This window comes from Megascapheus bottae, chromosome 1 (assembly GCF_031878675.1).
Source record: "Megascapheus bottae isolate mThoBot1 chromosome 1, mThoBot2.hap1, whole genome shotgun sequence".
Lineage (NCBI taxonomy): Eukaryota > Metazoa > Chordata > Mammalia > Rodentia > Geomyidae > Megascapheus > Megascapheus bottae.
The window spans coordinates 30,703,452-30,762,508 of NC_143509.1; the positions used below are offsets into that span (position 1 = coordinate 30,703,452).

Here is a 59,057-nt window from a genome sequence, read left to right on the forward strand (position 1 = left end):
TCAATGCCAGTTTGGGGCAAAAAATAAATCCTCAGGGACTTTGCTGCTTGGGCTGGTTTCAGATTTGAATTTCAGTCCTCAGATCTCAGCCTTCTGAGTTGCTAGGATTACAGCTAGGACATGGTGCAAGTCTGTGCAGGTCTTTGAAAGCAAGAAGACCTCAACAGCCACTGCATGATGTGAATTGGACAAAGACCTTAATCACTGAGGACTCCCGAAGAGAATCTGATCTGATCAGCCTAGAGATACCACACAAGTTACTGGGTTACTGGGGTTTATTTTGTTCAGGGACCATGTGAAGGGTGCTAGTCCTGTACACAGCTATGTTCAAAGCCCTGTGTCCTATTACAAGTATGTAGCTGAGCTTGCTTGAATCTCACAGACTTTCTTGTCCAAGCTGGCTTTGAAACAAATCTCAGATCTCAACCTCCAGAGTAGCTACAGTTACAGGCATGAGCCACAGGCACCTGACTTGTAGCTGAGATAGAGTTTAAGATCAAAGGTATCCTTATCTGGTAATACCAGTCTCTCTTGGTAGCTGACTGTGTTCAGGTGTCGCTGTAAAACATTTAGATGCCCTGCTGTCCGTGTTGACAACAATAAAACCTACAGGACAGCCTGTTACAAGAGTCAGGGTTCACCTTTGTAATACACGTCATGGTATCTTAAGATTTCAAGAAATAAATAAATGGATTGAGTCATTACAGGTGCTAGTCTTGGTTCTAATAGATGTTTCAGTGTAACATCCTCTAAAAGGTAGCGTCCCCTGTCAGGTTCTTCCATGAGAGTTCTACACTTGCAGAAGTCAGTAACGTGACACTCACTCACTTGTTCAGGCTGGGCTGATATCCTCAGATAGGACATTCAAATTCAGCTTCTTAGGGCATTGGTTTTGACACCCCCAACCCTCCCCCCAACACATACAACCTAAATTCCCCCACCTACTCTTTACTGCCTGTCAACTTGGGGGATCTCTGCTCTGCAGAAGGGCCGTGTCCCGACTCAAAGGACCGATTTTCCTCTCCTCCACCCCCACCCCTGCCAATCTCGAATCCGCCTGGCATCTCCTAAATCCCCAGGCCAGGGCTGCATTTCCCCAGAAGGTCTCGGCTTTATTCCGTTCCAGGTAGATTTCCTTGGGGGTGGGATGGGGTGTGTGGTAGAGATGGGCTTCCCGCCCCAGTCAGGTCCCCAGGCCAATGGTCTAGCCTCCACAGCTGGGGCTAGGCCAGGACCGGGATTCGGGGCACCGAGCGTCAGGATTGGTCGGTGGGCCCGAGGCGCGGTAGGTCCGCCCTCCGGTTGCCAGGACGCAGCCTATCCGCGCGCAGGCGGGCCTGGGACTCGGAGTAGCTCGGGTGGGGGTCGGAGCAGGTGCGTGAGCTGGCGTGAAGGGAGGTGTGAGGGTCCCCGGGCGGGGGTGTGTGCCCCTCCAAGTGCCGCTCCTTGGCTTTCGGGGCGTCGGACACAGCCGTGGGAAGCCGCCTCCCCAGGGATCTCGGCGAGGCCGATCCTCGCGGCTCCCCCGCCCGCGGCGGAGGGGCGGGGCCGGCCGGGCTCCCCCAGCGCCGCCGCCGGCAGCCCCCTCCCCTCGCCTTCCCGCCGCCGCGGGCCGAGCCCCACCCCAGGCGACCGTGCGTGCGTGGAGCGGCGGGAAGGCCGGAGCCGGAGGAGAGACGCGCCGGGCGAGCAGGTGGAGGTGGCGGGCGGGGGGCCGGGGCGGCGGCCGCGGCCGGGCTGGGGGAGGGGTCGGGCCCGGATCCCGGCTCTTTGTCTCCCGGAGCCCGTTCGCGGGCAGCGGGGCCGACGCTTCCTCCTGGCAGGTGCTGGCATCCCTCGGGGAGGCAGGGGCCGGAACCTGGGCAGGAGTGGCGGAGATACCCGGCGTGCGCTCCTGTTCCCCAGCGTCGGGAGCCAGAGGCTGGCCATCTCAGGTCCCTGCGGGGGCGAGGGGCAGGGGCGTGATGTTGTTCCTGAAAGGGACCGAGGAGAGGGGAGGGGAGGAAGCAGCGAGGCACCTCAGCTTTGGGGGATGGCGGTGGGGGTGGGACTTGAGGATCAGGCTGGGCAGCCAGGCTGGCCAGCGGGTGTGAGTGGATGGGAGAGGAAAGCCGATCCAGCCAAGGCTGACTGATGGAAATCCATGGGTGGCCATGTATGGAGTCCGGTACAAGGAGCCAAAAACAGCAGCAGCAGCGGTGTAGCCATCCAGAACCTGGGTGCTGATTCCTCTGTCTGCCCATCAGGTGCAGAATGGACAAGAGGGAGAAGGCCAAGGTAGGGCCTGCCACGAGGACACCAGCTTCTCGTCCCCCTGGCCTTCCCACCCCTAGGCCCCCAGGCTCTCCACGGCCTCCACCCCCAGTGACCGCCGCAGCCCTTCGGGTTCTGGGGGCAGCGGGCGTCGTGGGGCGAAAGCCCGTGGTGGAGCGATCAGGAGGCGGCGGTGGAGCCTCTCTTCCAGAGGCTGCTGCCCGCGTGGGACCCACTCGAAGCGCTGTGGCAGGTCCCCGAAGTCCAGGTACTCAGGGTCACTTCTGACCCCATGTTCTCTCCTTGCCTCTTTCTTTCCTTTTCAGACACCTTTCCCCCGACTCCCACCCCACCGAGAATATTGACTCAGTCTTTTCTCTGAAGCTTCCAGGCCCTCAGCTGCTGGGAGAGGGGAGAGGACCCCTGGCAAGACCCCCAGCCAGGGTGCTGGCTGTACCCCAGGTCGAGCTAGTGGAACCACCAGGTAACGCCCCTTCTCAGTCCCTAAGCAAGGGTTAGTGTCCCTAACTAAAGACCTTGTAAGACTAAGCACTTGCGGATCCTGTGTCAAATTGAAAGTCATTGGTTTGTAGAGAAAGGGTATATATGTCCCATTTCATAGATGGGAAAATGTGGATTTGAAAGGTCCAACAAGAGCTGGTTTCCTTCTGTCCCCAGGCCAGGCCCTGTTGGTCAGAAGGGACTTCGTCCCCCAGCTGAGGAACCTCCGGCCAGAGGAAAAGCCCCAGAAACACCTAAAAGGTGTACCCTGAGCTCTGGGACACGAAAAGGTAGGTAACTTTGGGGTGAGGTGTTTCCTGGGCCCTAGTGGGTACAGCCTGTAGGCATATCCGCGTCCCTTTTGGGCTTCTGCTTTGTCTCCAGATTCTTCAGGGCCCACTTCAGGGGCCCCCTCACCTGCCATTACCCGTCGATCTCGGGCTGGGGCTGCAGAGGCGGGACTCCCTCGAGCAGCTCCGAGTGCCCGGCCACGGCCCTTGACCGAGACACCCAGGAAGTCAGCGACTACTGAAGACCAAAATGCCCCAGAGCCGAGTCCAGCTGCCAGGAGGCGGCCCAGCGCGGGCGGTGGCTTCCAGAAGCCGGCCTCGCGTCCCCTGGGCTCCAGTGCTACCCCTGTGTCATCCCCTGCCCGCTCTGGAGCCTCAGCCCGGGGACCATCCCGGGCTCCTGCGCTTCCCTCACAGCCCAGGTCCAAAGGACAGTCGGCTCTGCGACCCCCGCAAACCACAATCCCCAGGAAGAACGCAGTTTCAGTGCCAGGCCAGCTTTCAGCTTCGTCTTTGGCCAGGCCTTCTCCACCTGGTGTGGCAGCCCAGAAGACTCCACCTCCCCACCGCTCAAGGGCTCCTCCCCAGGCTACCCTCCCTCCCTCTCCACCGACCACGCCCCCTCCACCTGCAGCCCTCCACATTCAAGACCCGCCCTCCCCTCAGGCCACGCCCCACGCACAGGACCTAAGCTGTCCACTGGTCACTACATTTCCAGTAGCCCCTTCCACTCCACTCTGCTTGGAGACCCTCCCCTCTCCACCGGCTACTCCCCCTTCGCAAGCCCCAACCTTTCCCCAGGTAGAAAGTGTCTCTGCCCCGCCCATGACAGCACTTTCTCCATCAGCTTCATCCCCTGCGCAGAATATGATCCCCACCCAGGTTTCTCCGGCATTGCCCTCTCTTCCGACTTCCTTATCCGCACCTCTGTCTGCTCCTTTACCTCTAGACACAGACGTGCTCTCCCCGCCAGTCTCTCCGAGGGTTAGGTCTTCTCCCCTTGCCACGCCCACCCCACCGGCCCTTTCTCCGGTGACCACGCCCCCACCGCAGGCCATTCCTTCTCTGACTCCGCCCCCACAGCAGGCCGCGCCCTTCAATCTGACTACATCTCCTAACCAAGATCCTCCTCCAGCTTCGCCCCCTTTGCAGGCTCCTCCCTCTGCCCTGGGGTCTCCTACTCTGCGGGTCCCACCTTCTCTGACCTTGCCCTCTTTGCAGGCCGATAGGGGTCTCCCGACTCTGCCACCCCTACTGGCCTCCCCTCCTCCTTTGGTCTCACCCCCGTTGCAGGCCCCACCTCCTTTGGACTTACCCCAACCTCAGGCCACGCCTTCTTTCCTGCCTACACCTATGCATGCTCAACCCTCCCTGACTCCGTCTCCTTTGAAGAGCCCTTCTCTCTCTGCCTCATGCCCTATGCCCCTTCCTTCTCCACCTGCCTCACCTCCTCTGCAGGCTCTTCTTTCCCCTCCTGCCTCACCTCTTCTGCAGATACCGCTTTCTCTCTTAGCTTCACCTATTCGGACTCCATTGGCTACATCTCCTCCGCAGGCCCCACTTTCTTTGACCTCACCCCCTCGCTCTCCCCTGGCCACGCCCCCTCCCGAGGCCCCGCCTTCTTTGGCCTCACTCCCCCATTCTCCCCTGGCCACGCCCCCTCAAGAGGCCCCACCTTCTTTGACTTCACTTGGTTCTTCCCTGGCCACGCCCCTTCCAGAGGTTCCACCTTTAACCTCTGGCTCTCCCTTGGCCATACCCCCTCAAGAGGCCCCACCTTCTTTGGCCTCACTCCTTCATTCTCCCCTTGCTAGGCCCCCTCCAGAGGTCCCACCTGCTTTGTCCTCACCCCCTGACTCTCTCCTGGCCACGCCCCCTTCAGAAGCCTCACCTTCGCTGGCCTTGCCCCTTCAGGCTTCGCCTTCTCGGAAGACAACGGTGGCCCCTGAGCAGGCCGGGCCTCTGGCTTTGCCCCCTCTACAGGCCCCGTCTTCTCCCACGACCACGCCCCCTCTACAGGTCCTGCCTCGCTTGGGCTCACCCCTTGTGCAGCCTCCTCCCTCTCCCCCTGCCTCCCCTCCACTGCAGGCCCCATATCGACCCCCGACCCCGGGTCCAGATGCCTCCATCTCAGGTCCACGGCTGACCCTGTCTCTGGCCCCGGCCCCGCCACCGCCACCTTCTCGCAGCCCATCCAGTACGCTGAGCGGCCCGGACTTGGCCGGCCACAGCAGCAGCGCCACCAGCACGCCAGAGGAGCTGCGTGGTTACGACAGCGGGCCGGAGGGTGGCGCTGCAGCCTCCCCTCCCGCCGACGCGGAGCTGGCCGCCTGTCACCCGGCTGCTTGGAGTCGCGGTCCAGCTCCACCGCTGCCGGTCTGCGGCGCTCCAGGTGAGGGACTCCACGCCCGGGACGGGGCGGGGCAGCGACGCGTGGGGGCGGGGCTGATTGAAGGGGCGGGGCCTCTCGGTATGGGCGGGGCTGATGGAAAGGGAGGGATTTCGAGCCCGGGGTGGAGGCCATGGAGGCGGAGGCGTGGCCTCGGGGCGGAGCAGGGGCAAGGGCGTGGTCTCGCCTCGGGAGTGGAGCTCCCACCTCCCCTGCCCAGAGTCTGTATTTGCAGGTGTTTCTCTGTCTTGGCCTCCTTCTGCCGGCCCGGGCTCCGCAGACGGCTTGGACACCATCTACGAGGCTGAAGGACCCGAGTCAACGACCCCTACCCCAGGCTCGTTGGATCCGGGACCCGGGTCCTGCGCGGGCAGTGGGAAAGTGGCGAGTGGGGCGGGGCCCGGGGCGTCCTCCCGGAGCCCGAAGTCGGCGCGCCTAGGCGAGCTGCCGCTGGGCGCACTGCAGGCCAGCGTCGTGCAGCACCTGCTGAGCCGGACGCTGCTGCTGGCCGCGGCCGAGGGGGCGGCTGGAGGCAGCGGGGGCCCGGAGAGTACAGGGGGTGGTGGCGTCTCGGGGGCCACCCGAGCTCCGCTCAGCGACGCCGAACTGGGCCGCTGGGCCGAACTGCTGTCTCCCTTGGACGAGTCGCGCGCCAGCATCACGTCGGTCACCAGCTTCTCCCCAGACGATGTGGCCTCCCCGCAGGGTGACTGGACTGTGGTGGAGGTGGAGACTTTCCACTGAGCCGGACTCCAGACTCACCCGCTCGCCGTGCCCACCCCTGCGTTAGGATCCGTCCCTCCCCTCCGTTACGCTTTTGTCCTAGATTCCCTCCCCCACTCCTAGACTAACTCCTTCCTCGGGTTGATTTTGGATTCCTTAGAGCCCCACCTAGTCTTTGGGCCCAAGGTCCACCCCTGCCTTTAGCTGACTCTCCCCTCGAGCCCCGCCCCTTGGTCAGGACACACCCCTGCTCCCACCGAAACTCCAGGTGCAGTGCATTGTACATCTAGCGCGGCCCCAGTTTGCAATAAAACCGGGACACTGGAGTCTGTGTGTCCTCACTTGGGGGGCCGGGAACCGGGGACAGACCGAGGGTCGGAGGTCTGGTGAAACCTTGAAGCTTTTCTCCTGTGGAAATGGAAGGGGCAGGCGAGGTGGGCCTGGGTCGAGGCTCTACCAAATCTCAACTATCCGGTTGAGTGCATAATTATGTGCTTCTTCGGGCTCCACATTTTTTTAGGGGGGGAGTCGGTCCTCGGGTTTGAGCTCTCGGCCTGGACACTGCTCCTGAGTTTCTAGGCCAGCGCTCTACCACGTTAGCCCCAGCTCAACTTCCAGCTTTTTGTGGTTAACTGGAGATAGGAGTATCATGGACTTTCCTGCCCAGGCTGGCTTGGAACTGCAGTCCTCAGATCTCAGTCTCCTGGATAGCTAGGATTAGGGGCTTGAGTCACTGGCACCCAGCAGGGTTCCACTTCTTTAGGTTTAAGGGGGGCCTGCATGGTGGAGGTGGGGAGCTCTTGAAGGTCTTCCCACGCTCCAGGGAACCAGAGGAAGGGTTTGAACTGGAACTGAGGGTGAATTCCTTCCCAGAGATTTCGCCCCCAGGATGCACCCCTTATCTATCGAACGTGACCTCTGGGTAAGAGATGGAGGGGCTCTTGGAGGCATCTGGTTTTGCTGTCTCTTTTTTCATTCCTGGGCGGTTGGTTTTCCGTTTACTGGAGATGTTGCAGTGTTCAGAGGACAGGCCAGTAATCTGTCCCCAGGGGCTCCTAAGACGTGCTCCACAGGTGTGGGGATAGGGTGGACTGACCTGCTTGGAGCCTGCAGGAAAGAAGTGGCCTCTCCCAGGGCTGGGACACTCCATCCTCCGTGTGGGTACATTCTGTCCCAAATGGGCCTGCCCTGTTCCCCTTTCCCTAACTGACATCCCTGATATCCTCCCTACTCTGCCCCCAGCCCAGCCCACCCTGGAGTCCCTTAAGTTCCAGACCAGACCTTCCTGTTCTACTCGTGTACTATGAGAGAAGCTGTTGCCTACATCTTTCCAAATAAACCGAAGAATTCCTAATGGCAGGAATGAGAGGGCTGGGGATGTGGCTTAGTGGTAGAGTGCATGAAGCTCTGGGTTCGATTCCTCAGTAGCAGATACACAGAAAAAGCTGGAAGTGGTGCTGTAGCTCAAGTGATAGAGTGCTAGCCTTGAGCAGAAGAAGCTTAGGGACAGTGCTCAGGCTTCAGTTCAAGCCCAGGACTGAGAGAGAGAGAGAGAGAGAGAGAGAGAGAGAGAGAGAGAGAGAGAGAGAGAGAGAGAGAGAGAGAGAGAGAGAGAGAGAGAGGGGGGGGGGGGGGGCATGTCCAGGTAGATGAAAACGACAGAAAAGAACTTGGTGTAGGGTTCTCAGTTCTATTTCTGCCTTTTTTAATTTTTTGAAGTCAGGGCCTGAGCACTGTCCTTTGGCTTTCTCAAGGCTAGAGCTCTACCATCTGAGCCACAGCACCACTTCCAGTTTTTTCTATGTATGTGCTACTGAGGAATTGAACCCCAGGCTTCCTGTATGCTAGGCAAGCATTCTACCACTAGGCCAAACTCCTAGTCTCCTCCTCCTCCTCCTTTTTTAAAAATCAAGGCTAGCATTCTACCACTTGAACCACAGCTCCACTTTCACTTCCAGCTTGTTGTGTGTGTATGTGTGTGTGTGTGTTTTATTCATTCCACTTGTTTGCTTAAGCTGGTTTCAAACCCTGATCTTCTGATCTCATCTGGATTACAAGCATGAGCCACCAAGGCTTGGCCCTACTCCTTTGGCCAAATATTTAATGCTGAGGGCTTGAATTCAGGGTCTTGTACTCTGCCACTTTAGCCAAGCCTCCCGCATTGCTTTTTTTTTTCCTAGTTATTTTGAAAGTGAAGCCTCATGGACTTTTCTTCTTGGGCTGGCTGTAAACCGTGGTCCTCCAGTTCTCAGCATCCCTCACTCCTGCTATGACCAGGCTCTTGTTGAGCATAGAGCTTCTCCCTCTGTCCCCAGTTGTGTGTATATTCACCCTGAAACACATCCTCTGACATCCAAAGGAAAATAGGCATCAACTGTGGGAGCTGGTTGGAAGGGCTGGATGATTCCTCACTCAAACGCTGATTTGTGGCAAATGGAGGTTTGCTGTCCAGATGGGTCATGGTGGGGACAATCCTTCCATGTTCTCAGACTCTAAGAGGCTGGCACCTGACATGCTAGGTGGCCCCCACGAGTGGGGTAGGACAGAAGTGCAATGCGGTGAGGCAGCTGGGGTGGGAGCAGGGGAGATGCCATTATGCAGGACGTGGCTGCTCAGCAGAGGGACACACTGGTACAGAAGGCAGGGTCAGCCTGGCATCTGTCTGGGGCCAATCAAGTTTCTGCCTCAGAGCAGGTTTCCTTTGCTATCCCTGGCTTCGCTCTCCACTCTGGATTTAGCCTCAGCTCCCCAAAGGACTCTCTTTGGGAACTCTTCTCCCATGGGAGCTTCCATCCACCTGGTCTCAGGGCTTGACTCTGTTTACTCTGCTCAACTACCTCCTCACTGACTCCCAGTTATGGGCCATTTGATGGCGTTCTCCTCTAAGTCCTCCACTGTTTGTTTTAAAGACGTTTCACCACACAGTCTAGACTGGCCTTGACTTCAAGATCCTCCTCTACTGTGGCCTCCTGAGAGCTGAGATCCCAGGGGTTCATCACCACACCCGGCACAAAACAGGAGCACTTGATCTTGACTTGTGTAGACGCGTCAGAGTTGTGTTGCTCCTTCCTGGGCATCCAATCACTTCCTGCTGCTGCTGGTGACAGTATCTGCCTTTGTGCTTTTTGCCATTATAGAAACCTCACACCATCTCCTCCAGGAAGCCTTTTTCTTCACAGTTGCCTAGTTGGCATTTAACATAGTTGGTGGCTCATCCCCTCCCCTTGCTCCAGTGCTTATCTCCACTGTATTCTGGAGCCTTCTAGGCATAATGTAGAGCACCCCGAAAAGGCCTCTGGGAGTGGGCGCTGCGCTCCTGAAGGTGGCAGTACTGCAGGTGGTCTCAGGGACATGGCCCAGCTCACATCTACTGGCAAACCTCCTCTCTCTTCTGCTGCCTAGCATTCCATCAGACAGGGGGAAGCTCCCCATCTGCTTGTGAACCCCCTCCTCCACAACCCCCTCCAGGCCTTCCCAATCAGTGCCCCTTATCCCATGACTGTAAATACACTTTATTTTCCATCTTTCCCGCCTGGGCAACATGTGGAGTGTGAACAGGCAGTGTGCAAAAATGATAGTGGGCAGTGTTGGGGGGCACATAAGGGTCCCCCCTCAGGTGCCCGGCCTGGTCTCCAGGCTTTGTAACACTGAAGAGTGAGTGACTGGGAAGAGGGACAGAGGAGAGGTCCCCACCCTAGGAAGCGCCAGGGAGATTGCTTGTGACGCTACTGCTAGTGGAGGCTCCAGGAGCACCGAGGGCCAGCACCCCCCAGGGCCACTTGAGGGTCCCCAGGGGGAGGGGAGGAAAGGGTCTGGGAGGGCAGCAAGGTGTTGTTGGACTTTGGCACCGTTCTCAGGTTTGACTTGGCAGAGACCACTGGACCACTATAAGGAGGCCAGAGGAGGCAACTCCACTGGAGAAGCTCCATTGCTGGAGCCTGGCCCTGGTCTGAGAGCAGGGCTGGGGACACGAAAAGGAAAAGAAAGGAAGTGGATAAAGACTGAGCATCTCCAAACAGGGGGGCAGCCTTCCACCCTTGACCAAGACAATGATGGATGTCTGGGGGGAGATGAGGGCCTCCAGGGAGAAGGGTCTCTTCTTCACAGTTTCTTTGCCCCCCCACATTCCCCCATAGCAGAGAGGCACTGCCCAGTCCCAAGCTAGTACCCACTGTCCACTCGCAACCCCAGGAAGCCCTGCCCACAGGATGGGGGACTTTGGTTTCTGCTGCTGGGGCCATGATGCCTGCATCAGGCTGGCCTTCTGTCCCCTGTGGCCAAGGTCAAAGGTTACCTAATCCCGAGGGCATTGTGGGGTGCTAACGTCCAACTCAGGGATGTCCCTCCTACCCCCAGGCCTCCTCTAGCTCCTGGGCCCTTCCCTGCAGGGCCACCCTTGTCCCGGAGGGAAGCTTCCTGCTCACCCGGGCAGGAATCTCTGCCTCCTGCCCTCAGGTAACTGGCCCGGGCACCCCTTAAATGTTCAAAGGAGGGCCAGGAGGGATACGGACCGAAATGGGTAAACACTGCTGGGGAGAGAGAGCCCATCCGGAGGCCCTGCCCTCTGCGCTGCCCGGCGGGCATGGCCCTCTACGAGGGGTCACAGCGGCGTGGAGTTCGGCAGGTGGCACTGCCCAGGCAATCCATGGTGGCGGCGGCCTCGGGGCTCCCAGCGCACGCGCCCCTGCCTCAGTTGTCCAGGCCCTGGCTGTAGGGCGCGGCCAGCTCATCGGCATCGCTGTCCGAGCTGCCCTCGCTGTCCTTGGCCGGCCGCTCCAGACGGCGGAAGAAGCGCGCGTCGCGCGGGGACAGCGGGTAGAGCGCGTCCTGCAGCGCCGCGCCCACGCCCACGCCCAGCAGCTCCTCGTCCGACGACGGCAGCGAGTCCTCGTCCAGGTGCCGCGCCAGGCTCAGCCCGTCGAAAGCCAGCGGGTCCTCGAAGGGCGGCGGGCCCTTCAGCAGCCGCACCTGGGGCAGGGGACCGGCGCGCTGGAGGCGGCGCAGAGGAGCCCACGCGGGCGTCGTGCCGCCGAGTACCCGCTTCCCTTGCCCTTCCAGCCCCGTCCTCCTTACCGCACCCACGGCTGGCCTGTCACCCAGACGCCCGGCTCTCACCTCCGCCTTCAGCTCTTCGATCTGGTCCTTGAGCTCGCGGATGTACTGCGACGAATCCGAGTGGTTCAGCTGGCCCTGGATCCGGCCTTCCTCCCTCTTGGGGGCGGCCAGGCGCACACACGGTCAAGGCGGGACCGGCTCGGCTCGGCTCGGCCCCGCCCTGCCCCGCCCCACCCGCCTCTCGTTATAACCCCGCCCCATACGGCCCCGCCTCTAGCCATGACCCCACCCCACCAAGCTGGCCCCACCCACAGACCCCGCCCCGCCGCGGCCACGCCCTTTCTGGACCCGCCTCCGCCCAGGCCACGCCCCATCTAGGCCCTGCCTTCCACGGCCCCACCCCAGGATGCCCACGTGCCGGTCTCTCGCCATGACCCCGCCCCTGTATCCCTGGCTCCGCCCAGCCCCCACGACCCCGCCCTCACCCCGTCCCAGCCGCTCACCTGTATCTCCAGCTCGGCGATGCGCTGCCGCATCTCGGCCACTGCGGCCATGCTGTCTGCCTCTCGAAGCCGTACCGCCATCACCTCCTCCTTGCTCTGGGGGTGGGGGGCAGAAGGCAGGTCAAGGGAGGGCCGGAGCTTGGGGGGCGGGGTCTCGGGGGGCGGGGCCCGGGCAGAGGCGGCACCTTGCACTCGGCCTCCGCCTGCTTGCGGCGGCTTTCGCTGAGCTGCGTCTGCAGCCCCTTGTTCTGCGCCGCCAGGTACTGCAGCTTCTCCTGCAGCGCCGCGCGCTCCGCCTCCACGCGGTTCAGCAGGTTGCGGTGGATGTTGTCCTGGAAGGCGGACAGAAGGACGCACAGTGGGGATCGCTGGGCCGGCTGGGGGGCTGGCCACCTGGCCCCGACTCACACAGGCGCAGCCCACCTGCGTCTCGAGTTCCACCACGCGCTGCCGAAGCTCCCGGCCCTCGGCCAGGGCCTGCGCCTCGCGCAGACGCACGCTCATCAGCTCGTCCTGCAGCTCGCCCAGGACCAGCTTCCGCGGAGACTCCTTCCAGCGGCCGCCGCGGGACAGATGAGCCTAGGAGGAATGGGAGAGAGGCGTGCCGTCAGTCTCCGCCGTAGGAAAACCCGGAGACAGGGGCCACGCGCCCGGGCGTTCTGCCGCGCTGCCCACCTGGCCCTCACCTGCCAGGTGTCTGAGAGCTCCTGCAGCTGCAGCTTCAGCTCTCGCGCTGAGGCCACGGCCTCGCCCTCCCGCACCTTGAGAGCCTTGAGCTCCTCCTGTAGCCGCGCCACGTTGTTCTCGTCGGGCAGCGAGCTGTTTCTCTGCGGGGTGGGGGAGGGGGAGACCGGGTCAGGACCCTGGGCAGGTCCCATCTTCCCAGCCTGCTTTCTCCAGGCCCAGGGAGAGGACTTAACTAGAGTGTAAAATAGGTGTCTTAAGATACACTTTTACATTATGGGGGTCTCTATGAAAAATTACTCTTGATTACACTAGCCAGGCTGGGGGAGTCAGGGCCAAGGGCAGGTGCCACCCTGGGAGAGATTCCTGCTCCTCAGGGTCCATGACCAACCTGGGATCTGACCCAGCAAGGGCTGAGAAGATGCGTGCAGCCTCTGTTCTGCCCTGCCCCCCCTGATGTCACCTGGGTCCAGATGTCCCCCTGTCTAGGCAGATCCTCACCGACCCTGGCCCTGGTCTGGTTCTGGGCGGGGGGGGGGGGGGGGGGGGGGGGGGGGGGGGGGGGGGGGGGGAGGGCAGGACAGCAGGGCTTTAAGGGACTGGGGAAATCTGGCTGCTGATGGGGGATGAGAGGGATTTCTTAAACAGTGAAGGTTGTTTGGGGTGAGCAAAGTTCCTGCATTGTAAAGGTGCTGGGGTTGACAGGAAAAGGTGGGCCTCTGTCAGCCCCTGTAGAATGTCTCCATAGGAGTAGGACAGGGACCCTCATGGGCCTTGTCCTTCCCTTCCCACTTCTTCCCTCCATCCTGGAACTCAGGGACTAGGAGAGACCATCACAGTGGGATAAGGAGTCCAGGCCGCTCATTGCCTCTGGTGACTTCTGCACATGAGATCTTAAAGGTAGGTATGGGGTTGTGCTGTTGTGAGTGCAAGTGTGTGTGACCCAGACATGTTCATTCAGCTCTAGGCTTGGGAAGGTCTGGGCATGACTGGTTCAACTTTCCCTATCTCCTCAAACCCTTGGGTGGAGAGGGCAAAGCCAGGATGTACCTTGGCTTCTAAAGCAGTAGGCAGAGGTGGCCTCCTCCACAGAAATAGCCTTGGGTGGGGAAATTTCCCTGACCACCCTCTAAAGCTTCCTCAGGACCATCTTGCCCCTTCCCAGGGTCCCCTAGCACCTGCCCATCTACCTCCCACCCAACCGCACCTTCTCCATGTCCAGAACTTTGTCCTGCATCTCCCGAAGGGCCCCCAGTGTCTCTGTCTCCCGCAGCTTCGACTGTTCCAACTCCGTCTCCAAGTGGGCCACAAAGTCCTCGGTGAGACGGGGGTTTTCCTGGGGGGCAGAGGGCTGTGTGGTTCCCTGCAGAGGGTGGGGGAGGGAGGCAGCCTCCATCTATCTGGGTTGGGGGCAGACCTTGCCATTCCTCCCTGGAGCCCCTGCGTTGGAAGAGGAGCTAATCTTCCTAATTCTCTGTGCTTAGGCATTCTGGCCCTGGGGCAGAAGAACTGGCAGGACCACTTTCCAGGGAAACTGGCATGAGGGGAAGTCCCTAAAGTGACTTTCCATGGCCTCGGGATGCCCTCAGAGGGATGCCAGTAACTGGGGTGGTTTTCCAGCATCCCTGGGTGTGGCCTGACCATGGGGGTGGGCGTGGCCAGGGCGTGGCGGGGGGAAGGGTGCTCAGGGAGAAGGACTGGGCTCCTGCCCCTCCTGCGTTTCAAAGCAGAAAACAATGCGGGGAGTTTGCTTTGGGAAGCTTGGCTGTACCTGGGTGGGGTGACAGGACATTTTTTTGGGTGTATGTGTGTGTATATGTCTCCCTAAGGCCGGAGCTTGGGGGCTATCTGACTGGGACAGCCTGGTTCTCACAGGCCTTGGTGCTGAGGTCCACAGAAATAGTCGGCCATTGGAACCCTGAAAACCAGTGGCCGGGATGGGGCGTGGCCCGGCGGGACGGGGCGTGGCCTGGCAAGGCCCGCCCACCGGTACCTGCTGCTCCTGCAGCTGCCGGATGGTGCTGTGTGCCTTCTGCAGGTCCTCCGTGGCCGAGCTGCATTGCTGCCGCACCACCGCCAGCTCCCGCTTGATAACGTAGTTCTCCTCCGCCTCCTGCGCCCGCGTCACCTGCCCCTGAGCACAGGGAGGATGGGGGGAATCATGACCCTCGGCTTCCATCTCAGGCCCTTCCTTGGGCCACTGGGAGAGGGCCCAAAGAGGGGAGAGGAGGGGGAGAGGTGAGGGGGGCACAGCCTCCCAAACTCAGAGCCTGGGATGGGGTGCCTCACCACGGGGGTACAAACAGGAGCAGGACAGCTGGAGGAGCCTGGGGAAGACCCAGCACACGCTCTGACTGCCAGGTTGGCTGCAGGGGACACTCAAGGACTCGGGACACCCGTTGTCATGGGGGCCTTGGTCTCCCTGGGGGCCTTACTTCCCCTCCCCCGTTCTATCATCTTTGCCCCTCCCACCCCCATTCCAGGCTCTGAGCCCATCTGGTGGTGCACAGAAGCTTCCAGATAAAGCCATTCAAGATGAAGCACAGCGGAAGCAGGTGAGCGAGGGGAAGGTTGGCGGGCAGGCATGGCAGGAGCTGCAGTTAGTGTGGGAGTGGCTAGGAGAGTTCTGTGTGTGGACGTGGGTGTGAAGATGTGTGTGTGCAAGCTTAGCATTAGTGCACACACCAGGCCCTGAAATGGGATGCTGTCTGTCCCTGTGTGTGTCAATTCATGCTTGGACACACTCACACACACTGCCTGCCCCCACCCCACCCCCAACCTCACATGCCTCCCTCCACCCCTAGGGAAGAGAATTCTGGGAATTCTGACTCCCAGAATTGGGCCCCCTGCTGCCCCCATGCATGATGCTAGGCCTTCCCTCTCACCCCCAAAATGGCAGCAGCCAGGGAAGGGGCAGTTACTGGCTGTCAAGTGCAGGGATCAAGGAAGGAGACTGGAGAGGGAGAAAAAAGCTACAGTACCTGGATTAGCCTATCAGCCAGAGCAGCGCTCTCCTACCAGGCGGGTGGGCGAAGGGGGATCCCCGAGCAACAGAGGGAGGAGGCAGAGCGGAAGGCGCAGGGACAGGAGGGGGGAGAGACAGACAAGAACCACTTGTCACTAACGCGGTGGACTATTTCTAGAAGCAGGGGAGACAGCAGTGAAGACCAGAAAACCAGCAGAGAGGACCCGGAGGAAGATCAAAGCCAGAGCCAGCTCCATCCTGGAGAGGGGTTTGTTGGTGTGTGTGTGTGTATGTGGGGTGTCACCAGGGTGGCCATACCTACGGGGTGGACACAGGGGGCCACTAGCTGGGAGAACAGCATCAGAAAAATCTCTCTTCATTGTGATCAGAGAAGGCTGGGAACCCTTCCTTCCTTCCTCCCTCCCTCCCTCCCTCCCTTCCTTCCTTCCTTCCTTCCTTCCTTCCTTCCTTCCTTCCTTTCTTTCTTTTTTTCGTGGTACTTGAACTTGAGGCCTTGTGGTTTGCTAAGCAGGCAATCTAGCACTTGAGCCACTTCCCAGCCCCCCCCCTTTTTTTACTTCGGATATCTTTCATATAAGGTCTCTCATGGGAGGATTGAGAGTTAATATGCTTTCTGTGAGCTGGGATGACTTAATGGTGCTACCACTCTTAGCTTTTTTTGAGATGGGGGTGAGTTTCTCACACTTTTTGCTAGGCTGGCCTTGAACCTTGATCCTTTTCATCTCCATTTCTATCAAGTAGCTGAGATTACAGGTGTGAGCCACTCTGCCTGGCAGGAATTTGTTTTACTTTTGGAGGGAGAAGAAAAAATGGAGGCTTTGAGCCAAGTGCCAGTGGCTCACACTCATAATTCCTGATTTCTCAGGAGGCTGAGAGCTGAGGATCACAGTTCAAAACTCACCAGGGCTGATAAATCCTTGAAAATCTTATTTCCAACAGACCAGCTAAGAGCGGGTGCAGAAGTGTGGCTCAAGTGGTAGAGTACCAGTGAGAGCTGGACACCTGGAGGCTAAACTCTAGTATCAGCACAAAAAAGAAAGAGAGAGAGAGAGAGAGAGAGAGAGAGAGAGAGAGAGAGAGAGAGAGAGAGAGAGAGAGAGAAAGAGGAAAGAAAGGAAAAGGGCTTTGGGACAAGAGTTAGGAGTTAAAGGGGTGGCTCAATTGGTAGTGCTAGTCTGTAAGTGGAAGTTATCAGGTCCTGATTTCCTGGACTCAGACGAGAGAGAGAGAGAGAGAGAGAGAGAGAGAGAGAGAGAGAGAGAGAGAGAGAGAGAGAGAGAGAGAGAGAGAGAGAGAGAGAGAGGAAGAGAGGAGGGGGAAACAAGTGACAAGAAAGAAGGGGAGATTCTGGCCTGGGGTCATGGTAAACTATCAGACCCTATCATCATCTTTTTTTTTTTTTTTTTTTTTTTTTTTTTGTGGGTCATGGGGCTTGAACTCTGGGCCAGGGCACTGTCCCTGAGTTCTTCAGCCCTGGAGCTACAGCCTCATTTCCCATTTCCTAGTGATTAATTGGAGATAAGAGTCTCACGGACTTTAGTGCCCAGGCTGTCTTTGAACCGTGATTCTCAGATCTCAGCCTCCCAAGTAGCTAGGATTACAGGCGTGAACCACCGCACCCGGCTCCACTATCGTCTTTAACATGTTGGGGTCCAGCATCAAAGCCATGGCTTCCCACTGCAAATGGTAAAGCTGTCCGTCTTCCTCCAGTCCTTCCTTCCTTTCCAAAGAGAGACTTCCAAATTGTAGGGGGGCTGAACACAGGGCACCTCCATTAGCCAGGTGGCCCTGGCTCCCTTCTACCCCCCTGGGGTCACCATCCCAGGGGACAAAGGTCAGGGGAGTCTCCCCAGACCCCCCAGGGATAAGTAACCCTGATCTCAGTAGGGACTCAGGGGGGTTCAGCCAGGCTTCTCACCCAGCAGACTCAGGGTGGGATTTTGGTCCCAAGCCATGATGGTGACTGAGTCCTGGAGATTCCCAGCCCTTCCCCGCCCCCGAATACCATCCACACCTCTCACCTTCTCCAGAGTCTCAATCCGCTGTTTCAGGAGCCGGTTCTCTGTCCGAAGCCTCTATGGAGGGTAGGGGGGGAAGAGAGCACATTAGAGCTGGTCCCTACTCCTGAAAGCACCTCCCATGTACCTTTCCCCACCCCAACCCCCCGCATTGGGGTGCAGGCTTGTCCTCTCAGGAGCCACATCACCCACAGGAAGCTCTGGGCCAACCTCATGTCCTGTGAGGAAGTGATTTTTGAAGATAGGGCCCATTCTTGCTCAGAAAGAAAGAACTATATTTTCCCCCCTCTTTTTTATGGCCTTGGGATTTGAACCAAGGGTGTTGTGATTGTGCTCCACGCTGCCACTTGAGCCTGTGATGGCTTGATTGAGATTGGGGCTTGCTAACTCCCCCACCCCACCAAGGCTAGCCTCAAACCTCCCAACTTCTTGCTTCCCAACTAGCCAGAAATACTGGCATGAACCACTGGGCTTGGCTTAAAAAAGTATATTAAAAAATCACTCGGCCGGGATTTGGCCTAGTGGTAGAGTGCTTGCCTAGCATGCGCAAAGGCCCGGGTTCAATTCCTCGGTACCACATACATACAAAAAAGCCCAAGTAGTGCTGAGGCTCAAGTGGTAGAGCTCTAGCCTTGAGAAAGTCCAAGGACAGTGCTCAGGCCCTGAGCTCAGGCCCAGGACTGGAAAAAAAAAATAAAAATTTCAGGAAAATTAATGTGTTCTCAAGTGCGTGGGAGAACAGTCCCATGTCATCCTCTGAAGTCTGGTTTTAACTTGCACTTGGGTCTTTTTCAATTTAATTAATTAATTTATTTGGATTTTTTTTTCTTGCTGGGCTTGGGCACTGTCACTGAACTCTTTTATAGCTGAAGGATGGCGCTCCACCACTTGAGCCACAGTGCCACTTCTGGCTTTTTCTGTGATTAACTAGAGATTAGTGCCCAGGCTGACTCTGAACCTCAGTCCTCGGATCTCAGCCTCCTAAATAGCTAGGTCGACAGGCATGAGCCACTGGCACCTGGTGCTTGGGTCTTTCAAAGGAAGAGGCCTTTAGGTTTGGGGGTTGCTGTCAAGACAGTTGCTTTGTTCCCAGCTTCAGAAATTTCCAGAATAAGCTCCTTTCAGAATTCAAGGCCTCCATGCTGAGGAGTAGCATGAGCCAGGAAAGCTCATGACCACATTTCAACCACACTTGGGGGAAAATGTCTTCCTTGTTGGTGCTTATTTTTTGAGCTAGGTTCTCACTATGTGGTCCAGGCTGGCTTTGATTCCTGATCTTCCTGCCTCAGCCTGCCAAACACTGAGATTTCAGGCCTGCTGGCTCCGCCCATTAGGATGTGCTGATGGATTGTGGGTAATGTTCTGTGGTGACATGCCTAGTTCTCCCTTGCATTTGGTTATGAAGAAATAGCTTAGATGAGCAGATGAGTGTGGGACAGGTTTGTTTAACAAGTGCCCCATTTCCTGCCAATTCCAAAATGATTTAAGAATGTACAGGGAATTAGTATATGAAGTTATATGCAAATCCTGAATTATTTTTTTTCTGTATATGATGCTTTGAACACTCCAGTGTCTTATTATTTTTGTTGTGTCCCTGTTGTGGAACTAGCTAACTCCTAGCCAGGAGGCCATGTTTTTTTTTTAAATTTAATTTAGTTTTTTGTGGGTCATGGGGCTTTGAACTCAGCCTGAGTGCTGTCCCTGAGCTCTTCAGCTCAAGGCTACCACCTACCCTTGAGCCAAGCTCCACTCCCCATTTTCTAGAGGTTAATTAGAGATAAGAGTCTTAGGTCCTTTTGTGCTTGGGTGGGCTTTGAACCTTGATCCTCATAACTCAGCCTCCTGAGTGGCTAGGATTATAGGTGTGAGCCTCTGCACCCAGCTTTTAATTTAATTTTTACTTTTTATTTTTGTCAGTCGTGGGGCTTGAACTCAGGGCCTGAGTGCTGTCCCTGAGCTCTTTTGTTCAAGGCTAGTGCTCTACTATTTTAAGCCAAAGCACTACTTCTGGTTTTCTGGTAGTTAATTAGAAATAAAAGTCTCATGGACTTTCCTTCCCAGGCTGGCTTTGAATTGTGATCCTCCTATCTCAGCCTCTTGAATAGCTAGGATTACAAATGTGAGCCATAGCCACGCAGCTCAAGCTGTCTTTGATGTACAAACCAAGCAGCACAGAGCCCAACCACCCTTCTTTATCTAATGTTCACATCACACCAATATTTCGCTTGCCTAAACCACTACCACTCCAGGGCCAGTACTAAAATCTAGGGGACCAGCTAGAGCTGTGGGATTTTTTTTTGTCCTAGGCCTAGGCATTGTTCCTGAGCTCTGCAGCTCAAGGCTACCACCCTACCCCTTGAGCCACAGCTCCACTTCCATTTTTCTAGTGGTTAATTGGAGATAGGAGTCTCACGGTCTTTAGTGCCTGGGCTACTTTGAACTTCAATCCTCAGATCTCAGCCTCCTGAGTAGCTAGGATTACAGGAGTGAGCCACTGTGCCTGGCTGAGGTGTGGGAATTTTAACTATCCACTACAGAGCCGGCCCAAATTTGCCTACACACCAAAAGCCCTGACCTTCACTTTCCACTGACTCTGTCTGGGATAGCCTGCTCCTTCCTCTTGGGGATTTTAATTAATAAAAAATCTTTCAAAGGCACAAAGTGGTTACACTATCCTCCTTTTTTTTTCTTTTTGACAGTCCTGGGGCTTGAACTCGGTCTCAGCATTGTCCTGAGCCTTTCTGTGTTCAAGGCTAGCACTCTACCACTTGAGCCGCAATGCCACTTCCAGCTTTTTCGAGTAGTTTATTGGAGACAAGAGTCTCTTGGACTTTTTGAACCGTGACCCTCAGATCTCAGCCTCCTGAGTAACTAGGATGACAGGCATGAACCATTGGTGCTCTGCTCTCTGTCTTTCTTCAAGTTGCTTTACCGGACTTAAAATCCCTGGTACATTTTGAAACAGGCTATGGGCAAATGATCCAAGGGCAGGACTCTGTGAGAATAGCTCTGTAGAAATGGGCTGAGGCTCAAGTTCAAGTGGTAAGGATCTGCCTAGCAAGATCTTTGAAGCTCTGAGTTCAAACCCTAGTAGAGGTGGGGGGGGGAAGCTTTGAGGCTCCCCAGTCCTTCCCATGGGAAATTTCCAGTCTGGCCTAATGGACCAAGAGTTGGTGGCATGTTTGCCTATGGCTGGTCACCAGAGAATAGCTCTTGAGCAAGAGCACAGGTTTGAGTAGGTATACGCTGCCATTCCTGAGCAACGGAGAAGTCCCAAAACCCAGGACAGGAAAATTTCTGGACTAATAATAATAATAATAATAATAATAATAATAATAATAAAAAAGTCAGGTGCTAGTGGCTCACGCCTGTCATCTTAGCTACTCAGGAGAGAGAGATTTGAGGATTACAGTTCAAAGCCAGGCCAGGCAGAAAAGTCTTATCTCCAATTAACTACTCAAAAACTGGAAGTGGAACTGTGGCTCAAAGGTGGTAGAGTGCTAGCCTGAGCACAAAGAGGCTTGGAGACAAGGCCCAAGGTCTGTGTTCAAGCCTAACAACCAACAAAAATAAATAAATATAAGTGAGGGCCACTGAGGCCTAGAGAAGTGCATTCACAGGCCAGGATCATTCAGCTGGGCCTAACACAGTTGAGATTTGAACCCTGATCTTTTACATTTTGGTTTCAGCCACTGTGTGACACTGTTTCTGATGAGGACACAGTCTTTGTGGGAGTTCCGTCCCTGTCTGTCCCCTGTACTGGACCAGAGACCCAATAAATGCTTAAGCATAGAGGGAACACTCAGGGAACCCAGACATTGGGGAAACCACGGTGGGGGCCCCCACTTTGGTCTATATACCTGGTGTCTGATTCCTGCCTGCCTTGGCACACCTGCCCATCAGGCATGTAATGTTGTGCCCCAGGCCATGTGCACTGGGCCCCTGGGCTTGGAACGTCTCCTGCCTGGCCCTCCCCTACCCCTTTGTATCCAGAGCACTCTGCAGAATCCATGCTATTTTAGTGATTTATTGACGGTCTCTTGGCAACAGCGCATGGGGGCATGAGGGTAGGGACTTTGGCTGTCTTGCTTACTGTTGTGTTGCCAGTGCTGTGCATTTTCTGGCTGGGGTAGGCGCTTCCACACTGGCCTGGCAGGTGAAGGAAGGGGCAGGTGGGCAGAGGATCATGGGAGACTGCGGTGGGTGGCCAAGGATGGCCTGGCCTGCCATACACTGGGCAGGGCTGCCCTCTAGTGGCCAGTTCTGGAGTTGCAAGGGGAGCTTCTAAGGGCACCCATCCCTGTCCCTTATCCCCCAACCCCCAGGCCCAGGGCTCACTTTGATCTCAATCTGCTCCTCCATCTCCTTGCTTTTCATGGCTGCATACTCTTTCTCCAGTCTGCAGGGCGGGTGAGAGGGCTGTGAGGATGCCGCTTAGCCTCAGGGCCTTTCCCCTCCTTGGCACTCACATGCTGGGCACTTACCTCTTCATCTTCTTGGGGTTGTACTTGACCTGGTAGGCCTTGAGGACCAGCTTATCTGGGCAGCTGTCAAACTGGTGGGGGATCACCCTCTGAAAGTACTGTGGGGACACGGGTGGTCAGAGCCACGAGGGCCTCCTGAGCCTTGGCGGTATCCCCTGGCCAATTGTGGCCATTCAGTCTGTGTTTGTGGAATGAATGACTGAAGGTGACAAGCTAGAGATAGGGAGAAGGGAGGACCGGCCTTCTAGGGTGTCTGTGACCCAGGGCTTCAGTGACTAGAGACCATCAGGCCAGGGAGCTTCTAGAAGGGGAAGGCTGTGGGTGTGTGGGAGCTGAGCACAGGGCCCTTCATGGAGGTGTAGTGATTTCTACAAAGGGTTAAGGTAGCCCTCAGTGGACACTGCTCCTGTCCCCCAGCCCAGCTGGCCCCCACTGGCAATTGTAGACAATGGACAGCCGTGTTTGGGGACACAACCATGGCCTTTGTGTATTCTTCTCTCAAAGTGCCAGCTGGAAGCGGCTGGGAGGGGGCAGGGCCCTGGGTGATGGGGAAATGGTGGTGAGAGGCAGTCTGGTCTCTGGGGCAAGCCCAGGCGGGCCAGGAAGGGAGGCTTGCCCCAGACAGCTGGTTCTCTCCCTGCCTGTGCCCTCTCCTGGCCAGGGAGTGGGGTGAGACAGCACCCCAGAGTGTGTGGGTTCAGCCAGAGCTGCTCTTGTCAGGAGGCTTTGAGGCTCTGGATCAGGGTGGGGAGGGAGGAGGGGCCCCCCCGGGGCTCAGCTGGGCTTGGGGCCATTCTCTGTCTCCACTGCGAGTCTGCTGGGCCTTTGACTAGGTATGGGCCTGGTGTCCCTGGTGGGGCGGGGGAGGCCTGTCCTCCCTGCCCTCTTGGCCTACCTGGGACATGCCTTCCATGTCCAGCTGCATCAGCTCTGTCTGGTTCACCTGCAGCAGGGCAAGGCCCACCCGGAACACGATCTCCAATCCCTGCAAAAGGGGGTGGTCAGGCTGTGAGGCTGCAACCCTGCCTCTGTGTCAGGCAGCTCAGACCCTTTCCCCGGGGCCCCAGACCCCAGTCAATGGGTGAGGTGGGGAGCCCTCACCTCGTACATGAAGATGTCAAAGACACGGGTAGCAACAGGCAGAGGGAAGGTGGTGAGGAAGAGCGTGAGGAACCAGGAAGAAGCATACATGGACGTGTGGAAGCTCTGGGAGCGGAAGTGGGTGTTCAGGTCCGGAAGTTGTTCCTGCCAGAAGAGGAGAAGTCCAGCAGGCACAGTGAAGGGGGGCTGGCCACACACACCCTAGGGTGCCAGGTCCCAGCATCCCTGCCCTGTGAGACCCATGAAGCTTCCTTAGCAGGTACTGCAAGTACTAAGTTTGGGGGATGTTGAAGCACCCCAAAACTTTGAGTGGCAATGGGATATGGGCACAGGCAGACATAGTATGTTGGATGCCCCTTCTGGGCAGGTACTGGCCTGACTGCTTGAGTTGCAGTAACTTAGGGCTTTTTGTCAGTCCTGGGATTTGAACTCAGGGCCTAGGTGCTATCCCTGAGCTCTTTCACTCAAGACTAGACCTTGGGAACAGTGCCATTTCTGGTGGTTCATTGGATAAGAGTCTCATGGACTTTTCTGCCCAGACTGGCTTTGAACTACCATCCTCACATTTCAGCCTTCTGAGTAGCTAGGATTATAGGCGTGAGCCACCTGCAATCACCTCATGGTGCTTTCTTGATCACTTCAAAGAGAAGCTTCTGGGCTTTGTGGGTGGGTGGGGGCATTAGGTTACCCACAAGACCACCACCATGAGATCAAGGGGCAGACCCACTGTCCCAGGCAGAGCCTGGCGCAGCTCATGCTGGGGTGGGTGACTTGCCGGCTGCTCTGCCTCACTAGGGTCCCCAGTATGAAGCTCAGTGGCACACTGGGGGTGGTGGCCGTGTGTGGGGGGGGAGTGTACGTGGGAGTGGAATCCTTTTTGGATGGACCTTAACTTCAGACTGCTGGAAACAGGCATCGCTAGGGAAACTGAGGCTGGAGGTATTTGGACCATGGGCTGCATCCTGGTGCCTGGCTGCATCTCTATGCTCTGGGTTTCCACATCTCCCCTGGCCTTGGTCACATTCCTGCACCTCCCCAGCAACACTGTCTCTTTTGGGGCTCAGAGGAGGGTGCTCATTGATCCACGGCCCTTTTGTTACAGGTTTCTGTAGCAGGGTGTGTGTGTGTGTGTGTGAATGAGAATGCAGGCACAGAAACATGGTAGCTGTCTGCCAGCCTGGTGGGGGCTGCTATTTATAAACAGAGCCCGTCTGAGGTTCCCCTTGTAATCAGCAGTGGCAGGCAGATACCACTCACCCTCCCTCCATGACACCCAGAACACAAAAGGGAGGAGTGGGGGTGTCTGATGGCACCAGCCTTGCCCCATGGAAGCCTACGTACCCAGCACTGTGGGAGTAGGGGCAGGAATCTCCTTTCTCGGTGGTGACTTCCACGTGTGATTTCTAAGGCCTGGGCTTCTCATTCCAAGAGATCCCTGGGGATACTGGGGTGCCCCCCATCCCCACCCCCCCTCACCTGCAGCATGTATTCAAACTGGTAAATACAAAGCCCCAGCTCAGCCATGCTGGGCTTAAAGAGCTCCCGCAGTCGGTACTCCTGCATCAGCCGGACAAACACGCAGAAGGCTTCTTCCTCGGGCATCTAGGGGGACAGGTGGGCAGAGGCTCTGAGTGTGGCAAGTGGGGGGGGGAAATGGAGGAGACAGCTGTGTTCATGGCTTTTGGGAGAGTCTCAGTATGCACGCCCCATTTCTGTGCTGCTGACATTTATTGGACATGGACTGTAGCTGGATAAGCCACCAGTCACTTGAGGTGAAATTCCATCAGTCAATGGAAGGAAACAATGGAGCTGGGGCCTGAATCCAGATCTGACTGCCACCACAGCTCCTGCTGTCTCTTTTTCTCCTCATTCTAGTAGGACATTGGTGGTTCAGGCCTGTAATCCTAGCTACTCAGGAGGCTGAGATCTGAGGATCATGGTTTGAAGTCAGCCAAGGCTGAAAAGTCCCCAAAGACTCTTATCTCCAAGTATGCACCCCACCAGAAAAACAAAAACAAAACCAAACGGAAGTGGTACTATTGGCTCCAAGTGGTAAAGCCTTGAGCAAAAGCACTCAGGGACAGTGCTCAGGCCCTCAGTTCAAGCCCCATGACCACCACCACCACCAAAACCCCCAAAACAAAGGGAAAGGGAGTCTAAGGGAGTCTATTCTAAGCCTGGTTTCTCTGAATAACCCCCCAGACCCCCAGAATGCTCAGGTCCCCTCCATATCCAACCCCGCCTCCTCCCCTCTAGTTCTGTCTCTATCCTAGATGGCATGTGCCAGCAAAGTGGCTTTGGAGGACAACTGGGTGAGGAAGGCGGGACCCCGGGCTTGCGTCCACTTCCGGGGGGCGGGGCCACTTACCTGCATGAGGAGCAGGCCCACGATGAAGGCACTACCCTGGCAGTAGCCCACCTCGCGGTCTACCAGGGAATAAGCCTGCAAGGAAACCGTGGGCATGGGGTGTGAGTGCAGACCCTCTCAGGCCCCTGGGGCAGGGGAGGGTGTCAGGAGGGCTCCCCGGGGGCCTTACCTTCATGACATTGAAAAGCACTTCCTGACCCAGGCTGTCCTGGCCCTTGAAGAACTCGTGCTCAGGGTAGGTCCGGGCTATGTCTCTGCGGATGAGCTTCTCGCACGGCGAGGACATCTTGAGCAGCTCCGAGTACTGGTTCTTGACTGGCATGTCGGTGGCAGTACACAGAAGCTGCCACACGATGGCCCGGAAGTGGTGCGGTATGCCCTTGCGGATGAGCTCCTGTCCCAGGCGGGCGGGGGGTAGGCACAGGAGGCAGGGGTTGGGCTGTGTCCCCCAAGGATGCTCAGTGGCCCAGTGACCCCCCCCCCACCCAGCCACCTGTGCCACCCCCTTCCCTGCCTCACTGCCCGGTTTGCTGGCTACTCCCCTGCCACCTTGAGCAGCTTCTCCTTCCGGCGCCGCCATTCCTCCCACTCGTTGGCGATGCGCCCCCAAAGGATCCACGTGTCCTCCTCCAGGTGGCTCAGGTTGGAAGAGGCCGAGGAGCTGGACACGAGCGAGGAGCCGCTGTTCCTCCGAGAGCCGTTCATGGAGCGCATGGACTTGGAGTCGGCTTCCAGGAGCCTGCGTGGGAAGGGCAGGGGTGGAAGGGGGCCCTGGAGGATTCTCTGGGGATGACAGGGCTTTGTGGGGGGCCCAGCCTGTCCTCCTGCAGGGTGGGGGGATGTCACAGCACACTGGGGCTCAGCAACCTTGACTAGTGGCTCCACCTCTCTGAGTGCGGTCTCGCTTCATGGGCCCTGTGTGTCCTTGTCAGTGCTAAGCGCTTGACTGTCTCAATCCTTTCATTCAGTCAACCCCACACACATCTGTTGAGGTGATTTAGACTGGGGGGAGGGGGGCAGACAGCAACCCCTGACTAAAGACAATCAGCTAGAAAGGGGCTCTATTTTTTTAGGGGGAGGGGCTTGAACTCAGGGCCCAGAGCACTGTCCTTGGGCTTTCTCAAGTCTAGCACTCTACCACTTGAGCCACAGCACTGCTTCTGACTTTTTCTGTTTGTGGTACTGAGGAATTGAACACAGGGCTTTGTGCGTGCTAGGCAGGCACTCTACCACTAGGCCACATTCTCAGCTAAAAGGGGCTCTGTTAACTTGTACTAACTTCCCTCCCTCTGTCCCTCCGTCCCTTCTTTTCTTCCTTCTGTCCTTCCATCCCTCCCTTGCTCTCATTCTCAGCAGTAACTGGTGCTTGAACTCAGGACTTTGTTTACAGGACAGGCACTCTACCATTTGGTCTGGCACTCATGATCTTCATAGTCTCCTGAGTGCTGGGATTACAGCATGAACTACCAGGCCTGGCTAACTATCTGCTTGTGATGTTTTGGTAGCTGAGTTCTGCGGATCCTGTAGGGAAGGATGTAGCCAGTCACCTATCCAAGAGTGCACCTTTTTTTTTTCCTTTCTTTTTTTAAATCGATCATGGGGCTTGAATTCAGGGCTTGGGTGCTGTCCCTGAGCTCTTTTGCTCAAGGCTCATGCTCCACCACTTTATGCCACAGCTCCACTTCCTGTTTTCTGGTGGTTCACTGGAGATAAGAGTCTCACAGACTTTCCTGCCCAGGCTGGCTTTGAACCATGATCCTCAGATGTCAGCCTCCTCAGTAACTTGGATGACAGGTGTGAGCCACAAATGGAGGTAAGGAGTATACCTTTTATACGCAAATAAACCCATTCAGAGTCCACTTCCGGCTTCAGACTTTCACATTAGGTTCACGGTCTACCTGCCCATACCTGTCCCCCTAAGGCCAGGTAACAGCAAGGGACAGTTCCTAAACCTAGAGTTTGCTGGAATGACTCAAACTAAGTGAATCATTAGCTGACTTACCCTGCCTCACCCATTCCTTCCATGGAAACCACTGTAAAAATGGCCCACGGTTTCTCTGGTTCCCTCTGCCTCCTGATGGGCCCTGGAGCTTCTTGGCATGGCCCTGGGTGGTGACATGTCTCTTCCCTTTGGGAACTGTGAGTAAGTATCTTTTTGACATGCCTGTAATCCTAGCAACTCAGGAGGCTCAGACCAGGAGGAATGAGGTTCGAGGTCCTCTTGGGCTGAAAAAAAATCTGGGAAACTGAGTGGCAGTGGCTCACATTCGCTATCCTGAAATCTGAGGATCATGGTTCAAAGCCAGCCTGAGCAGGAATGTCCGTAAAATTCTTTTCTCCAGCTAGCCATCAAAAAAGCTATGAGTAGAATTGTGTCTCTTTAGTGGCAGTCAAGATGCCAGGCTTGGACGGGTGCTGGTGGCTCATAGCTATAATTCTAGCTACTCAGGAAGCTGAGATCTGAGGATTGTGGTTCAAAGCCAGCAGGAAAGTTCATGAGATTCTTACCTCCAACGAACCACCAGAAAACCAGAAGTGGCACTGTGGCTCAAAGTGGTAGTGTTAGCTTTGAGTCAAAGAACTCAAGGACAGCACCCAGGTCCTAAGTTTAAGCCCTATAACTGACACACATGTACAAAAAGAAAGAATACTAGCCTTGAGGGGAAAAAAACTAAGGGACAGCACCTAGTTCTTGAGTTCAAGTACTAGTACCAGCGTGCATACAAATCTGAAAGACTCTATCTCTAATTAACCAGCTAAAAGCTGGACTGGAGGGATGCCTCAAGTGGCAGAGAGCCAGAGAAGCAAGCAAACAGCATGAACCTGAGGCCCTGAGTTCAAGTACTGGGCTGGGGATGTGGCTCGGTGGTAGAGGGCTTGCATAGTATGTTCGAGGCCCTGGATTCCATCATACACAAAACAAAACAATCCTGCTACCCCCCTAGACCCAAACTTAAAATCCACCATGAAGGCAAGCCAGGAGGAGGCAGAAAGGGGCATTAACCTCATCCTTCCACAGTGGCTTCAGTGAGTAACAGCCAGGTTCACTTGCCCTCTAGACTCCTGGGTCTCCTCATCTTGAGAAGGGGCTGGGGAGCCCAGGCTGTACCCCCGAGCTCCTACCCTGGCCCCTCCACTTCTTCATACTCACCGGTTCTGCTCTTCAAGCTTGGCCAGCAGCTCCAGCTCATCGGGGCTGAGGTTCTCAGAATCAGAGGTGGGGGAGCAGGTGGGGGCCGACAGGGCCTCCTGAGATGAGGAGTCGGGGCTCAGCGTGGGGCTTGCCATGGTGTGCAGGCTCCTCAGCCGTGGGGTGGGGGGGGGGGCGAATCACAGGTCTGTCTGGAGAGGAGAGAATACATATGGTCAACATGAGGCCAGCTAGGCCTGTCCACTCTTGGGACACTCTTCAATTCTAAGCTTCCTACTTCCAGTTCCCACATGCTCCAGGCCAGCAGACAGCCAATCAGGAGTCTTCTAATTCAGTCTCTGGCTGTGAGAATCTCTGCCAAATGCCCGGATGGGGACAGGAGCAGGGGGGGGGGGGTGGGCGTCTCCGGATGTGAGGGCTAAGGCTCCACTCCATACCAAGTCCCTAACGCAGGGTCTGGGGCAGAACTTTCTGTCACTCAGAGTCCCAAGGACACAGACCACCCAGGCCCCCTGTGGAGGCTCTTAACTGGCAACACTGTCTCATTCCTCTTACTGTGGCCTGGGGAGTTAGTACCCTCATCTAACCTTCCCTACCTCATCTAGCAGAGTGAGCTGCTGGCACTGGCAAAGCAATTATTCTCCACTGTTAATTGTCTGGCACTGGCAAAAGCTGGAATCATTGTTGCCCCTCAGGCTCAGAAGCCAGGGTTGGAAGTGTCACAGTTCCGGGAACCTAAATCTGATCTCAGCCAGGAGGCATCTACCCTGTTCTTCCTGGGGTGACTGCCTGACCCGCCAAGGGGTCAAGATGCTGGCTTCTTCCTTTCTGCCAGTCTAATGGGAGGCAGATAAGCACCAGGTTTAAAAAAAAAAAAAAAAGGCTGGGTACCAGTGGCTCACACCTGTAACCCTAGCTACTCAGGAAGCTGAGAACTGAGGATCACGGTTCAAAGCCAGCCTGGGCACTAAAGTCTATGAGACTCTTATCTCTCCAATTAACCACCAGAAAATAGGAAGTAGTGCTGTGACTCTAAGTGGTAGACCACTAGCCTTGAGCTGAAGAGCTCAGGGACAGTGCCAAGGTCCAGAGTTCAAGCCCCATGACTGACAAACCTCCCCCTGACCCAAATCCACATGAACCTGTGTCTGAACTTGGGCCAGTCACATGGCTTCTCTGATCGCCATAGAATGAAATCTTAGGAGCTCTACCTCAGAGGGAGGCTGTGAAAATTGAGCAGCTTTAGTATATAATGTTAGAAGAGGGCCTGACAGTGTTTGACCACCAGTGTCAGCCATGGCTACTCAGCCAGGATCTCCTGGGGCTCCTGTGATTGGTCAGGGCGTGGGTGGAAAGGGGGGACTCTGACAACTCCCTAGAAGAGGCTTCCTGGGGTCACAAATGCCTCTGAGATATAGGGGTGGGAACAGAGGCTTGGGGATGGCATGTTCTTTTTGCCCAGCCATGAGTTGGCTTGCTGAACTCAGCTAGCACCCAGGATTTAAGATGGGGGGTCCTGGGGTCACGGAGGCAGGAAGAAATCTCTCCATCACGTGGTAACTTCATGCTATCCAGGCCTCTGTGTGTCTTGGACTCCACGTGACCTGGCTCTGATGGCCTCATTGGGCCCCAGGAGAGGGGACACTGGATTTCCTGGACAGCAGTGACAAGATGAGAACAGACTGCTTTGCCTGTGCCTATCCAGCTTCATGTCTCGGGGGGCCTTCCTATAGCTTCCACCCCTAATTCTGGTCCTTCTTCCTGTCTTGCTCACTGAGTATATAGGGCAAGCGAAACCCCCTTTCTTACTTTGTTCCCCTAGGGGACAATGGTCCTATTTCTGCCCCCACCAAAAAGGCTTCAAAGTCTGTGGGTATGGAGGGCTGTATTTTTTTTTTTTTTGGTGAGTTTTGGCTAGCTGGAGAATCACCTAAGTGAAAAGCCTAACTATGAGTTAATTATTGGCGAGAGACTCAGTGGGGGCCCAGATCCGGGGCCTCACAGAGTCAAAGTCTGCAGCCTTCCAGGCCCAGATGGACAGGACTCAGTAAAGAAATGCTGAGCATGAGGTGTTTTCTAAGCAGGTAGAGACCGGGAAGGTGGCTTCAGATCTGGGGGGGTGGGGGGTGGGGAAGAGGTAGTAGAAGTAAGGCTCAAGGCCTCAGAATCCCCATGAGATTGGAGATGCAGTGGGAGCTTGGTAAGAGCTGAGAGAAAGAATGTGTGAGCAGGGATGGTGGTCTGTACCGCTCCATCCCTGTGAGCAGAGCCACAAGCATCTGAGTGTGGGGGACCCACCCTTTCCCCCCCAAAGTGGGAATTTATCATTAAAAAAATGCCCCGAAGCTCAAGGGCCACCCCCTAGTGGAGTTTATGCAGCGATTGAGCACACATTAACATGTATTTCATGCAAAATAAAATGTGGTCAGTACATGGTGATGAAATTTATAGTCTGAACCTTCTAGAACTTTCTCTGGACTTGTCCCCAGACTCTAAACGGAGGCCAGCATCAGAAACCATTCCCTTGAAGACTGCACATGAGTACATGCATACATGCATACACACACACACACACACACACACACACACACACTTCCTGTTCTGTCCAGATCTTGTCACCTTGGCTAGGTCTAGGGCTCAGGCCTGGCTTGCTGCTGTTCTGGCTCTCTCTGCAATGCCACATTTCTCATAGATTTAACTACTTGTCCTCAGCCCTTGTGTGTGTGTGGGGCAGCCTGACAGATGGACAAAAGTAGCCTGGGAAGTGGGCAAGGTCAAAGCCTGGAATTCGCTGCCAATCCTTCCTTGCTGGATGGACACTGAGATGCCCAGAAAGGCTCTGGCCTCTTAAGTGGGGGGGGGGGGCACTTCCAGCCTCTTGACACCCTCAAATCCAACCCTCCACTTCAGCTGCTCCCCAAAGGGGTCCCAAAGGCAGAAGAGTTGCTGCGTTACCGACCATGACTCTGCCAGGCCTCCCCACTGTGGCCACGCCTCCGGAAGCTGAGCGAGGCTGGCAGAGTGGGAAGAGGGTGTGTGTGAGGGGTCATGTGGGGACAGAAAAGTCCAGGTGGCAGGACCCTCCGCAGCCTTTCTCTCTCCCTTTTCTGTGCATTTGCTTTTTCCTTCCTTAAGTCTCTTAGGCCTTTGCCATTTAGCCTCTGGGGTTATCTCAGAGCTTAACTGTGCAAACATCTGCAGGTGATTGCAAAACCTTTACTTCTAGCTTTTCCTGCCTCCCACGGGCTGGAGGAGGTAGCTAACTACTCCTAAGGGTTCCTCTTCACTCCGTGTTCTCCCCATTTGGACAGGAATTGTTCTGCCCTTGTGGAGGATCTGAGAAAAGACCAGGAAACAATCACCTCAGCTTTCTTTCACAGATCCAAGTAAATGCTTGGATTAAAAACCTTGGCAAGGCCGAAGAGGACAGATAATCCCACACAAATGTAAACAGGAGAGCCACAGGTGTGGTGATCCAGTCGCTACTGGGTTCTTCCTAGAGGTCTACCCAAGAATGAAAAGAAAAACAAAACAAAAACAACAACCAGATATGCCAGGCACAGGTGACTCACACCTGGAATCCTAGCTACCTCGGAGGCTGAGATCTGAGGCTAGAAGTTCCAAGCCAGACTGGGCATGAAGGTTCAAACAAACAAACCAGGCAAATCTGTATGTGAATGCTCACAACAGCGCCCTCACAAGAGCCTAATGTGGAAATAAACATCCATCAGGGGATGAACACAGTGGAATATCACTCAGCCATGAAAAGGAACAAAGTACTCATGGACGGACAGGTGCTTGGTGAGAGAAGCCAGGCATAAATGTCACTCTGTTTCCACTTATATGAAATACCCAGGATAGGTGAATCTGTAGAGCTAGAACATTGATTCGTGTTTTCCAAGGGGTGGGCAGGACTGAGCAATGATTGATGGGTGAATTCTGGAACTACGTGAGTGAGAGTTACACCACTCTGTGCTAGACATCGCTAACCTGCAGACCTTAAGAGTGGTTATATTTCATGGCCTATGGATTGTACCTCAGTTAAGAAGCTGACAGGTGAAGTGGACCGCAGAGCGATCACGATGCAGGGAGGGATGGCACTCTGGAAGACGCAGGACAAAATTTCAGCATCCCGGAATCCTTCCCTGTTGGCTGGGCAGGATTTCAGAAAAATGCTTGGCTCACCCCCAACATGGAGGTAGACTCCACCCTCCTGAAGAGGGACAGTCCCTGCTTCCTTCCACAACAGGGGCCATTCCTGGGCCATTCCACCAAACTGAGCCCACCTGTCATGCAGGACCAGCTGGCCCCTTTCTTCCCTGCTGGCCTCTCCTTTCCAGTCCCAAGGCCAGCTGCTGTCTTTTTTTTTTTTTTTTGCCAGTCCTGAGGCTTGAACTCACAGCCTGAGCACTGTCCTTGGGTTTTCTCAAGGCCAGAGTTCTACCACTTGAACCACAGCACCATTTCCAGCTTTTCCTATATATGTGGTACTGAGGAATCAAACCTGGGTCTTCGTGCATACTGGGCGAGCATCCACCACTAGGCCAAGCTCCCGGCCCTAGCTACTGTCTTAATATGCTCCTTTTCAGGGCTTCTTTGTGTGTGTGTGATGGTGCTTGAACTTGGCCTGGCCGCTGTCCCTGAACTCTTTAGCTCAAGGCTACCACCCTACCCATGAGCCACAGCCCCACTTCCCATTTTCTAGAGGTTAATTGGAGATAAGAGTCTCAGGTCCTTTTGTGCTTGAGGCTGGCTTTGAACCTTGATCCTCAGGTCTCAGCCTCCTGAGGAGCTAGGATTACAGGTATGAGTCACTGCACTAGGCTATTTTTTTTTGCCAGGATTGGTGCTTAAACTCAGGGCCTGAACACTGTCCTTAGGCTTTCCTCAAGGCTAGAACTCTACCACTTGAGCCAAAGCACCACTTCCTGCTTTTTCTATGCATGTGGTACTGAGGAATCGAACCTGGGTCTTCGTGCATGCTAGGCAAGCACTTTGCCACCAGACCAAACTCTCAGCCTCTTTTAGGGGCCTCTATTTCTTCTGTTGTTCTGTTCACCATGCCTCTGAAACAGGGGAGAAAATCAACTTAGCCCCAAACTCCGCTGTGTCTCTTAATGGCTAAGTGGAATTCAGGCATCTTCCTAAGATGCAGGGCATCTCAGCCCCACCCCTCTGACATTCAAGCCCTGCATCTTCCTGGCTCCTCCCCTCTAGCATCCTAGTCCTGCCTCCTCCTGTACCTTAGCCCTTCCCATCGGGCATCCCAGACGTGCCCCCTTATGCATCCCAGTCCCACCTCCCCCTGCATCTCAGCCACACTTCCTCCAGATTCCAGCTCCATCTCTTCCTGCATCCCAGCCCTGCCCCCTCTTACATCCCAACTATGCCTCCTTCAGCATTCAAGCCCCGCCCCATCGAGCGTTCCAGCCCCGCCCCCTGCACCTTGGCCCCGCCCCCTGCACCCCAAGCCCCCAGCATGCTCTGCTTACCCCCTGTTATCTCAGACTGGAAAGGGAGCCCCAGGACCTTTGTAAAACATCTGCACTCTGAAATCATTATGCTGACAATCCTCCTCCCTCTACCATCCGTGCTCATTTTTCTGTCTCTTTTCCTTGAAAACACTAACCCCAGCCTGGCCCAACACCTGTTCTATGGCAGTGCCTTCTGTACCTGCCTGTCTGCCTTGTAGGGTTACAAACCTATAATGAATTAACTAATTATACAGACTCTTGCCATATCGCCCAGGCTGGCATCCAGCTCAGATCCTCCTGCCTCTGCCTCTTGAGTACTGGGATCATAATTGTGTACTAACACTCCCAGCGTCATGTGTTGAAGGAAAGGCCTCTCTTAACTTTCTATCCCCAGCTCCTGATGCACTACTTACTTAGCATTCAGTAGGTGCTCAAAAAACATGTTGAATGAAAGAAGACAAACAATTTCCATGCAATTCAGCTAGGTGATGAAGGTCAGTCATGAGGATGCCACGTGCCCGATCTTACTTCTGTGATCGTTTTGCCTTTAAAGCCAGCGCCCTGCCTCTTCTAACCACGAAACCACCAGAAAGATCCAGAGCAGGGGAGGGTACATGCAGTGGCTAGTCCTTCAGTCTGTCAGGATATTAAAGTCAAGGACAGTCTGAAACACCCCTGGTCAGAGCCCTAGAGAGCCTAGGAGGACATATGGGGAAACCTGAGGAAACCACTGATGAATAATAATGTATCAATACTGGTCCACTAATCACAACAAATGTATCAGAGGAATGTTACATTAATTACAGGACACTGGATAGGGGAAACTCGGGATACATGGAAAGTCTATCTTTTAATCTTTGTTTTCCTGTTTTGTGCTTATATTGGGATTGGAACTCAGGGCTTCATACTTGTTCAGTTTCCTTGCTCACATCTGGTGCTCTACCACTTGAGCAACACCTCCAGCCTAGCTTTTTGTTGGTTACTTTGTAGATGGAGTTTCAGGGATTTTTCTACCCAGGCTGGTCTTGAACTGTGATCCTCTAGGCTGCTGCCTTCTGAGTAGCTAAAATTACACGTATGAGCCATTGGCACCTGACTTACTATAATTTTACTTTTTGCCAGTCCTGGGGCTTGAACGCAGGGCCTGGGCACTGTCTGTGGGCACTTTTTGCTAAAGGCTAGCATTCTACCACTTGAGCCACAGCATCACTTTTGGCTTTTTCTGTGTAAGTGGTACCAAGGAATCGAACCCCAGGCTTCCTGATTGTTAGGCAAGCACTCTACCACTAGGCCCCTTTATTTATTTTGCAAAAACATTTTGGTTTTCCTCAAAATGTCTCCCTATGTAACTCTGACTGGCCTGGAATTGCTATGAAATCCTGGCTGGTCTTACACTTTTGATTCAGTTTTGCCTCCTGAGGAATCCAGGTGCTGGGATTACAGGTATATACCATCAGGTGCAGCTTCTCATCATTTTTAGAGGCCAGACTGTAGCTCACTGGTACTGTGCCTGCCTAGCACGTGCTATGCTCTATCTTCATACCACAGAAAGAAACATAAAATAAAGATTCTGCACTGGAGAGGACAAGAAAACTAAAACATGGGACAGGTCCCAGGGTGAGCAAAGTGTGGCTTGCTGGTGTTCCAGCAGGCCACAGAGGAAGGATTCAGGGTGGCTACACCACAGCCTTTGCCCTCAGCCCACCTTCATATAGTAAATATATTAAATATATTTAATATGCATCATATAATATGTATTTATAAAATATAGAACATATAAGATATAAAATGTAATATATAAATATATAAGCTGGGTGTGGTGGCTTGTGCTTGTAATCCTAGCTACTCAGAAGGCTGAGATCTGAGGATTGTAGTTCAAAGCCAGCCCAGGCACTACAAAGCAGTTTTCTTTGTCGGTTGTGGGGCTTGAACTCTGGGCCTGGGCACTGTCCGTGAGCTCTTCACTTCAAGGCTACCACCCTACCCCTTGAGTCACAGTGCCACTTCTGGTTTTCTGGTGATTAATTAGAGATGAGAGCCTCACAGTCTTTAGTGCCCAAGCTGGCTTTGAACCGCAATCCTCAGATCTCAGCCTCCTGAGTAGCTAGGATTACAGGTGTGAGCCACTGTGCTCAGCTTTTAAAAACCATTTTTTTTCCCCAGTCCTGGGGCTTGAAATCAGGGCCTGTGCACTGTCCTGGGGCTTTCTCAAGGCTAGCACTCTACCACTTGAGCCACAGCACTACTTCCAGCTTTTTTCTATGTATGTGGTACCAAGGAATGGAGTCTTCCTGTATGCTAGGCAAGCACTCTATCACTGGGCCAAACTCTCAGTCCGCCTTGAGACCCTTATCTCAAATTAACCACCAGAAATCTGCAAGTAGGGCTGTGGCTCCAGGGGTAGGGCAGTAGCCTTGATTTGAAGAGCTCAGGGAAAATGCCCAGGCCCAGAGTTCAAGCCCCATGACTGACAAAAAGGAAAGTATAAAAACATATAATGGGGGGGAGGGTAATGGGTACCAAGACATGTGAAAGGGTATCAATGTATGTGAATTAATGCACCTTCTATCTGGCAAATATCATGTAACCCTTTTACTAATTACAATAAAAAAAGAAAAAAATCATAAAAAAATAAAAACATATAATGTAGTCATATATTAGGTAAATATATAGCATATATTTATATATTATAAACTTGTATATAATATACAATGTAGTCTATAACCACATAAAATAGATAATATACATTTTATATTAAATATAAACATACAAATATAAATGTATTGCATAAGATGAATATATATTTATATGAGTATTAATATATTGAATACAAATATGTATTATATACACCAGATATTTGCATGTAATATATTTAAATAATACATAAATATAAAATACAAAGAATATAATATATATGTGTATAAACAAGAGTGGGTGGGGCACTTCATAAATCATGGCCCTTATTTCGCAGTGGGGCGAGTAAGCCTGTGCATGTGAACCATCTTTCAGGAAGCAAGTGGCATTTTCAGTGACAGGAATCCAGACCTCAAATTCCCTTTCAGTCTAGCTCCCTCCCTCAGCGCCCTCTCCTTCCCGAGCCTCCTCCTTTGATGATTACTGGGAACACAGACTCCATTCTGGAGCTGAAGCCTAGTGACCCCAATTTGCCCAGTTTGGTCAGCTGACCACTATGGCGCTGGCTGCTCCCAACTCCTGGGGGCAATGGCCCTGCCTATGCTGCCAGGTTTGAGACTCCTTAGCAAGGGGTAGGCCACAATGAACAGCCTCTGGGAAAATGGACAGGTGCTGGATATGCCCTGCCATGCCTGGCATTTCATCCTCAGTTCCAGGTGCATATTATCTCATTTAATCCTCCTTTGCTGCTCTGAAAGTTTTTTTTTTGTTTTTTTTTTGCCAGTCCTGGGCTTGAGCTCAGGGCCTGAGCACTGTCCTTGGACTTTCTCAAGGCTAGAGCTCTACCACTTGAGCCTCAGCACCACTTCCGGCTTTTTTCTATGTATGTGGTACCGAGGAATCGAACCCGGGTCTTCATGCATGCTAGGCAAGCACTTTAACCACTAGGCCAAACTCCCGGCCCCTACTCTGAAAGTTTTTTTTTTTTTTTGCCAGACCTGGGCCTTGAACTCAGGGCCTGGGCACTGTCCTTGGGCTAGAGCTCTACCACTTGAGCCACAGCACCACTTCTGGCTTTTTTCTATGTATGTGGTACTGAGGAATGGAACCCAGGTCTTCGTGCATGCACTCTACCACTAGGCCAAACCCCCAGCCCTAAAAGTTTTTATATCCTTGGCCTTGAGATAACACTAGTCACCCCTGATCATTTGATTGCAGGTGAGAGCTGAGAACCAGCAGCCTAGGTTCAAATCTCCCCCTCTACTCCCTTTGTGATCTCAGGTCTAAGTCCTTTGTCTCCTAGTGTAAATCTGCAAATAGGGCTAATCACAACACTAGACTCAGGTTTTGTGGTTGGAATAATTAAGTATAAATCTCTCTTGTGCTAAGGATGAAGCTTGGCCCATATTTGTTCTCTGCTCAGTGGAAATTTCCAAGAGGATAAAGGCTGTGTAGCCCACTGGGAGGGGAGGGTAAGTTCCAGAGCCCAGTGTTTGTTGAATGAATGAGTTTCTCTTGCTCAGGAGGCTGCCTTTGTGTGCCAATCCTGTTTGCAGACTAAGCACAATAAAAGGAGAATCATTATTATTAGTAATAACAGCAGCAGCAGCAGTAGCACCCCTTCAGGCTAAAACTCTGACCTGTGGATCCCTAGCTGACCTAAAAACACCAAGTTTACCATCCTGAATCCTCAGCTTGCTTCCTGCATGATCTGGGCTCATTGGAGGCCAACCTTTCATTTCCCTCCGAGAAGACACAGAAGAATCATCAAAGCCCTCTGAAGCCTTCAGGAGAAGTGAATAAGAGAAGCATCATCTTGCAAAGATTCCTCATTTTTTCTTTTTTCTTGCCAGTCCTGGGCTTGAGCTCAGGGCCTGAGCACTGTCCTTGGACTTTCTCAAGGCTAGAGCTCTACAACTTGAGCCTGAGCACCACTTCTGGCTTTTTTCTATGTATGTGGCACCGAGGAATCAAACCCGGGTCTTCATGCATGCTAGGCAAGCACTTTAACCACTAGGCCAACCACTAGGCCAAACTCCTGGCCCCTCATTTTCTTTTCTTTTTGTCAGTTGTGGGGCTTGAACTGAGGGTCTGGGTGCTGTCCCTGAATTTTTTTTTTTTTTTTTTTTTTTTTTTTGCCAGTCCTGGGCTTGGGCTCAGGGTCTGAGCACTGTCCCTGGATTTTCTCAAGGCTAAGGCTCTACCACTTGAGCCACAGCACCACTTCTGGCTTTTTTCTATGTATGTGGTACTGAGGAATCGAACCGGGGTCTTTGTTCGTGCTAGGCAAGCACTCTACCACTAGGCCAAACTCCCGGCCTGTCCCTGAATTTTTACACTCAAGGCTACTACTTTGAGCCACAGCGCCACTTCCAGTTTCCTGATGGTTCCCTGGAGATAAGAGTCTCATGGACTTTCCTACCCAAGGCTGGCTTTGAACCCCTCGATCCTCAGATCTCAGCCTCGTGAGTAGCTAGTATGACAGGAATGAGCCACTGGTGTCCAGCTTTCCCTTTCTTTTTTTTTTTTTTTCTTTCTTTCTTTCTTTCTTTCTTTCTTTCTTTCTTTCTTTCTTTCTTTCTTTCTTTTTTTTGTGTGTGCCAGTACTGGGGTTTGAATTCAGTGCCTGGGAACTGCCCCTTAGCTTATTTGCTCAAGTCTAGAACTCTACCATTTGAGCTACAGCTTCACTTCTAGCTTTTTGGTCATTAACGACAGATAAAGAGCCTCACAGAATTTTTGGCTCAGGCTGGCTTTGAACCTTTGCATCTTCTTAGCCCTTTGAGTAGCTAGGATTACAAGTGTGAGCCTCTGGTGCCAGGCCGTACTTGACTTTCTGAAGCCAAGCTCTCCCTGCCAGCTGGGTACACTTTCTGGGCTGGACAGTGGGGAGGGAAGGATGAGGTGGACCAGTTTTGTGTGTTTAACAAGATCCATTTCCCAAATGAAAACCACACATATTTTTGCTGAGCATCTGCTACAGGCCTTTGAAAAGACAAGGCATGGGGCCGGGAGTTTGGCCTAGTGGTAGAGTGCTTGCCTAGCATGCACGAAGACCTGGGTTCCATTCCTCAGTCCCACATACGTAGGAAAAAGCTGGAATTGGGGCTGAGGCTCAAGTGGTAGAGCTCTAGCCTTGAGAAAGTCCAAAGACAGTGCTCAATCACTGAGTTTGAGCCCAGGATTGGCAAAAAAAAAAAAAAAAAAAAAAAAAAAAGACAAGACAAGACAAGACAGGAGCCCCGATCACATGGGTCTCCCACATGGGCTGGTATGGGGCACACAGGTAAGTTGCAAGCCAATTTTATGCCCCGCTGTGTGGGCCCCCAGGCTTGTAGGATGGGGTCTGTCCAATGAAACCTGGAAGGGAGTCACACAGCAGGCTCCGCAGGGACCATGCTGCTTCCGGCTTCCTGGGCCTCTATCCAAGCTCTTCATCTGCCTGCTCTGCCCCGCCTGCCTGGTGACGAGGTTGATACGTCACCCCAACACTCTGGGGATGTGCCCAGCCCTTTTTCTGGGCTCTTGCAGCAGCATGCTATGCATAATTCTTTCTCATTGCAGCAGTGGTACAGGGTGGCAAGGGCACATGCTGGAACCCTGCCTCCTTTGGGTGTTGGGAGGATTAAATGAGATAATATGCAAATGATACGTGGCTCAGGGCTGGGCACCTGGCATGGGCTTGATTAGTGTGCGCTCCTGATCCCGCCTCTCTCTTCATGTCAGCCGGGTGGGTTGGCTTCAATATAGATTAGTAGCCACGCCAGGCCTTGGTACCCCAGTACCTGACTCAGTTCCCTAAACTGGATGGATCATCAACCCTTACCAAGAGGCCTCTATCCTCTAACAAAAGGAGACAGAAACAGGATCGCCCTTCTTCCTCCTCCATCTCCCCATCTATCAAAGCAAGGATACAAACACAAGATCCACAACCCCAGGCCAGGGTAAAACTGTCCATACTACTCACAAGCCATCTCCTGCGCCATCTCCTGCCAGAACATACAACAGAACTGACAATCTGTCCAGGGACTGCTTCTACCTCATGTGTTGACATGAAGTCCCCCAGGGAAGGTTCTGGAGTTTATGTGCCACGTGACCTTCAAGAGTCTTTTCATCTACTCTTGTCTTTAGCAAGTGACTAATCTCTACCTACTCCTTATCAGGGCTCTATGTGGGGCTCCAGGGTGGCCAGCCAACACCCCTTTCATTCCCCTCGACTCCCCTCTGTCTTCCCAGGTCTCCACACAGCCCCAAATCCCACAGCACATTATCTCTCCTGCTTATCTTTCCAGCCCTGATTCAAGCCAGTCTAGCATACATAAATGGGTGACTGTTCCGCTTTACCCATTTATCCTCCTTTTACCTCCCCATTTTCCAGATGGGAAAGTTAAGGCTGTGAATCAAAATAAGCTCCCCCCTTCCCCAGAATCTGTTTGTAAACATCCACAAGGAAACCTGGACATTTTCTCTGAGTCTTTCAGGACGTGTTTATGTTGCTAGAAGGATCTCTAATGCTATTCAAGCAGTCTGTGCCAGGGCTGGCTCGATCTCGATTCCTTTTTGTACCCTGCAGTCCTACCTGCCCTGTGCTGTGATCTCTTCTCTTGCCTCATCCTTTGTGCCAGGGCCAAGCCACCTGTGAGTTGTTCCAAACCACCCTCAGTCAACCGCAGAAGCTTTTGGGGAAACCCACAGGTGGGATCCTAGAACTAGAGCCTCTGGGGTGGCAGTATGGATAGTAAGAACCATACCACCCTGAAAGGGGCAGGGGCGTAGGGAGCTCTGGTTCAATTACAGCCTGGCTAAGAGGTAGGGGTGGGGCTGGAGAAAACCAAGTGGAGAGAACTTCGCATTTCACTCCGGCCTCTTCACATTTTTTTTTTTTTCCTTCTTGACAATATTCCTTATCTCAATTCAGCCCCAGTGGATGCTCTTTTGTTTTTGGCTCTTTCGGTAGTTGAAGAAAGTCAGGAAGGCTTGTCAGAGGCCAGCACCTCATGAGCCTGGATGGGCCCGTGCTGGCTCTGCCACATGGGGCCAGCAGGCTCTATGGGGTCAGAATGCTTGTCCTACCAGTCTGGGTAGACTTCAGGATCAGAGCCAGTTAGCAGATGGAATCTCTCCCTCCTCCCAGGGAGTGGGGGACAGCATAGATCAGGGAGTGCAGTTTCTTTTGGGGACATGGGTATAGGTGAAAGAGGGCATCCTTCCTTTTGGAATGGGGAACCCAGAGGAAGATGGGTAAGGGGAAGAGGCCTAGGGCAGGTAGGTGCCCACAGGGGCTCTGGAAGATTCTCAGGTCTTGATATCTTCTGATGTCCCCAGTATAAATGCTGGCTCAGAGAAGTCAGAGTGGAGGGAGCAAGATAGCTGTCATGGGGCAGGGAAGTCACCTCAGTCTGTCTGAGCTGGGGGAAGTTTTTAGGGGTTCCATGAGGTCTGGACTTGTATGTGTGTGTGAGATCCAAATGTTGGATCTGTATTCAAGTCCCCATCTTTCCCTGTGTACATTAGAGTGACCCCACTGTGTGTGTGTGTGTCTGTGTGTGTCTGTGTGTTTGGGGCTCTGAGAAGGACGGGTAGGCAGGGTGTGTCTATGTGTGTGTGTGTGTGTGTGTGTGTGTGTGTGTGTGTGTGTGTGTGTGTTGTGGGGGTGATTCAGGATATTTACTGGGAGGTCCTGAGCAGGAGGTGAGGGTAGATTTTTTTTTTTTTAAAGCTGGGATCCAGTGTATAGTTATTGAGGTGTGCCAATTCCTTTGGAGGGCCCTGAGGAATGAAATTTTTAGGGGTGCCCTTGAGTATGGGGGTCTAGCCTGGGAGAGAGGGCTGAGCTGCTTGTGGGGGGAAAGTGTGAACCACAATTAAGAGGCGGGGCAAGGGTCCTATTGGGTAAGGGGAAGGGTAGGGTCCCAGGCTAGGTCTCATTGGGGTGAGGGGGGGGAGAGAAGAAGATAGGGTGCCAGCTGGGGGAGATGGATCGCGATGGCATGAGAAGTACAGATGGGAGGGGTCCTGGGCTGGTGCGTGGTGGGGCACTGGCAGGGGGCGGGTCTGCAGAGTGGGGGATGGGGACGCCCCGAAAAGGCTTCTGGCGGTGGAGGGGGGAGTCCTAAGGGTCAGAGGTCCTGGGCCTGCCGGGCCTCCCGAGGAAGGGACACGGGGTGTGTGTGTGGGGGGGGACACGGAGGGGAACGGGGAGGTCTGCAGTGGCTCCGGGGGAGGGGTCGTGAGGAACAGCAGATGAGGGTGGGCGGGGGCCGCGCCTCGAGGATCCAGGACTGCGAGTGCCCAGGCTCCCAGGAGCGCGGGTCCCGGGGCGAGGCGACCCGAGTCGCAGTCCTGTCCGGGGGGCCCCCGCGGGCCGCAGCGCAGAGCCGCCTGCCTGAGCAGGCGCCCGGGAGGCCCGGCCCGCGCCGCCCCTACCTTCGCTGAGCGTGTCGCCATCGCCGTTCCGAGCCTCGCCGTCCCGGATCGCGCCGCTGGATCCCCACCGCGCCGCTCGCCCCGTGCCCCGGCCCGGCCCCCTCAGCCGCCCCCAGGGACCGCGGCCGCCGCCGGCTCCGCCGCTGCCATTTCACCCGCTGACAGGAGCCGCTGCCCCGCCCCCGAAGCCCAGTCAGCCAATTCGCCGTCCCCAGGCCCTGTGGCTCCGCCCACAAGCCAGGAGTGACGGCGTAGATGACCAATCCGTGGTCATTCCGTGAGGCGGTCCCTGGCTACGGTCCGGAGGCTGCTGCCTCTGAGGAGAGAAGCGAATTGAAATGGAGGAAGTGATGATGGATGGTTGCTTTTGCCTATTGAAAGGAGAAAGCCTGTTGATTAACACCTGGGATGGCCAATAGTGATGTAGGAGGGGGTGTGTCTCTGAAGGAAGGCTGCGGCCCTGAGAAACCCTAGGCAGAAGCAGCCAAGCGTTGGGCACTAAGCCCCGCCCAGAGTCGGGCTTTCTGGCCAATAACGAGGCATCCGGAGATGTTCATTATTATCTGTCTCTCACACCCGGGCCCTGGCAACTGTTGGGGCGGGGGGCGGGGAGGGAGGGAGGGCGAGTGTTATGAAGATTGACACCTAGGCAGCCAATGATACTGAAGGAGGGTGGGTACACTGACACTTCTTAACCAATAGAGTCATGAGATTGGTGTGAGGCTCACATCCTGGGCGGCGTGAAGCCTGGGTTGAATGAAGTGGGGGCGTGGCCAATTAGAGGGCGTGGCTAAGGCCCACGAGAAGGCGGGATCAGATAAGGGACGGGTTTCTGGGTTGGTTCAGAGAAGGGATGTTACCAGAAAGCGCATCCTCTGAGCCAGGCTGGGTGCGGTGCGCTGGGCGGGGCTTGGGTTGGGGAGGATCTCCAAAAGAGGCCGGTCGCCCGCCTAGCCTGATGGAGGCCGAGATAAGGATTTCTTCTTCCCCTCCCCTCCCCCTCCCTCCTCTCTCTCTCCCCTCCCCTCCCCTCCCTTCTCCTCCCTTCTCCTCCCCTCCTTCTTCCCTCCCCTCCCCTCCCTCTCCTCTCCTTTTTCTTTTTTCTTTCCCCCCAGGTTACTCTGAGCAGCCAGTTCCTCCATTCAGGCTCTGATCGTTCTGTGATCTCGCCTTCCAACCACCTCCATACCACATCCACTCAGACTTGGGGGCCATGCATCCAGGGACTTTGGGCCGAGAGTCTGTCCTCGTGGTAGAGTGCTTGCCTAGCATGCACCAAGACCCCAGTTCGATTCCTGGATACCACATACATAGAAAAAGCTGGAAGTGGAGCGTTCTGGCCTTGAGGAAGTCCAAGGACAGTGGCCTTGAGTTCAAACCCCAGGACTGGCAAAAGCAAAACAAAACAAAACACCTTGATGAATAAATGATTCTTTTAAAAAGGAAAGGGAGGGATCCTGTAGGAACAGTCAAGGAGACTAGCTAGACTTAGCAAAATTTCCTCCCTGATGCAGGAATAGCCCTCCTCTGCCACCAAGAGCGTGGCAAAAAGGGCTGTGTCACAGAAGAAAAAGTGACATCATGAATTGAGTATGGGAGGTGGAAGTGGGAACACAAAAGTGGGTACTGTTGGCTCGTTTGTAATGTTAGCAATTCAGGAGGTTGAGATCTGAGGAAGTAGTAGAACCCTTGAGCACAAAAGCTCGGGGACAGCTGGGCATGGTGGCTCACACCTGTAATCCTAGCTACTCAGGAGGCTGAGATCTGAGGATCTAAGTTCAAAGTCAGTTGGGGCACAAAAGGACCTGAGACTCTTATCTCCACTTAACCTCTAGAAAACAGGAAATGGGGCTAGGCTCAAGGGCAGGGCTTTAGCCTTGAGCTGAAGAGCTCAGGGACAGCACCCAGGTGGAGTTCAAGCCTCAAGACTCCCCCCCCCCCCCACAAAAAAGGTCTGGGGGGCTGGGAGTTTGGCCTAGTGGTTAAAGTGCTTGCCTGGCATGCGTGAAGACCCAGGTTCGATTCCTCAGTACCACATACATAGAAAAAAGGTGGAAGTGGTGCTGAGGCTCAAGTGGTAGAGCTCTAGCCTTGAGAAAGTCCAAGGACAGTGCTCAGGCCCTGAGCTCAAGCCCAAGACTGGCAAAAAAAAAAAAAAAAAAAAAAAAAAAAAGCCTGGGGACAGTGCCCAGATCTAGAATTTAAGCCCCATAACCACCAAAAATTTTAAAATAAATTAGTTACCTTCCATAAGGCTCAATCTGTTTATTTCCCCCTTTCATCTCCCCTTTTTTATGCTGGTTCAAGGGCTTGTAGTCAGGTCTGGGTACTGTAGCTTAGGCTTTTTTGTTGTTGTTGTTAGTCATGGGGCTTGAACTCTGGGCCTGGGTACTGTCCCTGCGCTCCATTGCTCAAGGCTACTGTTCTACTACTTTGAGCCATAGCACCACTTCCGGTTTTCTTGGAGATAAGATCTCATGGACTTTCCTTCCCGGGCTGGCTTTTAACGGTTGTCCTCATATCTAAGCCTCCTGAGTAGCTAGGATTACAGGCATAAGCCACCATCGGCGCCCAGTTCCACTTCCAGTTTTTGAGTGGTTAATTGTATATAAGAGTCTTGTGAGGACTTTTCTGCCTGGGCTGGCTTTGAACTGTGATCTTTAGATCCCAGCCTCCCAACTAGCTAGGATTACAGGTGTGAGCTCCTGATGCCCAGCTTCCTTGTTGTTGTTTGTTTTGGTCAAGGCTTTCACTCTGCCATTAGAGTCACAGCTCTACTTCTACCATTTTGGTGGTTAACTGGAGGTGAATCTCACAGACTTTCCTTTCTGGGCTGGCTTTGAGCCTTGATCCTCAGATCTCAGCCTCCTGAATAGGTTTTGCAGATATGAGCCACCAGCATCTAGCTGTACCTGATTTTTTTTGTAGGTTGTGGGACTTGAACGCTAGGCCTGGGCATTGTCTAGGAGTACAGGTGTGAGCCACTGTGCCTGGCTGCACCTGATTTTTGTGTGGTGATTTTGTATCTGGCAAAGCTGCCAAGTTTTATTGATAGCTCTATTAACCTCTTTGAAGATACGTGATGTTTTTCCATATGGAAGATCATAGCATTTTTCTGCACGTAGAGATACTTTGTCATTTTCTTTTCCTTTTTGACTGACATTTACTCTTTTTAAAAATTGTCTAATTTGGGCCGGGAGTTTGGCCTAGTGGTTAAAGTGCTTGCCTAGCATGCATGAAGACCCGGGGTTCGATTCCTTGGTACCACATATAGAAAAAAGCCGGAAGTGGTGCTGAGGCTCAAGTGGTAGAGCTCTAGCCTTGAGAAAGTCCAAGGACAGTGCTCAGGCCCTGAGCTCAAGCCCAGGACTGGCAAAAAAAAAAAAAAAAAAAAAAAATTGTCCAATTGGGGGGGAGAAGGAGGAGGGAAATGGGGAGCATGTCATGAGAAAGGGTATCAATGTTTGTGAAGTTATGCACCTTCTATCTGGTGAATATAATGTAACCCTTCTATTAATCACAATAAAAATGTTTAAAAAATTGTCTAATTGTTCTAGCTAAGTACTTACAATCTTGCATAGCAGTGGCAAAAGCAGCAGAACGGGACTGTTGTGGCCTTCAGCGGGGGAGAGCATACCCTCCTTCTGGTCATATGGGAGAGAGATGAGAGGCAGGACAGTGAGTTAAAATGACAAAAATGTATCCTCTCTGGGGTTAGAGGGAGCAGGAAAGGAAGGGCGGAGTGAGGGTTGGGGGGGTTATCTGTGTCCAAAGAAGCACAGTGCCCTCTAGAGGCGGGAGGGAGAAACTCACCTGAGTGGGGAAGCCTTCCCACCCCAGCTCTGGCCAAAGAGGTGAAGCTCAGCCACTCCTCTTCAGCAGGAAGTGACTGGAGCCTGCTGGGCTGTGGGAATAGCTAGCTGCAGGGCAGATACCAGGCAGAACCAGTCTCTCTTTCTGGGGGCTGCAGTGCCAAGAGGGGCCACCACTCAGGGTGGGGAAATGGGCAGATCTGGGGCTTGTTGGGGAGATGGAGGAAGCGAGGCAGAGCAGGAAGAGGAGGCCAGCCCAGGCAGAAGGAAGGAGGCAGGAGTGCGGGCTGGGTGCTGCCAGCCTGGGACTGAGGCGGCCTGGAGGGGCTGGTGATGCTGTATGGATGGCACCCCAACTTAGAACTCAAGCTGTGTGTGTACTGTCCCTGCTCACCACCCAGGGGCGAGAGCAAGAGCAACAATAAAGCAAGTTCCAGACTCCAGATTTGTGAGAGAGAGAGAGAGAGAGAGAGAGAGAGAGAGAGATGAGAGAGAGAGAGAGAGAGAGAGAGAGAGAGAGTGTGTGTGTGTGTGTTCCTGGGGCTTGAACTCTGGGCCTGTGTGCTGACTCTGAGCTCAAGGCTAGTGCTCTACCACGTGAGCTCTACTTCCGGCTTTTTCTGAGTAGTTTATTGGCAATCAGAGTGTCATGAACTTTCCTGCTCTGACTGGTTTTGAACCCTAATCCTCAAATTTCAGCCTCATGAGTAGCTAGGATTACAAGCACGAGCCACCAAACAGCACCCGCCACTTTTTTTTTTTTGTCATTTTAACTTGTGATAACTTGTCACAGTATCATAGGAAACTGAATTAACTCCATGGTGGACTCTAACACATATACAGGAAGAAAACCCTAACACCTGAATGAAGGACACTGAAAAAGAATTGGTTCATGAATGAATGAATGAAGAGGGAGATGTGTCTAAGTTAAAATCAGACTCAAAAACACATCTAGGAGTCCTGCGCCCCCCCTCCTTACTTCATCCACTACTACTAAGTACTCACTGTGTATAGGAATTTGTATTTTGGGGGTGTTTGATCTATCTACAAAGAAGATTTAGGAATTACTTTATTATAAAATGCTCCTAGAAGTCTTAATTGTGTTTATTTTTTTTAAGCCTGTAATGTTAGATTTGTGCATGGAAGTAATTAAGGTACATCACTATTGTAGTTCCCGAGTCGTCCACGGTAGACATTTGTTGTTTTTACTGAATGATCTAGTTCTCATCCCCAAGGCAAGCATGAATAAATTAGGTTAAATGTAACATGGGACAGCACAGGCTTAGAGTTGGTTCCATCTATTTTATTTTGCTGAATACTGTCTGTATCTTTGGTTATCTTGTTTGAAGAAAAAGGACAAATAAAACATGGCCAGCACACACACACACAAAACCCCCTACACATCTAGGAAATAAAACACAAAGTAGTAGACCACAGACGTTCAAAGATGACAATATTCCATTACCATCAAACCTATTCCACAGCGTCGCTCATCGAAACAGCACCCAGGAAATAACAACACTAGATTGAATGGGACACGTTACACCATGTGCAAATTCATTCATCTCGTTTTAGTGCCATACAGGTGTTGTGCCACTGAGCTGCCCGGGTACAATGTGACCCAATTGAAGGGAGTCCCTGGGCTGGAAAGAGGGCCTGGGCCCCCCCTAGGGAAGGAGGGAGGAGCGGGGGTCTGCTCAGGAAGAGACAGCCAAAGGGTAGCGGGTGCTGGAGTCTCCCATGGGATGGCAGAGATCTTGGAGACATAGGAATTGAGATGGAGCAAGTCCTACACCCCAAGTCCATGAGCTCTGCAGACAGGGGGAGCAGAGACCCTCAAAGGCTAGGACAAGGGGCCGCAGGCTGTTCACAGATCCAGAAGTTTTGAGTTGTGCACTTGCTGTCTACCCAGCTCTCCTCGTGTATCTCTGCGCAGTCCTCGTCCCCAAGGCTGTTGGGCTCCCCCTCTTGCCAGAAACTAGACACACCATTTGGGTGGGAAGAGAGAGTGAGCCCCTAAGATCAACTGGACCCCCTACTCATGCTCATTTTGCCTTTGGTACCGGTGGTCACCAGGGCTCAACAGGGAAAGCTGAAGACCAGCACAGCCAGTGGCCAGGCACTCAGGGTAGGACCTGGCAACATGTGAGGCCTACACCTGTCCCCCCATAATAATCAGCTCCAACTCTGTGACCAGAACACCACCGCCGCCCCCACCCAGGAACTGAGAACTCCCCATTAAAGGAAGTCCTGGGTTGCATCCTGGTACCAAAGCAGGGGAGGGGATGGTGCCAGCCCGTTCCTCACTTGAGCTCAAGGGGGGTGCCGTCCTCCCATTGCCAGGAGTTCTCCCTTCTGAGGTCAGTGAGACCAATCCAAGTACGCCGGGTCTTCCTCACATTCCAGTACCTCAGAAACATCTGGGGGGGGGGGTGAAGAAATGACCCCGAACCATCATTTCCCATGCCAGCATACATTTCCATTCTGCTCTGCTTCCTGCAGGTTCTTTCTGCATCTAGCCTTGAGCTCCTTACCACATCTGCACCTGCAGGAGTGTGCATGCTGTGGTTGTAGACACATGCAATGGAATGTCTTTGCTTGTGTCTCAGTCCATGCCTGTGTCCAGGCAGGGGTGACCGGAGCTCTGAAAGGTACAATCCTGGCAGGTGTGTTCCCCTAAGGGGTCAGGAACATGGCCTAGTGGTAGAGTGCTCGCTCGCCTAGCATGCATGAATCCCTGGGTTTGATTCCTCAGTACCACACATATACAGAAAAAGCTGGAAGTAGTGTTGTAGCTCAAGTGATAGAGTGTTAGCCTTGAGAAAGCCCAAGGACAGTGCTCAGGTCCTGGGTTCAAGCCCCAGGACTGGAAAACAACAACAACAACAATAAAAAACAACAACAACAACAACAACTAAACAACCAAACAAAACCTACCTAAGGACTCTCACAGGCCTCCTGGGATTCTTCCTCCAGGAAGCCTTCCCTGACTGCATCCCTGCCCCCTCCCAACTGCCCACCCAGCAGAGGACCTCTCCCACCCTGTCCCGGGCAGGGGGCACCCCCCCACCCCTCACCTGCTCTTCAGCACTGTTGATAATCACCAGGTGGGCACCGAGGGCCCTGCAGGAGGAGGCAGAGGCCTCCCAGCTCCCCAGGGTGTATGAGAAGACATAGCAGCTTCCTTGGAAGGATTCCCAGCCCCAGGGGCAGGGCCGGCACAGGCCAGCTGGGGACCAGGGTTGATGATGGGACAGGGGTGAGGGTGGGAGGGGGCTCTTTGGTTCCAGGGACCCCTCCCCACTCAGTCTCCACCCAAGCCTTCACAACCCAGAGCCAGGCCCCTGGATTGGGCTCTCAGGTCAGGCCAGGAAACCCATGAGTAAGACCACAGAGGGGTCCTCCCCTCCCAGGACCCCCTCCCCTTCAGCTTCCTCCGTCCCAGCCACAGGATCCTTACCAGGGCCGTGTTGATGTGGCTGAGCTGCTGGTGGATCTGCTCCAGGTGGGACTGGCTGAGGACATGAGGCACTAGAAGACAAGAACTGCAATGATTAAGCGCCTGCTGTGTGCCCGGTGTGGAAAATGTCAGATGAGAACATTTTCTTGGGGTCACAGTGATTCCCCCAAGTCTCAGTTCCTGGAGCAGAACACTGAGCCTCAGATGGAGACCTAGGCTGGTTCCTGGACCCTCCCCTGGGGGGGAGTCCCTCCCCCCACTTCTCAGCCCAAGGCCCACCTCACCTCCCCCCCACCCCCGACCCTATGTCTAGCCCCTCACCCCAGCTTGTGTTCTTTGCTGGGCCTTGCGCCCTTCCGGGTGGGGTGCACTGAATCCCTTGCGCCCTTCCGGGTGGGGTGCACTGAATCCGAGAGACTGCAGAGAGAAGAGCCCCGGCTTTACGAGCGCCCACTGTGTGCTGCACACGACCTTGGGGGCCAAGCCATCCTGGTTTCCACAGACACAGGACCAGGCTTGGGGTGTGGGGGATAGGACACTGCCATGCTGCCCAGAGGACGGGCATCCAGCATGCCCCAGCACCCATCATCAAGTGTCACCCTTAGAGGGCAGTGAGTCTCCCTGACCCCAAGCCCCCGCCAGCAGGCCACGCCGGCCTCGCTCACCCTGAATCACTGTGGCCGCCCAGAGCACCACGCAGAGCCCCAGAGACAGCAGGGTCAGTGAGAGAAGCCGGTGAACGCGGGGAAGAAACTCTGCAGGCCAGGAAGAACCGGGCTCTCAGGGCTAGATCCCACCCTCCTCTGCCTCTGTCCTGGAGGGGACCCCCGAGCCCCTGCCTCTCCCAGAGCCCTCCCCAGTACCTGGCTGGCCCCATGGAGCCAGGAGTCAAAGCCCGGGGCTGCCTGGCCTCCCAGAGTGACCTCCTCTGCGAGGCTCAGAATGCTTGGCTGAGCTAGGATGCACAGGCCTGCAGGCCTGTCATAAGCCTGAGGCCAGACCCACCCCCCACCCCATCTTTTTCAGCTGTACCGAGTGGCCTTGCCTTACCTGCATTATCTGGCCACTTGCCCTCACTCTGGCCTGCCATCCTCCTCCTCCTCTCTCCTTTGCCCTCTCTCTGTCACCTCTCTGGCTTGGGGTTTATATGATCCCCACATTACATGACCCCCCCTCTCCATCCCTTCCTGAGTGAGGAAGAAGAACAAGGATCAGGATGAGAGCACTCACGCACCTGAAAAGTTGGGGGCAGGAAAAGTCTGGTGCTCCATGCTGGTTTCTTCCCCAGGCAGCACTGGGACTTGGCCCCCACCTGCTGGAGCCTCAGTTTCCCTCAGCTGCACCATGGGCTCACTCCCTGGCTTCACTGTCATGTGTCATATTTGAGGCTGTGAACTGGCAGGATGTTAACTGACGTGATAAGGGGGAGAGTGGCTGAAATGATAGACACGCGCACATTGCTCTACATGAAACATGTGACACAGGAGCAGACACAGTGACACTTCCCACGGAGCTGGGATGACACGGGCCCACCACCACACCCAGCTTTTTTTAAATATATTTTTTATTGTAATTAATAGAAGGGTTACATGGTATTTGCCAGATAAATGGCACACCCAGCTTTTGTTGTTTGCATTGGGGTCTTGCAAAATGTTTTCCTGTTGGCTATACTGGCGCTCTCTCTCTCTCTCTCTCTCTCTCTCTCTCTCTCTCTCTCTCTCTCTCTCTCTCTCTCTCTCTCTCTCTCTCGGTTTGATTGTAATGTATTTTGTTGTATCTGTTTCTGAGCTTATCCTACCTGGTATCTTCTGAGCTTTGGGATGTGCACACGAACTAATATTTCCATCACAGTTGTCAAGTTTTTATTTATGACCTTTTCAAATAACGATTCTCTCCTTCCTCTCTTTTCATTTGGACTCTTCTGTGGTGGCTATGTTAGGGTTTCTGGTGGGGGGGGGTCTCACCAGTTCGTGAGGGTCCATTGATTGTGTGTGTGTGTGTGTGTGTGTGTGTGTGTGTGTGCGGCTTGAACTCAGGGCCTGGGCGCTGTCCCCTGGCTTTTTTGCTCAAGGCTGGTACTCTGCCACTTGAGCCACAGACCTGCTTTCAGCTTTCTTTGGTTGTTAATCGGAGAGATCAGAGGCTCACAGATTCTTGTGCCTAAGCTGGCTTCAACCCACGAGCTTCAGTTCTCAGTGGCCGAGATTACAGGTATGAGTGAGCCACCGGCACCCAGTGAGATGATGAGAGTGGGTAAAATGGGTAGAGGGGAGGAATGGTAAACTGTCAAGGGTGCCATCTGCCTGTTGGACTTCACAGTGACCACACTGGCTGCTTTGATTTGTTCAGTAGACATTGAGTGAGCACCTACTACGTACCAGGGCCTGTGTTGGATTTTAGGGATGCAGCATGAATCAGACAGCACCTTCTTTATGCCAGTCATTGCTGGAGAGGGAGGGAAATGGGACATTCGGAAATTCTTCAAATTCTGTATTCAAAGAAAAAGGGTGTGAATTTGCAGGGAAATGGATGGACCTAGAACAAATTATCTTAAGTGAAATAAGGTGAGCGCAGAGGGGTAAATGGTGCATGTTTTCTTTCATATACCAGGCCATAGCCAGGAGTTTGGCCTTGTGGTAGAGTGCTTGTTAAGCATGCACAAAGACCCAGGTTCGATTCCTTGGTACCACTTACTTAGAAAAAGTTGGAAGTGGTACTGTGGTTCAACTGGTAGAGCTCTTGCCTTGAGAAAGCCCAAGGACAGTGCTCAGGCCCTGAGCTAAAAGCCCAAGACTGGCAAAAAAAAAAATAAAGTATACAGATGTTCAGGCATTCATACACAGTGAGACCACAGGAGGAGACTCTTGGGAGAGGATCAGAAAGGTACAGTGCCTCTGATCATACAAAATGATATTTATTGAAATAAAGTCCAGGAAATGTAAACATGAGGTTTTGATTTGTTTAGTTTTTGTTCTGTTTGTCTTTGGGAAGGTAAGGGGGACTCGGAAGTGGAGGGACAAAGAGGGGCAAAGGCAGCAGTGGTCATCACTGGACATTATGTTGAAAATGAACTCTACAACTTGTGGGTGGGGACTGGAGGGGAAAAACTGGGTGACAGTGAGGGAAAAAGTGACATTGTCCAAAATGAATGTACTCTCTTACCTGACCTACCCTTCTGTACATCGCCTTTATAATAACCATAAAAAATTTAAGGTTCAAAGCCAGCCTGGGCACTAAAGACTGTGAGATTCTTATTTCCAATTAAGCACTAGAGAAGCAGAAATGGTGCTGTGGCTCCAGGGGTAGGGCAATAACCTTGAGCGGAAAAGCTCAGGGACAACACTTAGGCCCAGAGTTCAAGTCCCATGACCGATGACAAAAAAAAAAATTGAAAAGAAAAAAAGAAAGAAAACGGTGTGAGCATGTAGGAGACACCTGGCTTAGTAGTGCCAGAAGTGGAGGTTGGGGTGGTGGTGATGGTGAAGTCCAGAATGGATTCTTGTTGGGGTACATTCTGTAGGATGATTGATCAAAGCGGAGATGGGGGAGGGCAGGAGACAAGAAGAAGGATTTTCCTTTACAAGGGTGAGCATAACAAGATCAGGAAGTGAAAGAGAGCTTCATGTATCAGAGAAACTGAAAGCTACTCCTGGAGACTGTGGTCAGGGGTGGGGGGGCAGAAGGGAAAGTGGGGTGCTAGTCCTGAATCTGTTGACCAGGCATGGATCTCCAGGAGGAAGGACTATTAATTAATGTGGAGGACAATAGCCCGGCTAAGAAAAAGTATCCTGACATGACTCTAGCTATGGGCAAGGCCCTAGCTGAGCCCAAAGGGAATGGAAAGCCAGGCAGGCCAGGCCCTGGACCCCAGCTCTGCCTCCTGTGGGGTCTCAGTGAGCCTTATCTCTCTGAGCTTCTGCTTTTTCCTATCTGTGAAATGGGGACTGATACATTTGGATCTGGAAGGTCAATCTTCTTGTGTTGCAGGCTTGTATGTGGTGCCAATGGAAGAAGGCCTGATGGGAGAGGAAGTTAGGTCATGGGGGCGTGGCCTCGAAGGGGATGCTGGGACCCCAGACCCTGCTTGTTTGCTTTCTCTCTCTCCTTTCTCCTCCTCAAGGCTAGCACTCTACCACTTGAGCCATAGCAACTCTACTTCTGGCTTTTTGGTGGTTAATTGGAGATAAGAATCTTACCCTCAAGCTGGGCATGGTGGCTCATGCCTGTAATCCTAGCTACTCAGGAGGCTGAGATTTGAGGATTGTGGTTCAAACACAGTCCCGGCAATAAAGTCCGTGAGACTCTTATGTCTAATTAACCACCAGAAAAACCGCAAGTGGTGCTGTGGCTCAAGTGTAGGGTGGTAGCCTTGAGTTGAAGAGCTCAGGGACAGCACCCAGGCCCAGAGTTCAAGCCCCATGACTGGAAAAAAAAAAAAAAAAGAGTCTCATCCCCTTTCCTGATAAGGCTGGCTTTGAACTGCAGTCTTCAGATCTTAGCCTCCTGAGTAGCTAGAATTACAAGAGTAAGCCACCAGTACTAAGCCTTACTCTTCTACTCTTTAGTTTAGATTAGTTTATATACTCAAGCTTGAACTCAGGGACTGGCAGTTGGTTCAGAGGATCCAAGTTTGAGGCTAGCTAACCTGAGTAGAGATGCCTACAAGACTGAATCTCCAGTGAACCAGTAAAGGCAGGACTGAGATCTGAGGATCATAGTTTAAAGTTAGCTCAGGCAGGAATGTCCATGAGACAGACTTATTTCCAATTAACCAGCAAGAAGCTGGCAGTGGAGCTGTGGCTCAAGTGGTAGAGTGCCAGCCTTGAGCAAAATAAAAGCTCAGTGTCCAGGATCCTGAATTCAAGCCCCAGTCTTGGCACACATACACAAAAAAGGGTATAATGCCAGGTGTAGTGGCTCTTGCCTATAATCCTAGCTACTCAGGAGGCTGAGATCTGAAGATCTCAGTTCAAAGTCAGCCCCGGCACTAAAGTCCTTGAGACTCTTATCTCCAAGTCATCACCAGAAAACCGGAAGTGGGGCTATGGCTCAAGAGGTAGGGCGGCAGCCTTGAGCTGAAGAGCTCAGGGACAATGCCCAGGCTCAGAGTTCAAGTCCCATGACCAATACAAAAAAAGGGGGAAACTATGTTATAGAAAGTCACTGAGATCATGTTCAAAAAGCGTGATAAATGAAAGCTGGTAGAATTTCTGATTAGAATTCAGGATCCAACAACTAGAAAACCTTTTTGAGACCAACTCTTGCAAAACAACAAAACAAAAAACAAAACCAACCAAACAAACAAACAAAAACCAGCCTGCATTGGCTTTGTCCTTGCCATCTTCCTATTTCTGCTTCCCACATGTGAGGATTGCAATGTATACTACCACACACAGCCATGCGCTGTTATTTTCAACAGGGCTAGTTAAGGTATAGAATGAACCAAGTGGGCTGGTTGCTGGTGACTCACACTGGTAATCCTAGCTATTTAGGAGGCTGATATATGAGGATCACAGTTCAAAGCCAGCCTGGCAGGAAAGGTCATGAAACTCTTATAGTTCCAGTGAACCATTAGAAAACCAGAAGTGGAACTATGGCTCAAGTGGTAGAGTGTTAACCTTGAGAGAAAAAGCTCAGAGACCAACACCCAGACCCTGAATTCAAGCTCTAAGACTGGCCTGTGTATGTACATGTATGTGCACACACACAACCAAAGCCTTCACAAAATGAAAGTCTCACACATATACATAGTAGAATATAATTTATCTGTGAAGAGAATGAGAACTTAGCCTGTGGCTCAGTGGTAGAGCGCTTGACTACCAAGTGCGAGACCTTGGATTTGATCTTTAGCATGGAAAGGAAAGACAAGAATCCTGCCCTTAGCACTGGAACTAGAGAACATTGCCTTGTGTGAAACAGGCATAGCGAGACAGATACCACTTATATGTGCATCGTTTGTGGAGACTGAAAAAAAAATCTTTGGCAACAAGAAAGGGTAAGGAGGCTGAGATATGAGGATCAATGTTCAAAGCCAGCCTCACAACCGGAGAAACTGAATTAAAATAAAAATATTTGGAAGTGGGCCGGGAGTTTGGCCTAGTGGTAGAGTGCTTGCCTAGCATGCATGACGACCCAGGTTCCATTCCCCGGTACCACATACATAGAAAAAAGCTGGAAGTGGTGCTGAGGCTCAAGTGGTAGAGCTCTAGCCTTGAGAAAGTCCAAGGACAGTGCTCAGGCCCTGAGCTCAAGCCCAGGACTGGCAAAAAAAAATTTGGAAGTATCTAAAAGGTTCCCTACACAGAAATGAACCTGTGCAGTAGGGCATACCCATAACCCCTGCACTTGAGAGCCAAGGCAAGAGGATCTCAAGTCCAAGGCTAGCCTGGGCTACATAGTAAAGACCCTATTTCAAGAAACTAAAACAAAAATAAAAATAAGCCAGGCCCTGGTGGCTCATGTCTGTAATCCTCCTTACTTGGGAGGCCGAGATCTGAGGATCATGGTTCAAAGCCAGCCCAGAAAGTTTCGAAGCCATCAGGAAGGTCTATGAGATTCTTACCTCCAACAAACCACCAGAAAATCAGAAGTGATACTGTAGTAGTGTGGTAGTCTTGAGCAAAAAAGCTCAGGGACAGCATCAGCACCCAGGCAGTGAGTTCAAGCCCCATCACTGACAAAAAATAAATAAAAATAGAATAAAGTAAAAACACAAGGAAGAAGAAGAGTTGGAGACATGGCTCAGTAGTAGGGTATCTGCTTTGATCCTGAGTTCAAGTCAGTTTTAATTAGGGGGGAGAGAGAGGCAGAGAGAGAGAGAGACAGAGAGAGACAGAGACAGAGACAGAGTCAGAGACAGAGACAGAGAGAGACAGAGAAGAGGGAAGGAGGAAGAACACACACACACACACACACACACACACACACACAGTGGAGGAAATTCATCAGCAAAATTGCAGAATAAAGTTTCCCTTTCTGAATAAACTGGAAAAAAAAGAATGAAAGCTGATAAGATCTGACAGATCAACACTTTTAGAACACTGGAAATTGACCAAAAGCTTAGAGTCATTCCGGAAGCAATTAGAAAAATCCCCTCATCAGAAAAACCCATCGCAAAACTCAACAAGCTCTATGAAGCTCTAATTTACTCCAGTCTTCTTCTTGATTCCTTCTTTCAAAAGTCTACTTTTATTAAAAATAGCAGACCCTGGGTTGGTAATGTGGCTTAGTGGTAGAGTGCTTGCCTAGCATGTATGAAGCCCTGGGTTTGATTCCTCAGTACCACATAATCAGAAAAAGCTGGAAGTGGTGCTGTGGCTCAACTGGCAGAGTGCTATCTTGAGCAAAAGAAGCAAAAGAAAAAAATATGGTCTCTAATCAAAAGATAAGATGCCATATGCTAGCGCAGGAACACCACATGTGGTAAAGACCACAAGCAAACTGATATTTGGCAATAATTTTGGGTCTATTTTCTTTGCTCTAAGGGAGTCACAGCTTTTCTCACCTCATAGTGCTTAACTTTTGACCTTCCTGTGCCCACATGAGGATCTCAGTTAGGCTCTATTAATTCTGGGGTTAATAATTCTTGGGTTTTTGCTTTTATTCCATTCCGTTCTACAAAATCCTGGACGCTTGGATTCCAGCATTTTACAGTTCTCTTCACTAGACCTTAGTACATCTTTTAGTGTTTATTACTGAATACCATACTTCTGTTTCCCTTATCCCTGCGGTGGGAAGCATCACTGTCAAGACCAGCCTATCATTCTGCTACCGAAAAACCTCAGGGTTTATTAGCTAGTGGAGGAAGTGCTGTTTTCCATCCTCAAGTGTGACAGTGACCTTTATAATTTCGCGGGGGTCTCCAGGCTGAAAAATGCACTGTCAGAAGTCCAAATTTACATCTAGATGGCCAAAGGCACCATTCAAATTCACATCCAAGCTATTGTTCCTTCCAAGTCCATAGCTTAAATCTAACTCCTGCTCTTTTATATAAAACAAAACCAGGGGCTGGGAGTTTGGCCTAATGGTAGAGTGCTTGCCTAGCATGCACGAAGACCCGGGTTTGATTCCTCACTACCACATTCATAGAAAAATGCTGGAAATGGTGCTGAGGCTCAAGTGGTAGAAAGCCCAAGGTCAGTGCTCAGGCCCTGAGCTCAAGCCCAGGACTGGCAAAAAACAAAAAAACTCCAATAAAACAAAACAAAACAAAACAAAAAACAACAAGCAAAGCTAAAGATCCAGAAGCACATTTCTCCCCCTTTTCAATTAGTGATCTACTGTAATTTGCTTTACAATTCATGGAAATGGGGGTAGCAATACAGTAAATAGGAATTGACAAAGACACACCTTTCCTGAACCTTTACCAGGTTTGAGGCAGGTTATAGGACCATGCCAAACTGTTGCAACCTGTGTAGTAAGAATACGGAACTTTGCTGGGAATGGAGCTTAGTGGTAGAGTGCTTGCCTAGTATATATGAAAGCCCTGGGTTTGATTCTTCAGTACCACACAAGCAGGAAAAGCCAGAAGTGGTGCTGTGGCTTAAGTGGTAAAGAAGCTCAGGGATATGTCCAGGCCCTGGGTTCAAACCCCAGGACTGCCCCCCCCCAAAAAAATAGTACTGGAAGAAAAGCACTTGGCACATACATTTAGGCTCCAGGACAATCTCCTATGCTATTGTGATCCCAATTTAACACCTGTGTTTTCCATTTCACTCTCTAGAACCAAAACATAAACCACCCGGT

The 59,057-nt window shown here is 53.0% G+C and overlaps 3 protein-coding genes across 9 annotated transcripts; 1 reads left to right on the forward strand and 2 right to left on the reverse strand.

Moving 5' to 3' along the window:
* Positions 1–1,677: 1,677 nt before the first annotated feature.
* Positions 1,678–6,482, forward strand: Prr36 (proline rich 36). 3 transcript variants are annotated; one of them, XM_090329899.1, is made up of 6 exons: positions 1,678–1,693; positions 2,247–2,521; positions 2,638–2,737; positions 2,932–3,044; positions 3,139–5,436; positions 5,669–6,482. In XM_090329899.1, exons 2-6 carry the CDS (start codon positions 2,254–2,256, stop codon positions 6,175–6,177), a joined length of 3,288 nt encoding a protein of 1,095 aa, XP_090186025.1. In that variant the 5' UTR covers positions 1,678–1,693; positions 2,247–2,253; the 3' UTR covers positions 6,178–6,482. The 3 variants fall into 3 exon arrangements, with proteins under 3 accessions (XP_090186025.1, XP_090186018.1, XP_090186036.1); XM_090329892.1 differs by lacking the exon at positions 1,678–1,693 and adding an exon at positions 1,862–1,934; XM_090329910.1 differs by lacking the exon at positions 1,678–1,693 and adding an exon at positions 1,862–1,934 and having other exon boundaries at positions 5,714–6,482.
* Positions 6,483–9,652: 3,170 nt separating this feature from the next.
* On the reverse strand, positions 9,653–43,213 carry Evi5l (ecotropic viral integration site 5 like). Of its 5 annotated transcripts, XM_090341700.1 has the most exons (21): positions 43,041–43,213; positions 32,543–32,658; positions 28,507–28,697; positions 25,905–26,094; positions 25,525–25,749; positions 25,356–25,430; positions 24,464–24,589; positions 22,988–23,131; positions 22,782–22,871; positions 21,887–21,984; positions 21,741–21,801; positions 17,406–17,459; positions 15,380–15,412; positions 14,392–14,532; positions 13,606–13,761; positions 12,401–12,541; positions 12,138–12,293; positions 11,900–12,046; positions 11,715–11,810; positions 11,272–11,367; positions 9,653–11,124 (listed from the first exon to the last, which is right to left on the reverse strand). In XM_090341700.1, the coding sequence occupies exons 3-21, from the start codon at positions 28,641–28,643 to the stop codon at positions 10,846–10,848; spliced, it is 2,445 nt and encodes an 814-aa protein (XP_090197826.1). In that variant the 5' UTR covers positions 28,644–28,697; positions 32,543–32,658; positions 43,041–43,213; the 3' UTR covers positions 9,653–10,845. The 5 variants fall into 5 exon arrangements, with proteins under 5 accessions (XP_090197826.1, XP_090197830.1, XP_090197820.1 ...); XM_090341704.1 differs by lacking the exon at positions 32,543–32,658 and having other exon boundaries at positions 13,606–13,734; XM_090341694.1 differs by lacking the exon at positions 32,543–32,658.
* Positions 43,214–48,688: 5,475 nt separating this feature from the next.
* LOC150068810 (CD209 antigen-like protein C) lies at positions 48,689–51,685 on the reverse strand. The gene is made up of 6 exons (XM_090329178.1): positions 51,547–51,685; positions 50,978–51,067; positions 50,314–50,383; positions 49,930–50,083; positions 49,160–49,272; positions 48,689–48,830 (listed from the first exon to the last, which is right to left on the reverse strand). The coding sequence occupies exons 1-6, from the start codon at positions 51,683–51,685 to the stop codon at positions 48,689–48,691; spliced, it is 708 nt and encodes a 235-aa protein (XP_090185304.1).
* Between the last annotated feature and the right edge of the window lie 7,372 nt (positions 51,686–59,057).

Coding starts and splice junctions, on each gene's coding strand:
- Prr36 (XM_090329899.1), top strand. CDS start 2,254: ATGGACAAGAGGGAGAAGGCCAAGGTAGGGCCTGCCACGAGGACACCA. Junction 2,522..2,637: donor GGCAGGTCCCCGAAGTCCAG/GTACTCAGGGTC, acceptor TTTTCTCTGAAG/CTTCCAGGCCCTCAGCTGCT. Junction 3,045..3,138: donor GAGCTCTGGGACACGAAAAG/GTAGGTAACTTT, acceptor CTTTGTCTCCAG/ATTCTTCAGGGCCCACTTCA.
- Evi5l (XM_090341694.1), bottom strand. CDS start 28,643: ATGGCAAGCCCCACGCTGAGCCCCGACTCCTCATCTCAGGAGGCCCTG. Junction 26,095..28,506: donor AAGCTTGAAGAGCAGAACCG/GTGAGTATGAAG, acceptor CTTCCCACGCAG/GCTCCTGGAAGCCGACTCCA. Junction 17,460..21,740: donor AGGAGCAGATTGAGATCAAA/GTGAGCCCTGGG, acceptor TACCCTCCATAG/AGGCTTCGGACAGAGAACCG.
- LOC150068810 (XM_090329178.1), bottom strand. CDS start 51,685: ATGACAGTGAAGCCAGGGAGTGAGCCCATGGTGCAGCTGAGGGAAACT. Junction 50,384..50,977: donor GGCGGCCACAGTGATTCAGG/GTGAGCGAGGCC, acceptor CTTGTCTTCTAG/TGCCTCATGTCCTCAGCCAG. Junction 49,273..49,929: donor TCAACAGTGCTGAAGAGCAG/GTGAGGGGTGGG, acceptor CCCCCCCCCCAG/ATGTTTCTGAGGTACTGGAA.